The sequence below is a fragment of the Pinus tabuliformis genome, chromosome 1_1 (assembly GCF_031772625.1).
Source record: "Pinus tabuliformis cultivar Carrire ecotype Pingquan chromosome 1_1, CPIR1, whole genome shotgun sequence".
Taxonomy (NCBI): Eukaryota; Viridiplantae; Streptophyta; class Pinopsida; order Pinales; family Pinaceae; genus Pinus; species Pinus tabuliformis.
The window spans coordinates 929476650-929548738 of record NC_142297.1 but is presented as its reverse complement, the minus strand read 5'-3'; the positions used below and the strand labels follow the sequence as shown (position 1 = coordinate 929548738).

Below are 72089 nucleotides of genomic sequence, written 5' to 3'. Positions count from 1 at the left end.
CACAATCCTGAGGCAACAACTAATCAATGCAACAAACTAGAAATTCCATTCTGAACAGCTCAGGTCGCAACGCAACTAGTGAGGCAGTGGTTAGACAACATATAACGAAGGTAATCTGGATCAAAATTTTGTTATAAGCTTCCCTGACAGTGAAGTAGATCTTTGGGGGACAGCAAGGTCCCAGCTGGCAATCGCAAGGGTGCGTGGAAGTTTTACAGTCCATAACAGTGAGTTGTTAGTTATATAGCAACAACAGATATACATAGTTCTAGTATAATGGTTATTACTGGATTACGGTTGGAATATCATCCCATTGAATATTGCTATTACAGTGGAATTTATATTGGTGGATTATTGGTTACTGTTAATTAGACAATTGATCCTAAATTATTGTGGTTCACTGAAGAGACATATTGATGTTGAATATCTTTAATACCATTAGTATAATATATAGAAGGATATCTATTGTTATTTGAGTGGATAAATGTGCACACTTGTTATTGTGGTTTGTTGAAGAAACATATCGCTATTGAATATCTTTAATACCATTAGTACAATATATAGAAGGATACCTATTATTAGTTGAGTGGATAAATGTGCACACTTGTTATGATTTATATATATATATATATATATTATTTTCATGATTTGTTGAAAACCCTAGACAAGAATTGAACCCAAAGGGAAAAAATTCCCTTGGGACACTAAATGTTTTTATAAATATCAACAAAATAATTAAGTTTTAAATAGCCACAACAACAAGATCCTTTATGCACATCTATGTGTGAGGATGAGATCTCTAAATCAATTATACTTTGGATTGGGAGGATCCCTGAGAAAGTATGTGCCACCAAGTTGACATCCCTTGTTACACGTCATTTTGTAACATTAGGCAAATACCATCAGTTTGGATCTTTCGTTATACACGAATGTGTCCCGAGCACATTCCCCTGCAAAAATGGAATCTAAATCATTCTAGAGAAAGTAGAATTTCTGGATCCTATGGTACAAAACCCTGATTTTGGCTATATTCACAGTTTCCTAGTTAATTTTTGCACATATGCAGAGAAGACCATCAATGCTTATGCATAAGTACATTGTGACTTCCACTCTAAACTGCGAACATGAATTGAAATACGTAAAAATAAAAAGTAATGTTTAGAAGCATTGTTGGTAGCATCTATCCCAACCAGCAAGCTTCAAATGGGTGCCTATTCAGTTATGATCCCTTCCATCATGGAGTAACTCCCCTTCCTTTGTGGAACCTCTATCCCACTAATAGTGGATATCATCCCTTGGAGAATGGAACCAAAACTTCCCATTCTTGGCCTATAAAGCTACTATAGGTCTGAAGATTGGGAGAGGGCTGTTGGAAGTAAGTTTATGCTGTTGAGAGTAGGTTGGAAGGATTTTCTTACAAGGGAGAGGGTTGGAGATTGTAGAAGAGACTCGCAACATCAAGGCTATATGGTTGTAAGGCTTTTCTCCAACTTTATGAATATAAAAGCAATTTCTCTTTCTCAATTACATCTTCATTGATTTAATTTGTAGGATTCCTTGATCACCTACGTGGATTTTAGTTGCATATTGATTAGTTTATGATATATAATTGGTTAATTAGTCCATTTATCTCTTTGAATATATGATGTATACTTTGATCTCTTGTTTGTCTCTGCCTTTGTAGATATTTTTCAAGATAACATGGATAAGTTGTCAGGAGTGATGAGAGGATATCTCGAGCATCGAGGTGTGAATGGTCAAAAGCTTTGAGGGAATTTATCAATCAATTTGCTAAACCGGTAAGAGGCCTCTTTCATTCTATTTTCTTTCAAACTATCAGAACTCAGAGAAAAGTAGCAGTGATTGTTTCTTTGTTACTAGGGTTCTTTGAAGTCTAGGGAGATCTCTCTTGTACGCAAGAGGGATTTGTCCACAATAAATTGGCGACCATACTAGGGAACATCATGTTCTCTTCATCTCCTTATTTTTTATCCTCGGACCTTTTTGATATCTTTATCTGAGTCTTGACAAGTTAATGATATTTCAGATTTTGTGATTTGTTTGGATAATTTTTTATTTTTTCTTTAAGTTTCTTGACCTACGCAGTTTATGTTCATAAACAAAGTGCAGATCTGCACAGATTACCTTTAGCACCAATGCATATATGCAATGTACTATACTGTATCCCTGCACATACTCTAAGATTTTTTGAAAAAATAGTTTTTCCTCTCATTAAACTCTGAATTTTTGTTTTTTAAGGTTTCATTAAACATGTTTATGCCTTCAGTGAGTCTCTGTGTGTTTGATCGGGTGTTGTGAACGATTTTTCTTGAGATTTTTTCATTTTCAAGGATTGAAAGTTAGGGTTTCTCAAGAATTAGTGTTTTGATGAGATGTGCTTCTTGTGTTGCATTGAAAACATTAGTCATTTTTATTCAAGTACAAAAGTTTAAACAGGGTTACACTTTAAGCGTTGATTTCATAACATTGATTCAAGCGTTTTCATTTTAAGAATTTCATTGGGTGATTTGAATTTGATTTCCTTTGGTCATTGCTCAAAAGTTTGTCTCAGTTTCTTAACAATTTTTGCATGTTTTTGCTTTCATTTTTGCAAAAAAATTCCCCCTTAGTCGTTGAGGGGGGGGGGGGGGGTTGCGGAGGGGAGGAGCGAGGGGCCTGAATTGTGTCTAGGTGTTAATCACCTTTGAGTGTCATTATTTTTAATCTTTGCAATTTTCACTCGATTTCCTTTACTTACACTTGATTGGTTCTTTAGTTGTATTAGTGAAGAGAAATAGTCTTCTTGTTCTTTCGCTGATTTGAAATCATCTTGTGTTTGTTTTGAAGAATTATCTTGCATAAATTATATTTGCATGATTAGAATTCTCATTTCATGAACATAAATTGTGCATAGATTACATTTTCATAGTGTTCACGGAAATTGTGCATAGATTACATTTGCATAGTTTTCAAGCAAATTGTGCATAGATTACATTGTGTGGTTTGCAACTTAGAGCTTTGAATTGCATTGAAAAATTAGAAGTGGTACATTCTGGAGTTAATATTTTAAAGAACAAACTCTTTACTTACTCTAGCTAGAATTCATTGAAATGAAGAGATTACAAATTTCATATTTGATGCATTAGAGTTTTGAGTCAAATCATAATACCATCAGTTTCACGTCCATTTACCCTTTGAGTAAATAACATCTTAATAACACAACGTTAATAAAATTCATCTAGAATTTTTATTATTTTTAGGGCTCTTTCCACCTATAATAGATTACGTTGTAGAGCTTTGGAATAGGGAAGTGAATAAACTTTCCAAAGTTGTAGACAAACATTAGAATCTTGCGATAGGGAGATAAATCCAATTATTACAATTTTGCTCTTGGAAGCTCCCCTTACAAAGGAGTCAAGCACAAGATCATATCAACCCTGGTGAAGTGATCGTACTTATTTCGTTGGCTATGGTACAATGATTTACATGTATTACAAATGGTGCCGAAAGGTACTTGGGGTCACATAAAAGAAAACCTCCAATTAACCATGTTGAGGAGCTTTCAAGGGGATTGAGCTTTGCAACTTTGCCCTTATGAGTACGTTTGATCTACGACCGTTCCCCCGGGTTGAATTGTTGTAGTTGGTAACCTTAGAGACCATAATCTTAGGGCTATTACTCGAAGTGATGACAGAGGGAAAGTCCTGTTATACCTAGAACAGACGTTGACTAAATTCACTTAGACTTTTTGGAGGGTAATCTTCGCTCGAGATGGCATAAGTGAAGTTACTTGCACTAAATTGTTTCATTAAGCAAGTTATCATTGTAACTAGTTCCATCCGCTCTATCATTATTCACTTTTCACTTTGATCTCTGTGACATTGGATTTCACTAACAATTAGTGATTTCGTCGTGAAAAGTGTGTTTGCATGGTTTGATACTTTATATTTACTAGCGTGTGTTATATGTTTGTCTTTATTTTTTTACAAGAGCTTAGGTGTGGATTGTGAATATTATTTAATTTTAATAATAAAAACTTATTTGGATTGAATCTAATGGCTACCAATCTAAAAATTACCAACCAAGGAATCCCTATTAACAAGAATCCTAGTCCTTTTCCCAATCTTGGAAATGTTGATCCTCCTTATATAGCCACATTGTCACTTCCCGAATTCATGATAGCTTTACCTGTATGGTTGTTCTCAACTTCTTTAATTCCAAATACTCCAATTGTACCATCTCAACCGAGTTCACCATATCAACATCACCAACCTACTGTTGACCCTTTACCTTCTTCATCCAACATGTAATCCTCCCTTTCTTCCTCTTCACTTGGTAAAAGCCTTGATGCTAGTAACAAGGTGACTAAGAAAAAGAAGAAAGGGAAGAAGAAAAAGCAGCAAGATAAGAAAGTAGTTAACCAACCAACCATGGTTGTAAGTATTGGTAATGTTGAGGAAACTTCTAAAATGCATTGTAAGCCCAAATATTGTTGCAAGCTTTATAATGGTGACCACTTCCTTATCAATTGTCCTAGTATTCTTAAGGTTTTGGAAGCATGGTCAAATAATTCTCATCAACTAGTTGATCCATCAACCAGTGATTCTCAGATTCCAGGGAAAAAGGTTAAAGTTAGGTTTCCTTGTAGGTTATGCAAAGGGACTCATCATAGTCACCTTTGCCCTCACATGGATGAAGCCTCAAAATTGTTGGAAAACCTTATTGTTTCATAGCAACAACTTCCAACTAATTACCACAAACTTTCTCCCCACCTACCGTCAATTGACGACGTGATTGATCTAAATCCAAGTACACTCAATCCCACTCTTGCATTGGAGAGTGAAACATCTATCACTCAGGTTGATGGACCATTTGTTAATCAAGTGGTTGAATCGATTCCATCTTCGGCCGATCCCACTCTCCCTTTAGAGAGTGAACTTCATATCGCTCAAGTTCTTCATGTTATCTCATATTCTTCTACACATGGGGGCATTTCATTTGTTGCTTTTGAACCCCATCCAAGTAATGACGTTATTTCTTTTGATTGGAGTAGACTGACAGAACCTCATCTTCCTTCTTCCACCCCTTTCCAAATCATTGTGAAGACTTATGGTAAGAATGTGTATCGCACAAATGTAGATGAAGGTGTTTATGTCAGTATTCTATCCTCGACCGCTTGGCAAGCTTTGGGTTCCCCTCAGCTTGTGCATGTTACACCTAATTTGTTAGCTTTTAACAAAACCTTTAGGAATCCTTCCTAAGTTACTTATTACCTTGGAAGGTAAGACTGTTTGTATCGATCTTATGGTAGTCCAAGGTCCCTTGGATTTCAATTTGCTCTTTGGGCGAGACTATGTCTATGCCATGAAAATTGTCGTATCGACACTCTTTCACGTGATGTCCTTCCCTCACAATGGAAACATCGTGATGGTTGATCAGCGTTCATACCTTGATTTTTCTTTGACTACCAGTGATTTGACACCCCTGAATGTTCCTTATATGGAAGTGGTACCTACCCCGCCACGCGTTATTTATGTGGCAACATGTCCCATGTTTTCAGTTACCGATGCAAGCGAGCCTCACTGTATGCTCGAATTCTTTTGACTTAGCTCTGGTAACCGAGGTGGTCAAAACTTCAATCGGGGGCATTTGAATATGATTTTCTTATCCCTATTGATCCCCTTGACATATGTTCCTTCTAGGGAACTGTTCTTCCATCTAATGAAGACCTTTTGAAAGCCATGATCAAGGAGTGTCCCTTGACATGTGTTTATTCCATTTAGAAGCCATGAAACAACACCCCTGAGGATCATTATTTTAGTATGTCAACCTCATTAAAAAATGAAATAGTTTCCCTGAGGATCGTTCTTTTACTGTGTCAACCTCGTTAGAAAATGAAACAGGTCATTGTGAGCATAATTCTTTTCCTGTGTCAAGTTCGTTAAAAAATGAAATAAATCCTCCCCTATTTGAGTTGAGTCTTTAACTAGATCTCGTAAATGTTAAGTCGAGTCTTTCATCTAATCTCATAAACAAGCCTTCATTACATCCACCTATTAGTAACTTGTAGTCTACTTAGGTGAATGAAATGAATTTTGGGGGGCATGTGCCCTTGTAGTGATTATGTTAGGGGTATGAAAACTTATCTCAAGCATAGTTTTCTCTATTTCAAGCTTGTATAAAAATGAAACCACTTTCAAGCACAATTTTCTCTGTTTCAAGCTTGTGTAAAAATGAAACCACTTTCAAGCACAATTTTCTCTGTTTCAAGCTTGTGTAAAAATGAAACCACTTTCAAGCACAATTTCCTCTTTGTTTCAAGCTTGTGTAAAAATGAAACCACTCTCAAGCATAGTTTTCTTTGTTTCAAGCTTGTATAAAAATGAAACCTATCTCAAGTCCATTTCAATTATTATTTTCAAGACTCGTTAAACTCATGAAAATCCCGTGCTTCTTTTGTTTTCTTTTCATGCTCGTAAAACGTACATGAAAATGTCGAGTTCTTTCTGTCTTTTCCTGCTCGTTAATTAAATGGAAAGTCGGTAATATGAGTATATTTTTATCACTTTTTGAACTCGTTAGAACTTATGAAAAAGCAAAACCCTAGAGTTCTCTTTATGCCCTTTTCAGACTCCTTAAAAACGAAAAGATCACAAAGTATTTGATTGTTTGAACCCGTAAAAGTAAATGAACAACCGTCTATTCAGTATAAGTTTACCCCTTTTACGAACTGAACAAGACTATTTACGAAAAAAGTATATGTTGACTAATCATTGTTAATAGAGTTCTCTCATGCATTATTTTATCCTTTTTCGGGCTTAAGGGACTAAAATTACAAAAGAGAACACTATGGAGTTTACTTATGTTTTTCATTTGACTCCCTAAAACTGAAAAACACCGAGCTCTATTTTCTCCAGGCTCGTTAAAATTTTACGGTAAAAGAATTAAACGAGTTTCCTTTTGTGTCTTTTCAAACTCTTTAAACATGAAAACGACAGAATTATCCCTTTACTAGACTAGTAAAAATTAAATAGTATAGGACTCGTTAAGCATGACGAGATCGAACCACTCCTTCTTAGGGTTCGTTAAAAAAGCTTCGGAGGACTTGCCCGAAGGATGAGCTTACAGGACAAGCATATGTGATCCTCGTCAATCTTGTAAAATATAAAGTACTTGTCAGTAATGATGGGGGAAAAGTGAGAAAGAATCTTTGTTTTGTATTTGTAAAAAGCAGTATGTTCCTCTTGAACATGACACTCCGTCACTTTCGTGTCGGAGGCGGGAAATCCATTTGCTACTTAGTTGACCATACATCATTGAAAGTATTCAGTTGGTTTGGGTTTTATTTTTGAGTCAAATGTTGCCAAGTCATTTTGTCGTGTATCTAATATGTTCAAGAGAAGCTCAACCTCAACCAAATTACTTTGTCAGTCTTAGCCTTCAGTTGCATCGATCATCCCTGAATCAGTCTTGGATTACTCCAAATTGTTGTTCTTCAAAACTTGACATGAGTTTTATGTCGTAGGCCTTCCTGCGATGGATCGTTTCCTATCGACTTCAGCTCACTATCTAGGAAGTTAATCTAAAAACCTTCAGTACCTTGAGGCTTGCATGCCTTAATGACAGGTTTCTCACCTTCGACGACAGGTTCTAATCATTGACCTTCGATCGAATGATTCTACGAGTGTTTGACATCAAATCATCTATAACATAGTTACCGATCAAATGAGAAAATTACCTAGTAACCGTTTTTTTGAGGTAGCAAAAAATCACTCGATTTTGAAAAATAGTGATTTAAAATAAACATTTTTTTAGCATATTTTTGGCACTTTAAATTTTCTTATGTATCAAGTATGAACAATTTTTTTTTTTAAATGTTAATGATTTTCATGTTGATTTTGAAAAGTGTTGATGCAACATCAACACAAATTTTTTTAAAAGGTTTATTTTTGACACTTTAAATTTTATGTATTTAGTATGAACATTTTTTTTTAGTGATTTACATTTTGATTTTGAAAAGCGTTAATGCAATATCAACTATTTTTGTTTAGAAAACTTATTTTTTACACTTTAAATTTTCTAATGTGTTAAGTGTAGCTATTTTTTTTAATATTAGTGATTTTCATGATATATATATATATATATATATATAAAAATTCAAATATTCAAAAAAATAAAAACAAAAAAATAATACAAAAGAGAAAACACATTTTCAAATATTTAAAAAAAATAAAAAACAATAATAAAATAATACAAAAGAAAACAATTTTTAGACTCTGCTTAATTCATTATGGATCATAGAAGCCTGAATACACAGAAAGTAATAAAACATAAAATTAAAATTAAAAACATGACAAAAATGAAATCAAATATACAAAATAGACAAAAGAAAACTATAAAATGTAAAAAAAAAAAAAAAATCAAAATTTATTCATTAAAAAAAAGGAAAATATTTAAAAAATACAACATAATTTAACAAAAAAAAATAAAAAAAATTTGAAGTTATATATATATATTGAAAAAAAAGGCCCTAGGGTCGCAAGGGCTAATTCCGAGAATCGGCCCTTACCACTCCAAGGCCTCTTGAGCCGCTGGGATGGGCGGGGAGGGAGCTGCACACAACTAGGCCGCAAGGGTGAGCTGGGAGAAAGCAGCGGCCTCCCCGCCCACCCCTGCGGCCCATATGCGTGCAGCTCCCTCCCTGCGCACCCCAAGGCCTTTTTTTGGTTTTTTTTTTTAATTTAAATTTAAATTTTTTAAATGATATATATTATTTTTTTATATTTTAATTTTGTTATTGTTTTTTTTAATTATTTTGCTTTATTTTTTTAGTTCAAAAAAAATATTTTTTATTTGTTTCTCTTATTTTATTTTATTTTTCTTAAATTATGTTGTATTTTTGAAATATTTTCCATTTTTTTTTAATTTCACTAATAATTTTTTTTTTTTTTTTTTTTACATTTTATACTTTTTTTTCTTTCATTCTTTCTTATATTGATATTTTTTTGTCATTCAAATTTTGTGTTTTTATTTTTTATTTTTGAATATTTGAATTTTTTGATATTGTTTTTATTTCTTTTAGCTTTTTAGTTTTACAAGTTAATTATTTTATTTTATTTTTAATTTTTCAAGTCATAATTTTTTTTTTGCCCATAATGTGATTTTGAAATATTTTGAAGACTTACGTTTTTTTTGTAGTAGTTTTAATTCCATAGTTGAAAATTTGTCAATATTTTAATGTTTTTTTAAGTCATGAATATTTATCTTTAATGCTATGGTTGAAAATAATTATAAGTATTTTTTCTGAAGTTCATGCTTGAAAATTGATGAAAATTTAAAGATTTTCAGAGTCATAATATTTTATTTTTAATGTCATTATTAAAAAATGTTGAAAATTAATCCTGCGAATGAAACAAAGTCAACAAAAAAAAAAAAAAAACGAACAAACTTTATTCCAACATCAACATAGGTGTTTCTTGCATACAAAAATTTGGTTTTTACTCTCATTTTTAAAAAAATGTACCCTGACCCAAAAAAAAAAAAAAAAAATTAGTTATTCCATCATCAACACTTTCCGTTTTCAACATGTTTTTTCATTTTTTTTTGAGGGTTTTTGGGTCAGAATACCCGTTTTGAGGTAATAGTTCTCGTTTGATTGATAATTATGTTCTATTCACACTTCATAGATTGTACTAGGAGCACCTTGAGAGCCATTGTCATTATTGGTGGTTTCTCTCGCACATGTTAAACGGTTCACATCAGTGACCGATAATCAAATGGTTTTCACCATGTTTGACTTCGAGACATTCACTCGCATGGTTAGATTCGTACTACGGATCGAGAGATGGAGATCAAAACCCTGGATCTAGTTTCATCCATCCAGGTTGTGTGGAGTTATTACATATTCATGATTGTAAACATCGATCCATTGATGGTTGTGTCCACACTGTCGTCTATTGACATGGATCTTCGGACATATTTCCATACTATGTTATTGAGACATTTATGTTCCGAGTATGAGAATGCCTTCCTCAACGATGATATTATATTGCATTGTAACATTTGCTTGATTGTTTCAGGTCTCCGACTGTCGTCTCTAACCCAAACCTTCGCATGTAAAGCACTTCAGTCATCAACATATTTCTTCTGAATTTCAGGTTTAGGGGGCAATCTGGTACACGTCATTTTGTTGATTTGGCAAATGACCATCGGTTTGGATCTTTCGCTATCGACAAATGTGTTCCAAAAACATTCCCCTGCAACGTTGGAATCTAAATCATTCTAGAGGAAGTGGAATTTCTGGATTCTATGGTACAGAAGCATGATTTTGGCTATATTCATAGTTTCCTAGTTAATTTTTGCGCATACACAGAGAAAACTGTTAATGTCTGCGCATAAGTACGCTTTGTCTTTCACTGTGACCTACAAACATGACTTGAAGTACATAAAAATAAAAGTAAATTCTAGAAGCATTGTTAGTAGCATCTATCCCAACCAACAAACTTCAAAAGGGTGCCTATTCAATATTGATCCCTTCCATCATGGAGTAACTCCCCTTCCTTTGTGAAACCTCTATCTCACTAATAATGGATTTCATCCCTTGGAGAATGGAACAAAAATTTCCCATTCTTGGCCTATTAAGCTACTACAGGTCTGAGGTTTAAGAGAGGGTTGTTGGAAGTAGGTTTATGTCGTTGAGATTAGATTGGAAGGCATTTCTTGCAAGGAAGAGGGTTGGAGATTGTAGAAGGGACTTGCAACATCAAAGCTATATAGTTGTAAGGCTTTTCTCCAATTTTATGAATGTAAAAGCAATTGTTCTTTCTCAATTACATCTTCATTGATTTAATTTGTAGGATTCTTTGATCACCTATAAGGATTTTAGTTGCATATTGAACAGTTTATGATATATAATTGGTTAATTAGTCCAATTATCTCTTTAATTATATGTTGTATGCTTTGATCTCTTGTTTGTCTCTGTCTTTATAGATCTCTTTCAAGATAGTATGGATACGCTGTCAGAAGCAATGACAGGACATCTAGAGCATCGAGGAGTGAATGGTCAAAAGATTTGAGGGACTTCATCAATCAGTCTGTTAAAGCGGTATGAGACTTATTTCATTCTATTCTCTTTCAAATGATTAGAACTTAAAAAAAGGTAGCATTTATTGTTTGTTCATTACTATGGTTCTTTGAAAACAAAGTACAACAATTTATTGAGAAGGAAGTGTCGAAATATTTAAATGTAGAAATCCAAATTGAAGATAAAGGAACAAATATTGATCTTGTCAATATCACAACTCAAGAAGAGGACAAACCAGCTAAAGTAAATATGTACTCAGAATTTGTAGTTCAAGCAACGGAAGTTTTGAGTGACGATCCAAAAAATTAACCAATCCAACTTCCATAGCTAAAGGAAATCATATACTTCAAGTAAATCAAGAAAACGACACAAACAAGATAAGAAAAAATCAAATCACTAGAATACGTTATTGACATCCGAATCATAAGGGTAGACATGTCAATTAGTCTACGTATTTGTATCACTCAGAACATAAACAACAAACTTATGTTCTGAAGAATATTAAGTGTGCACAATTCAATCCAGCGATAAAAATTCATCACAAGTTTCTAATAACCGAAAGATTCCACAAAAGATTGATTTAGGATGGTCAGATCCTTTTTTAGTGCGACAATTTTGTTTCACTTAAGGGACCCTATTATGATGTATCAACGAAGATGACATTTGAAAAGCTACGAAAGATGCGAAAAAATTAAAAGACAAATAACAAATCATACACCTTGTCAGCAATAAGCTTTTAGGACAAAGCTTTTTGAAGAGAAAGGCAATGTTACGAATAAAATATATATGATTATTGATTGATTAGCTAATAATTAGTAATGAAAAGACATGTCTCCAAGGACATGACCATTCGTGAAAGGGCACCTAACTAGGTATATATGTGGGCCCTCATTCGTAACATTCTCATCCTATCATATTCTTGCTCAATACATTTTATATATTCTTATATCCTCAATGGATATTCTCATGTACCAAATATTATGAATATTCTTGTTGCATATATGAACTTTGTTTGTTACATGCATACAAAGTCCAAACAAACCACTTGAAGTATTGAACTTGTTATCAGTGAATCACAAAAGGCAACCCTCTGATACAGTTTTGTTTCATGAATGCTCATGGTGCTGCCATCCAACTACAATCCACACAATAAAGGGAAAAAAACAATGACCACTAGCAAAAGTTAAAACAACCTTATCCACGATGAAAAAGCATTTTACTCCAACCAGTAATTGCTTTGTCGGAGGAGGTGAGCCTCTGCCACAAAAGCCGTACCATATATCTTACTGTCAAGGCTCCCCTGTGCTATAGCATATCAAGGCTATCAAGCCAAGATAACATCAGCCAAAAAGGAAAAAACATATGTAATCACTAGAAAGAGTTGCAGCATTAGAAACCTGTAAAAAACAAACAAAATGTCTGACCTATCAAGGCCATTAAGCGAAGATAATATACAACAAAAAGAAAGAAAAAACATGTAACCAATAGAAAGAGTTGCAGCATTAGAAACCTGTAAAGAAATAAGCAAGGCGTCTGTGAATACATACATACACAGAACCCCCAGCTGTAATAACACTAGAAATGTCATTCTAATGCATATCACACTTGAGGCACCATGCTATTTTGATCAGGATACAAATAGTAATACTTTCACAATTTAGACTGCACCTTCCCTTCTTTTATTATAGTTTGTCATGAAAGCAAATGTTTTGCACTGAACAATTGAGTCGTACTTTTGAACAGACTCCAAACAAATTTTTTATATTACATTTTGCAAGGAAATTGTCTATCAAGAAAACCATTCCCTGCAAAAATCAAACTTCAGAATATGATTCAACAGCAAAAGAAATAGGAATTTTCCCAAAACAGTTCTCTTTCTTATCGTTTGCTCTAAAATACTTACAAAAGAACCAAGCACTAGAAACCATGACAAAGGCTCCATGAAGGAGAAATGAAACAAAACTACATGAATATACTACAGCATGTAGAAGGAATGGTGAATCTGATCTCCTTCAATCAGTGATAGAAAAGTACATAAGAGAGAGTAGCAAACAAAGGACTGGTAGTTCTGATTCTTTTAATTGCAAAGCTCCACTTACTCGTGAAACTAATTAGTTTTGGCCACCACGCAGGTTTATCTTAGCTCCCATTTTAGTTAGTAACCAATATGCCATACCAATATAAAAATATTACTCACTTTCAGATGATAGAACAACTGAATTATGCAAAATAGATAATAGCATGGCCATGGTTTCTAATAAACATTCAGACAAACAAGTTACAAAAAAATTGTGCCTCTAAATCCTTAAATGTACAATTTGATTGGCAGTTTCAAGATAAAATATAACAACATAAAACTTGGAACTGAAAAATTGGAAAATCAACATCCAGAAAAGCTTGGGAAAAAAATCAGAAAGCACAGGAGAAAACAAAAACATCTGCAAAACTACTGAAAACCACTGACAGCTTAGCCCCACCATCTATTAGCTCTTGAGCCTCAACACTCCCCTTCAAGCTCTTTACAGGGGTATATAAGTTTCATTTTGGAACAAGTGTAAAACCCCCCTAGAAGTTCTTTATAGAGGTTCATTCTTACGTTTCATTCCAGAAATATTTGTAGAATATGGGTAGCTACATTGCAACTAGGAAGCAGCACGAGTGATATGGTGGGGGACCTTATGAAGTCCCCATTATTGGACAAAAAAACTCTCCAAAGGGCTCCTTATTTCAAATAGGGTAACATACAAGCACCAAATCCCTTGGGGATCATATTTTCAAAACTGGTGGCAATTGTTGATACAACATTTTCGCTTCATATTTCAATGAGAGACTGTGCACTAGAGAAGATCACATTGCTGTTAGAACAGAATTGATCACTGGCAGACTTATAATATCCTGATGCATTCTGCAAGGTTGTATTATTGATAAATAATAAGTTTCAGTTCTTTTACCAAAATTTATAATATCTTTGTGATTATGTCAAAATAATCTTATGTATCCTTAGGTATTTCTAAGTTCTAAGAAACATGAGTGGTATTTTATAACCAGCATATCATTCAATTTGTAAAGGTAAATTTATGTTTGCTCCAAGGTACAATTACCATGAAAAAGATGTAATTTAGTTCTATGCTACCAACTTGCCCCCCAAATATAATCATTGACTGGTGAACGCACTATATTATTTTAAATCTTGCAAACATTACCTGCCCCCTTGTTCATGCGGTATCTTGCCTGCAGAGAAGCACAATGAATGCATAGCACTTGACCCTCTGTGAAGGAAATCAAAGTTTAGAATGAATAAAAGACTCGAAAATGATAGCCAATATTACAAGGTGGCAATCATATGCCTCTAATGCCAATCTCCAAAGGAGGATATAATTACCCAAGTTATTTAGATGCAATAATATCACACCTCATACTATCACATTAGAAGAACTCCTCCTAATATCATATTAAATTTTAAGAAGAAGACAGGGCAGATTCCAATGTTGCATGTTTACATTAATTTTCCCTTTTTTTATTGGTTAAATTGCCCAAGAAACAATCACAATTATGGCTCAATGCCCTTGACTCAATGAATTTGCAAAGAAAGGGCACCAAGAGCTACTCCCAAACAAAACTCAAAGAGGATATAAAGGAACTTAGACTGTAATGTCCCCAAGGGACAAAGTAATCTATCAATCCCCATAGGCTATAGTCCTCAATAAAGGGGAAAACACCAAAATACCCAAGGTCGGGCAAGTTTTCAGGCAGCTATGGAAAAAATCCCAAAGTGGGGGCTTGGTGTGAACATCACTCAATTAATTAAAGAGAAAACCCCTCTCATGGAAATCTATTAAAAAAAGAGGCTTAGAAGCACTTGAAGCATCATTGGATTAGATCATTTATCTTTGTTTTCCTTTGAGCCTGAGTCTCTGAGGGTTTTAAGACCCCTTTCTCTTGGACCAGTTTCGGTGGAGGTGATCCCACCATACCTAGTCTCTTTCTTCTAATTTTGGTGGTGAAAGGTTCCACCCTCATTAGTTTATTTCCTCTTTCTACTTTGTTCTGGCAACAAGGTTTTAATTATTGGAAGGAGCAGCAAATTAATTTTGGGAATATTTGTGGCAAGGCAATACCTAACCCTACTGAAGTTGGACAAGTTCTATGAGGTTCAGTTATTGGATAGATCGAAATCTTCTTGAGTTATTTAGCACGGGTTTCTCTCTCTGTGGCAAAATCAAGACATCCTGAAGCAGGCCACAACTCTTAGAGGCTACAATAACAAATCTGACGAAGATTAACAAGAAAATCAAATCTCTTTTGAGGCAACATCCACTTGAGGCAAGCTAATCTGAACCTCTTCCTCGCGCCCTGCGAGTTTGTTTTGGGGTCAAATCGCCCCAGAATTTCTGAACAGACTAAGACTAGGACCCTATGAACCTTCTCTATGGCAAATAGGAGAATTGTCTGAAGTAGACCACATATCCTGAGGTCGAGCTTTGTGACAGATCACAATTCCTGGGTCATCATGTGACAAATTGAAGTCTCGAAGTGGTCCTGTGACATTCCGAGGGTTTCTTAAGTGTTGTTATGGGTACATCCGAGTTGTTGACGCTGGGTGAGGTCATTTGGAGCACCAATTACAAGGCCTAGGGTTTCTGAGGTCCATCCCACAAGCCCGAAGTTCTAAAATCAACTGTAGATCATGGATAGAACAGACGGGTCCCTGAGGAAGTGCGTGGGTCTAGGCTACAACAGATCCAAGACTGTTGAGGGTCCAAGGTAGAGAAAAAGCATTAACCTTAGGCCAACTTGGGTATTTTAAGTGGACCGAATTTGTGTAATAATTAGCAGTCTGTGGATAAATTCGGATCTAGGGCAAAAATTTCCTTGTTATTTTACAGTGGTATCAGAGTTAGCTCTCCTGCCAACCTAGAGGGTGTTCGAAGATGGGGCAGCAGGAAGCATTTTTTAACGAGAGGTATGCAGAGTCTTAGACGAAGTTGGAAGAGCAGTAAGCGGAAACTATAAAAAAGTTGCAATATTGGAACAAAATGGCTCTTATAGAATTAGAGAAGTTGGACAGAAAGGTTGCAGCACCTAAGGAAAATGAAAAGGATCAATCTCTTGAACTTGATGATAAGAGCACACAACAAAAAAGCAAGTATAACCAAATGGAATGATTTTTGGGCTGGCTACAAGAAAAACAAATCGAGTGACTCTGATGGTGAGCCCAAAACAGAAAAACAAAGTACATAAGAAGTTGAAGCAAGAATAGAGGAATACCGAGAAAAGTGGTAATGGCTATATCCTCCTAAACAAAAGAAAAATAAAAAAATCCTAAAGATGAAACCATACCTAGTGGTAATGGTGCTGAAAAGAAACACAAGAATGGTCATCCCAAGGAAGGGGGCACCTATTCTAATAGCAATATCATCCAAATTTCAGATATGCTTCGTATAAAGGCAGTAGTGTCTGCAAGGACTCTTTAGACACCTCTTGCAGTGGTTTGTCACTGTATAGCTCAATCTTAATGGTAGCAAGCACAAAGACATCAGATAGTGATACTGACATTTCCACAAAGGGTAGTACAGGGTCTACTATGAGGACGATGCAGGTTGCATTGGGTGCTAGTCATGAGATGGAACTATATAATATTTTATTAGATGAAGAAATAGATGAGCAACTGTTGACCATCATGCTATTAATGACAAGTCAAAGGGATCAAATAGTATTGATGGCAAGTCAGAGGTTGTTGGTGGAGTTAATAACAAGAATCAGATTTTGAGGAAATTGAGTCGCATGGAGGACCAAGAAAAATCAAGCTCAAAACCCTTGGACACACCTACAGAAACTGCTACTACATTTGTGGCTTCTGTTCAGGGAAAGCCTATTTTGTCAGTTGAAGGTATTGGCATTTCTTTAGCTGCATTTGCAGGGCTTCTTTTGAAAAAAGGATTACAGTTGATGTCAAGACCACTCTATCTAGAGACAACAAGGACCATGCTATAGCACTGATTAATGGGGAATTTTCTCTAGACACAAGATTCTAAGATGCAAATGGTGAACCTGAAACTAATATAGAATAGTATGGACCATAGGACAGAATCCTTTCCATACCAAGCCATAGGAACTAATGTCATTGCAAAGGATAATATTAGTGGTGAAAATCCTGTAAATGAAAGCTTACCTTTGCAGACAGAATGTACACCTATTTAAGTGCATGAAGTGCCATATTCTGAGTTGGAATTGCATTCTACTAATGAATTGCATACTAATACCAGATCCACTTCAGCTTATCTACTAATGAATTGCATACTAATACCGGATCTACTAACGACTACTAGAAGTGACAAGAGCATGTTTGTAGATGTTCACAGTGACAAGAGAGCATCTCCTGATGTTGATGGTGACAAAAGTGCCCCTGTTGAAGTTCATGAAATTGCTTCTGAGTTAGAATTGCCTTCTAGTGATGAATTGCACGCTGATACTGGACCCACTTTAGTTCACAGTCTGCCTTCAAGTGCTGAAACTACTACTAGAAGTGATAAGGATGCATCTGTAGATGTTGATGGTGACAAGAGTGTTGCAGAGATTGAGAATGACAAGAGTTTGCTTTTGCAGACAGAATGTATACCTATTAAAGTTCATGAAATTCCGTCATTTGAGTTGGAATTTCATGCTAGTAATGAATTGCCAGCTGACATTGTAGCTACTGTAGCTTACAGTCTTTTTTTGGGTGTTGAACCAAATATTAGAAATGAAGAATTAGCAACTGTAGATGTTGATATTGACAGAAGTGCATGGGTCAATGTTTAGTTGGTTGAATTTGGGGGTAATGATAACATACATACTACTGGGAAGACTCTGCGTGTTGAAAAATGTAGCAAAGGAGGTCCTTTTTGACTTGTGCCTTAGTCAAGATGACCACAAGCAGTCATTCTTTAGCATGCACAAGTTCCTAGGAATTAGGACGAGTCATGGAGCAGTTAACCCATGCGCAGGAGTTGGAGGTTCAGTTTTGTTTGTCTCCAATTGCAAGTTTATTTCTGGAAGTGGATGTGTTTGTGAGCTTCAGTTTCTAATAAAGGCAGGACGAGTTAGAAGAGTCAGTTTGACTCAATTAACAAATCAATCACAAGTCCGAGTTCTAAAATTAACTTGGCAGATTTAGCATGATCGAAAAGCTTACAAGGAGGACGAAGACACCTTTGTAATTCATTCTTGTATGCACAAGTTGTGTGTGAGAGCTTGTTGTGGGAAGAGAGTACCTAGGAGCAGCCTAGAAGCAGATTTGAGGCAGATAATTTCCTTGCAGAAGTGCACTAGGATTTAGGAAGAATTCCTAAATAATAGGGGTTGTTCAGCGCTAGGAAATAGGAGCCTGAACAGCACAAGGAAATAGGGAGCAGAGGTCGAGTCTTGCAGGGAGGTTTCTAGCTTAGTCCAAGCAGTGAGATGAGTTGCATTCTCTGTTGAAACAATTGCCTTGTAAAGAGATCAAATTGCTCTATTTTTTGTCAATAAAATTCTACAGCTAGCAGAGGATTTTCCCAGTTGGGTTCCCTAGAAGATATTGTGTTATTGTATTTACTATTGTGTGACTGTGTTTTTAATCCTGTGTTCATTCTGCTGCAAATTTTTAGTAGAGAAATTTTGGATCTTTGTGAATCAAACCAAGTTTCAGTTGGTTCATCAAGCAGCTCCAGAATTTCAAGGAAATTTTACATGGTATCAGAGCGTAAATCCGCATAAAGAACAACACACAGAGAAGGGACAATGGAGCCTGTGCGCAGAGATTTAGGGCCAGTCAAATCAGGTTTGGTCCAGTGTCAAAAGCAGACAAGTTCTATGGAAGAAAAAGCTCAAATGAGGGTTGAGTTTTATCTCTGTTTTGCCAGGAGTCTCGTAAGTTTGTGGCTGTAGGTGGAGGGTCAAAGCCCTAGTCTGCCGGAAAAGAGGCTGAGAGGCCTATACGGTTGCAAAGGAGAGGCCTGAATAGCCTCAGGAGTTCATGCAGGAATAAAGGGATAGTAAGGTTTTGTTCTGGGTATTTATCGGAGAAGGTCAAGCCTAGAAGGAGGCTAGTACAGGCCTCAGATCAACTACCAGGAGAGGCTGCAATAATTCTGGGTCTGAGCAAAGAAGTCTAGAGCAGCTGAGACCTAAAAGGAGGCCTTTTGTGACCTCAGATTCTGAACAGAACCAGCGTATCACTTCAAAAAAGTGTAAAGGTCTAAAACAGGGTGGTTTGTGGAGTTAAATCATTGCTTAGAAGGTTGCCTGCGTGATGCCCTAGTTCAGTCATCTAAAGGGTGTTAGATGGCTGATAAAAGGAGTTGTCAAGGTCTGTTCATAGGAGTGTTTGAACAGCAGTTGTGTGTGCCCTAGTACTGTCAACAAGGAGCATGCTTGTGCCAGTTAAGAGGGCAGATTTTGAAGAGCATAGCTGATCAGATTTGTGAAGGACAAAGATCAGTTTGTGACAAGCAGCGCTTTGCACAGCAGCATGGCATTCCAAGGACTAAGGTCAAACCACAGTTTAGAGGGAGCCTCGAATTTTTGTGCATGGAAGGAGAGAATCACTATAGTGCTCAAAGATAATGGGGTGGGAGAGTTTATCAAGCGAGCGACAGTGCCACCTCTGTTGGAAATTGGGAGGTTTTTGAATTTTTATCTTAGATATCCATTACATGATAATTACTTGTGAATCTGTCAACATTATTATTAATTAGTTATCTTTCGTCATCAAGCAATTACCATAAAAACATGAAGATCATAGAACACAAGATATAGGCTCCAAGCTAGGGCAGAACCCCTCCAAGGGGAAAACCCAGAAAAATTTATTCTTATAGAATCAAATCAAATGAGATATCCAAGACCCATAAACCATAGAAATTCCCACCTCTAGATGCCAAGTCAAACCTTCCTTCCTTCCAACAGATTCAAAAGCAAGAGAATGGCAACAAGAGGCAAACCAAGACAAATCTTCCACAAACTGTAGCTCCAAGAAGAGATCCTTTCTCCCAGACTTCATCCTCCACTTCTTTGTCTCCTTTCTCTGTGATAATTCAGACTAAAAATCATCCAAGTGTATGTGTCCAAATGAGCTCCATCCATCCTCTATTTATACAGTTTAGAGGGGTTTGAATAGGGATGTCCATTGGGCAAGGCCGACTTGACTTGTAGGTCAGCTTGGCATTTAGAGGGGTTTCTGTCCCAAAATTTACATTTAAAAATTCTTTCATTTTCTTTTATAATAAGTCCAAAATAGGACTTTGACACTTTGACTCAAAAACCTAAAAGCACAAAGAACATGCTTATCTAGAAAATAATAATAGTTTTCTTTTTATTTTCTTTTGCTTTTTACATAATGGTACAAATTATCAAGACTGAAACTAGTTACATTCTCCAACAACCTCAAGATCCCCAACAGCTGACCCAGAATATTAAGACTGACATCAAGGCGAAGAGGATCATTCCTGAGGGGATCAGAGATCATATCGTTCCTCATCTCCATGAGAAGAAGGCAGTGTTCAAGATGTTTAAGGCCATCTTCTATCTGTTTCACAGTACCAGTGATGCCAGGAAGTTTGCTCTTAAGGAGAAGCTAAGAAGTATTTAGGTGAGCAAAAAAGATGAGTCCATCGTCACATATCTTTCAAAGTTCACTCGTGTTCAAGATGAGCTACGTGGTGTGGGTGTGACTGTACCAGACAATGACTTGGTGAGTTTTCCATTACTAGGACTTTATAAGTCTTGGAATGGTTTCCAGGATGCAGTGTGTTAGAAAATGTAATTAGTTTCAGTCTTCATAATTGTCATTGCACTCATGTCATTATGTATATCTTATGTAACAAGCAAAAGAAGAAAGGAAAATTATTATTTTCAAGCATGGGTTTCATGCTTCTTTTGATTTGTCAACTAGGTTAAGCATGTTCTTCATGCCTCTAAGGTTTGTCAGGTCATAAGAATGTTTGTCATGAGTCAAGAAAGTCAATATCATTTGTATAAGACTCTGTTGGGCAAGTTGTAACATGTAAAAGATATTATTTTTATGTCTAGAAAGTCAAAAGGACCTCCAAGCACAAGTTAGCCCTGCCACTGACAAATCGGCCTAGAAGAGGTTATTCAACATCCACAGATGTGTATATATAGAAGCAGTTTCGACCTCATTTGACACACATTCGATCTGCACAAGAAACAAGTTTGATCTGAGGCAAGAAAGAGGAAAGAAGCAAGAGCGAAGATCAAGGTAGCAAGAAGAAGTCAAAGGAAAAGAAGAATATTTGATTTTGAGCTTGGATTCTCTCACACATGCAAAAATTAGGTTTTCTGCAACTACTAAGAGGCCGAAAATTGTTGGTCTGAAATAGAGGGTCAAAACTCTATTTTGACAAAGGATCTTGAAGTTTGACTTTCATTCACCTTGTTGGCTAGAGCTAGTTTAAAGGAGGAATCTTTAGAGGGCTGACTTGGTGCTTGGAGGAGATTTGACTTTGGTCTTTGGATCTTGGTTTTCTCATTTGATCAGATTCTATAAGAAGAGAAGAGATTCTTTCTTGGTTTTCCCCTTGAGGGGTTTTGCCCTGGCCTGGAGACTATATCTTCTGTTCTATGATCAAGCAATTACCATAAAAACATGAAGATCATAGAACACAAGATATGGGCTCCAAGCCAAGGCAAAACCCCTCCAAGGGGAAAACCTAGAAAAATCTCTTCTTATAGAATCAAATCAAATGAGATATCCAAGACCCATAAACCATAGAAATTCCCACCTCTAGATGCCAAGTCAAACCTTTCTTCCTTCCAACAGATTCATCAGTAAGAGAACGGCAACAAGAGGCAAACCAAGACAATCTTCCACAAACCCTAGCTCCAAGAAGAGATCCTTTCTCCCAGACTTCATCCTCCACTTCTTTGTCTCCTTTCTCTGTGATAATTCAGACTAAAAATCATCCTAGTGTATGTGTCCAAATGAGCTCCATCCATCCTCTATTTATACAGTTTAGAGGGGTTTGAATAGGGATGTCCATTGGGCAAGGCCGACTTAACTTGTAGGTCAGCTTGGCATTTAGAGGGGTTTTTGTCCCAAAATTTACATTTAAAAATTCTTTCATTTTCTTTTATAATAAGTCCAAAATAGGACTTTGACACTTTGACTCAAAAACCTAAAAGCACAAAGAACATGCTTATCTAGAAAATAATAATAATTTTCTTTTTATTTTCTTTTGCTTTTTACATAATGGTACAAATTATCAAGACTGAAACTAGTTACATTCTCCAACAACCTCAAGATCCCCAACAGCTGACCCAGAATACTAAGAATGACATCAAGACGAAGAAGATCATTCCTGAGGGGGTCAGAGATCATATCGTTCCTCATCTCCATGAGAAGAAGGCAATGTTCAAGATGTTCAAGGCCATCTTATATCTGTTTCACAGTACCAGTGATGCCAGGAAGTTTGCTCTTAAGGAGAAGCTAAGAAGTATTTGGATGAGCAAAGATGAGTCCATCGTCACATATCTTTCAAAGTTCACTCAGGTTCGAGGTGAGCTACGTGGTGTGGTGTGATTGTACCAGACAATGACTTGGTGAGTTTTGCATTACTAGGACTTTATAGGACTTGGTATGGTTTCCAGGATGCAGTGTGTCAGAAAATGTAATTAGTTTCATTCTTCATAATTGTCATTGTACTCATGTCATTATGTATATCTTATGTAACAAGCAAAAGAAGAAAGGAAAAATATTATTTTCAAGCATGGGTTTCATGCTTCCTTCGATTGGTCAACTAGGTTAAGCATGTTCTTCATGCCTCTAAGGTTTGTCAGGTCATAAGAATGTTCATCATGAGTCAAGAAAGTCAATATCATTTGTATAAGACCCTATTGGGTAAGTTGTAACATGTGAAAGATATTATTTTTATGTCTAGAAAGTCAAAAGGACCTCCAAGCACAAGTTAGCACTGCCACTGACAAATTGGCCTAGAAGAGGTTATTTGACCTCCACAGATGTGTATATATAGAAGCACTTTCGACCTCATTTGACAACATTTGATCTACACAAGAAACAAGTTTGATCTTAAGCAAGAAAGAAGAAAGAAGCAAGAGCAAAGGTCAAGGAAGAGGCGAAGTCAAAGGAAAATAAGAATATTTGATTTTGAGCTTGGATTCTCTCACACGTGCGAAAGTTAGGGTTTCTGCAACTACTAGGAGGCCAAAAATTGCAAGTCCGAATTGCAGGTCTGAAATAGAGGGTCGAAACTCTGCTTTGACAAAGGATCTTGAAGTTTGACTTCCGTTCACCTTGTTGGCTAGAGCTAGTTTAAAGGAGGAATCTTTATAGGCCTGACTTAGTGCTTGGAGGAGATTTGACTTTGGTCTTTGGATCTTGGTTTTCTCATTTGATCAGATTCTATAAGAAGAGAAGAGATTCTTTCTTGGTTTTCCCCTTGAGGGGTTTTGCCCTGGCTTGGAGACTATATTTTGCGTCCATTGTACTTTATGATTCATGCTCTTGATAATTGTTTGATGAAAAAAAATTAATAAAGAATAAAAGAAGATAACATAAGTTCGCAAGCTTTTATCAAGGATAAGGAGAATTGTTTAAATAGTTGCCCTACTAAATTCTCCAACATGCTATCAGAGCTAAGGTGAAGAAAGAGAAGGCAACTAGAGGATCATCTTGTTGACATAACAAGGGATTGCTTGTCAACGAGAATCTTTTGCAAAAGGACACAAGGAAAGAAGAAGAAGACCTATTGACCTAGAAGGAAAATTACTACATCAAGCTTTCATTGAAGACCTCATCATCTTAAGAAGGATCAAGCTCTCATTGAAGGAAGGAAGAATAAGCACTTGTAGAAGGCTCTCTGATACACTCCATCATCTTGAAAGAAAGGAAGCATCGAAGAATCTTGGGATCATCATCCACTCAATGGGAGGAGCCATGTAGCTACCTGAAGATCTACATGAAGGAGTAGTAGCCGATGTATTGATGAAGACACACTAGAAAGCTTCCCAATCAAAAGGAAGTAAAAGAATCTCCACTATGCTTTAGAGGGACTAAGAAGTCTCCTTAAATGTTTGAGGAGCAAGGATTTATTCCCCAATCAAGAGGGAATGAGGATCTCCTCTCCCGGTTGAGAGGGAGTCATGTTAAAAACATCATATTCTCCATGTGGCATGCACTAAACCAAGACCAACAAACGTAAGTCTTAGTGAAGGAACTAGGAAGGAAAATAGAGGATTAGATAAGCATCTAAGTTTAATACTCCTTGTAGTCTTGTTGACTGACACTCTTTGAAGACTGGACAGGTATCCAAGTCAAGAGTGGTGGAAGAGGACCGATATTCTTTGAGGATTGGGAATCCAAGATAAGAATAGTCCTAAAAGGACATACCTAGTGAACATCCGAATGGGGTATGTACCTTGACAGGTAGTGTGGTGTCTCACATAAAACCTCCCAGCATTATGCTTTAATATAAATAGAGCTTGTCAAGTTAAGGCCTTACTGTGTTGACAATGTTGGTCATGACCATGATGCTTAAAAGATGGCTTATCAATCTGCCTCTTCTTATGAGAACTCTTCAATTTGAGAATATCCTCATACTGGCTGTATAATTATGAATACCTCCCCAGTTAAAAGGGAGTGTTGGAAAATGTAGCTAGTTTTTGTCTTCACAATTGTCATTGTACTCATGTCATTATGTATATCTTATGTAAGAAGCAAAAGAAGAAAAGAAAATTATTATTTTCAAGCATGGTTTTCATGCTTCTTTTGATTGGTCATCTAGGTTAAGCATGTTCTTCATGCTTCTAGGGTTTGTCATGTCATAATAATATTTGTCATGAGTCAAGAAAGTCAATATCATTTGTATAAGACCCTATTGGGCAAGTTGTAACATGTAAAGGATATTATTTTTATGTCTAGAAAGTCGAAAGGACCTCCAAGCACAAGTCGGCCCTACTAGTAACAAGTCGGCCTATAAGAGGTTATTCGACCTCCACAGAGATGTATATATAGAAGCAGTTTCGACCTCATTTGACACACATTCGATCTGCACAAGAAACAAATTCGATCTAAAGCAAGCAAGAAGAAAGAAGCAAGAGCGAAGGTCAAGGAAGCAAGAAGAAGTTAAAGGAAAACAAGAAAATCTAATTTTGAGCTTGGATCCTCTCACATGTGCGAAAGTTAGAGTTTTTGCAACTACTAAAAGGCCAAAAATTGCTTGTTCGAAATGTAGGTTTGAAATAGAGGACCGAAACTCTGTTTTGACCGAGGATCTTGAAGTTTGACATTTGTTGATCTTGTTGATTAGAGCTTGTTTGAAGGAGGAATCTTTAGAGGGTTGACTTAGTGCTTGGAGGAAGTTTGACTTTGGTCTTTGGGTATTGGTTTTCTCATTTGATCAAATTCTATAAGAAGAGAATATATTATTTCTAGGTTTTCTCACATAGCTGAAGAAAAGGGAGAACCTGAGAAGAAGGTGAAAGGAGAAGATCCCAAGGATCTTTATTATTGAAGGAAGCTCCATCTCCATCAAGTCCATTTGCAATTTGTCTTACCTTTATTAGAAAGTAGAAGTTAGAGTAAGTATGCATAGTTGCATTCTTTAGAAGTCTTGATTTGTGTGAAGCATGGCATCATAGAAGGAAGCATATGATGATAGAAGAGTTAGAGTCTACATTGCTTTGGAAAAGTCATCTAGCTTGTAAGAATGAGAACACTGGGACCGTATTGCACATTGTTGTTCATCCAAGCATTTTCTAACATAATGTTAGAGGTACTCATCTTGCAAAGAAGGATCATCAAGAACCATCATTTAGGAAGGTTCTTGGAAAAAGCATGATGATTAGTATATATTCCATCTAATATGGAAACAATAGTCTTGGGGGATGAGGGTATGTAGATGGTCGAGTTGCAGTTTTAGAGGAAGAATTAAAGTCAGCCTCCTATTAAAGGAAAGCTTATCTTCAGTAAGATTGAAAGCAAGCTCATTCAAGAAAGTATGGCTAGATGGTTGTATGGAAGCAAAGGTATGCATGTTTTTAAGTAATTTTTCTCTAAGGTAGGGTTCAGTTCTATAAGAATCTTGCAAAAGGAGTTAATTATAAAAATGTGCTCGCCAAGTCTTCCATATGGTTACTCGGTGCTAGGAAGAAGAAGTTTGGCATACTTTGAATGGTTAAGAATCAAGACTCTTCCACAAGATGACATGACTTAGACATGATGATATTGATCAACATTGAATATGGTTTCTTGAAGAAAGAAAGAGAGTTGATAAAGACAACTCCAAGGAAGAAGAAATTGCATCTTATTGGTCAGTTTGTTCCATGGGCACTTTGATTATAAGTGATTAACATGGAGAAGGGTCTTTGGTATAAAAAAAAAATGAAGTTAGACAGGATGTTGATCTGAAGTAAACAGAATCCAAAGAGGCCATCATATAGAGGTAATTTTGATATTGATATCTTGGTTTCGGTTATCTAGTCAATATATGTTTTTGTTGCCTATAAGGATTTTGCAAAAACACAATTGAGGCAAGTATATCTACAATTGTTGGTTTTGAACTCAATTCAATGAATGCATGGATTAAGTAGATGGTTTTGGTAATCCTTGAAGGATTTTGTGGTCAATATGTTTACATCATCTTGGGATTAAAAGGTAGCAGTACAAAGAGATAACTCGATGTTCATATGAACGACGAAGATCACTTTCATGTCTAAAGGGAGCTATGATTAAGCTCTATTTTGATTAGATAAATAGAATACCTTGGTTGATGATGAATATAGGAAAGAGATATTAAAGGTTGATGGTTTGAATCCAATCACAGTTTGGCTCCATTACAGTCAAGAAGATGAAAACTCAATTTCAAGTGGATACAAAGAAGAGGAGCCATGTAGCTACTTGAAGATCTACATGAAGGACTAGTAGCCGATGTATTGATGAAGACACACTAGAAAGCTTCCCAATTGAAAGGAAGTAAAAGAATCTCCTCTATGCTTTAGAGGGACTAAGAAGTCTCCTTAAATGTTTGAGGAGCAAGGATTTATTCCCCAATCAAGAGGGAATGAGGATCTCCTCTCCAGGTTGAGAGGGAGTCATGTTAAAAACATCATATTCTGTATGTGTCATGCGCTAGACCAGGACTAACAATCGTTAGTCTTAGTGAAGGCACTAGGAAGGAGAATGGAGGATTGGATAAGCATCCAAGATTAATACGCCTTGAGGATATAGAATCCAAGATAGGAAGTAGTCTTGTTGACTGACACTCTTTGAGGATTGGACAGGTATCCAAGACAAGAGTGGTTGAAGAGGACTAATATTCTTTGAGGATTGGGAATCCAAGATAAGAATAGTCCTAAAAGGACATACCTAGTGAACATCCAGATGGGGTATGTACCTTGAGAGTTGTGTGGTGTCTCACATAAAACCTCCCAGCATTATGCTCTAATATAAATAGAGCTTGTCAAATTAAGGCCTTACTGTGTTGACAATGTTGGTTATGATCATGATGCTTAAAAGATGGCTTATCAATCTGACTCTTCTTATGAGAACTCTTCAGTTTGAGAATATCCTTGTACCAATTGTACAATTATGAATACCTCTCTAGTTAAGAGGGAGTGTTGGAAAATGTAACTAGTTTTGGTCTTCATAATTGTCATTGTACTCAAGCCATTATGTATAGCTTATGTAAGAAGCAAAAGAAGAAAGGAAAATTATTATTTTCAAGTATGGGTTTCATGCTTCTTTTGATGGTCATCAAGGTTAAGCATGTTCTTCATACCTCTAGTGTTTGTCAAGTCATAAGAATATTTGTCATGATTCAAGAAAGTCAATATCATTTGTATAAGACCCTATTGGGCAAGTTGTAACATGTAAAAGATATTATTTTTATGTCTAGAAAGTCAAAAGGACCTCCAAGCACAAGTTGGCCCAGCCAGTGACAAGTCAACCTAGAAGAGGTTATTCGACCTCCACAGATGTGTATATATAGAGGCAGTTTCGACCTCAATTGACACACATTCGATCTGCACAAGAAACAAGTTTGATTTGAAGCAAGCAAGAAGAAAGAAGCAAGAGCGAAGGTCAAGGAAGCAAGAAGAAGTCAAAGGAAAAGAAGAAAATCTGATTTTGTGCTTGGATTCTCTCACACGTGCAAAAGTTAGGGTTTCTGTAGCTACTAGGAGGCTGAAAATTGCAGGTCCAGACTGCAGGTCTGAAATTGAGGGTCAAAACTATGCTTTGACCAAGGATCTTGAAGTTTGACTTTCATTGACCTTGTTGACTAGAGCTTGTTTGAAGGAGGAATCTTTAGAGGGTTGACTTGGTGCTTGGAGGAGGTTGAAAATTGGTATTTGGGTCTTGGTTTCCTCATTTGATCAGATTCTATAAGAAGAGGAGATTATTTTTGGGTTTCCTCCATGGAGGGGCTTTGCCCTGGCTTAGAGCCTATATTTTGTGTCCACTATACTTTATCATTTATGCTCTTGATAATTGTTTGATGAAAAGAATCTAATAAAGAATAAAAGAAGATAACATAAGTTCACAAGATTTTATCAAGGATAAGGATAATTGTTTAAATAGTTGCGCTGCTAAATTCTCTAACACAGTGAGTGGCAAAGAAAACTTTCCTAGTTGGGAAAGGTTATGGATTGATTGCATTCAAGAAGAGATCTAGAGAGCGACAAGAGATGGTAGATCAACTCTAATAGAGGACGAGGAGAACTTTTCCCTGGTAGGCAAAGGTAGCAAGGCCAAGGGCAAGAAGGGCCAAGGATAGGCTCAGTCCAGTTAGAAGGGCGGGAAGAAGAAGAAGGATCTAAGCAAGATCAAGCGCTTCCACTGCCATGAGTTCGAGCATTATGCCACTAAGTGTCCTATGCGGAAGGAGTCCAATAAGGATCATGTAGCTGTATCAGTGGAAGTAGATGCATTTTCTACCCAGTTCGAGAAATATTTCTCATCGATAGCTTGCATGGAAAGCTTAGCAGATAGCAATGTATGGTATATTGATTCAGGAGCATCCTTCCACATGACTGGGAACAAGAAGAATTACAGCCACCGGATGGAGAGGGACATACAATTTCGAATCAAGTTAGGAGATGACGGTATGTATGCAACTAGAGGAGTTAGTACTGTCAGTTTTCAAAGGGAGTTAGGTAATCCACTTCATCTCAAAGACGTCCTCTATGTTCTAGGATTAAAGCGGAATCTTGTTTCGGTAGCTACCCTTGAGGACAAGGGTTATGATGTCATCTTCAATAGAGGTAAGGCTTACCTCCAACACTTAGCTTTTGGATGTAAGAAGCAGATAGGTGTAAGGAAGAAGAATCTCTACAAGTTCCAAGTAGAGATAGGTGCAACCTTGAGCAGCAAGGCAGGGAGAGCTCAGAGTAGAGAAGTGATGGTTGAGGAGAGCAGAACTCAAAGGGATTCCTTAGAGCAAGAGCAGATTAGAGTACCTAAGAAGAAGCTACTCAAGATGGAGCCTCAGCCAGTATCTCAATTTGAGTCTAAGCTAGTTGGCAGTTGGGTCGACCAGTAGGATGATGAGGGGCATCCACTCAGTGAGTGACTCCCAATATAGGGAGAGTTCAAGCCAAATGGGCAAAGGATTTGTTTATAGGAAATCAAGATAGAGTCATCGCCTTCAGCCAGAGGAAGCAGCCATTGATGTTCACAGGGTACATGGCACTTATGACTGAAGTGATGGACTAGCAGAGTATGGTTGGAAAGAACAAGTCTTCAGATCATATTCTGCAAAAGAAAGCAAGGATGTCTTTCAGTTCAGGGGGAGCAGTTGTAGTAGCAGAGAATGTGATAGTGTTGGAGACAAATCCAAGTGGACAAGGTTCTTCCAGAAGCAACTTCCTCGCTAAGGGGGGGGGTGTGTTGAAAAGTGTAGCAAAGAAGGTCCTTCTTGACTTGTGCCTTAGTCAATATGACCACAACAATCCTTCTTTAGCATGTACAAGTTCCTAGGAATTAGGACAAGTCATGGAGCGATTAACTCATGCGCAGGAGTTGGAGGTTTAGTTTTGTTTGTCTCCAAGTGCGAGTTTATTTTTGGAAGTGGACGAGTTAGTGAGCATCAATTTCTAATTGAGGTGGGACGAGTTAGTTTGACTCAATTAACAAATCAATCACAAGTCCGAGTTCTAAAATTAACTAGCCAGATTTAGCATGATCGAAAAGCTTATAAGGAGGACGAAGGCACCTTTGTAATTCCTTCTTGTATGCACAAGTTGTGTGTGATAGCTTGTTGTGGGAAGAGAGTATCTAGAAGTAGCCTAGACACAGATTTGAGGCAAATAGTTTCCTGGTAGAAGTGTGCTATGATTTAGGAAGAATTCCTAAAAAATAGGGGATGTTCAGTGCTAGGAAATAGGAGACTGGACACCACAAGGAAATAGGTAGCAGAGGTCGAGTCTTGCAAGGAAGTTTCTAGCTTAGTCCAAGTAGTGAGATGAGTTGTATTCTCTGTTGAAACAATTGCCTTGTAAAGAGATCAAATTGCTCTATTTTCTGTCAATAAAATTCTACAGCTAGCAGAGGGTTTTCCCAGTTGGGTTCTCTAGAAGATATTGTGTTATTGTATTGTGTGACTGTGTTTTTAATTTTGTGTTCATTCTGCTGCAAATTTTTAGTAGAGAAATTTTGAATCTTGATGAAACGAACCAAGTTTCAGTTGGTTCATCAAACAACTCCAAAATTTCAAGGAAGTTATACACTGGGTCAAGATAGCCCAGCTACAAAAATTACTGACACATCAATCAAAGAAGTTGAAAGAATATCTAACAACAATGGACCCATTGTTAGTGTTGAGAACTCCTATGTTGATGGTGCAAAAACAAGCAACCATTTAGGGTCTACCAATACTAACTCTAATTCCAAACCTATTTTTGAGACAAATTTGACTTCCATGGTTGCAAATGTGGTGAATGCTAATCCACATAAAAATACTAAATTCATGTCCTAGGGGAAGATATCTCCGATGTCTAAAGATGCAAAATATACAGCCAATGGGATAACAAACACCCATGTGGTCTCCAATTCTTTTGTAGATGTCGCGGATGATGTGCTTCAGACATTGGACAACCTTGTTGGACCAATCATTGGGGATGATCCTTTTGTTGGAGCTACAATGGATACTGGCATAAGGCATCTTGCTTTCGATCAGAGCATGCTTCAAGACAACAAAAAATTGATTTTGAGTTTGTCAAGGATGTTAACTCACCAGAGGATGCTTGACATACCATTGGGGTAATTCATGGTGTGCATCATATCATTGGGCCATGTGGGGGAGACACTACTCCTCTTATAGATATGGAGTCTTCTGATAAGTCAAAAATTATCCCAAAACACACAACTATTTGGATACAATATCTAGGATAATCTTGTTGGATGCTAATAAAAATGGGAATTCCACAAATAAGTTTCCTTCAGTCGAGCCTGACAGTGTTCCAGCTGTTGTGATAGATGAAGAAATAGGTTTTGATTTTAAGCAAGAGCAAGATGCAATACAAACTCCCAATGAAAATGGTGGTCGAGATGTATTTATTGGTCAGAAAGTTAGAAAAAGGTTTGGAAATAAGCAATACATGGGTGAAGTAGTTAGATTTGATCAAGAAACTTCTTGGTACAAGGTAACATATGAAGATGGTGTTGAAGACCTTGAACGAGAGGAGTTGGAACCTCTATTAGTACAACTGAAGAGGGGTAGTTCAAAAATAAAAAGGAAAAAAGGGCTTTCAAGATCTCATACAAGAGAGTAAGAAGTTTCAAAAGGGTACAGAGACCTGATGAATCTATAGTTTCAAGAATAAAAGTAAGAGGGGGTTCTATTTCATACAGACGAAAAATATGTAGAGAAAGATGATTTAAAACAAGGTGATAAAGGTGATCTTCATAGTGAAGATCATTCAATGGTAGACTCTGTAGATAAGCGTTCAAGCCCCATGAGAACAGCCAAAAAGAGACATTCAAAACAGGCGAATGCAATACCTAAGACAAGAAAAGTAGATGAATATTTTCCAACTCGTGATCTGACAACAAGGACAAGGGCTAAAAAGAGAAGAAAAGTAGAGGAAAATTAACCAGAGCATGATTAGACAATAGGCGTTGATGTTAAAAAGCGGCAACACTCGGATTTGTCAATGTTTGGGGACAAGCAATGTCGAGAAGGGGGAGTTGTGTTGTCCCCGGGGGATTAATTAGCCCAAGGTACGAAGTAGCCTATCGACCATGTAGGCTATAGTCCTCGATAAAGGGGAAAACCCCAAAATACCCAAGGGACGAAGTAGTCTATCGACCACGTAGGCTATAGTCCTTGATAAAGGGGAAAACCCCAAAATACCCAAGGTTGGGCAAGTTTTGGGGCTACCGGGGCAAAAAGAGCAAAGTGGGGGCTTGGTGTGAACATCACTCAACTAATTAAAGAGAGAACCCCCATCATGGAAATCTATAAATACAAGAGGCTTAGAAGCACTTGAGGCATCATTGGATTAGATCATTTGCCTCTATTTCCTTTGGGCCTGAGGCTCTAAGGGTTTTAAGACCCATTTATCTTGGACTAGTTTTGGTAGAGGCAATCCCACCCTACCTAGTCTCTTTCTTCTAATTTCGATGGTGAAAGATTCCAACCTAATTAGTTTATTTCCTCTTTCTACTTTGTTCTAGCAACAGGGTTTTAATTATTGGAAGGAGCAGCGAATTAATTTTGGGAAGATCTCTAGCAAGGCAATACCTAACCCTATTGAAGTTGGATGAGTTCTTTGAGGTTCAATTATTGGACAACTCAAAATCTTCTCGAGTTATTTAGCATGGCTTTATCTCTCTATGGCAAAATCAAGACGTCCTGAAGTAGGCCGCAACTCCAACGGTTATATTATATAATAACGAATTTGAGGAAGATTAACAAAACAAACAAATCTCTTCTAAGGCAGCATCCACCTAAGGCAAGCTAATCCGAACCTCTTCTTGAAGTCCTGCAAGTTTGTTTTGGGGTCAAATCACCGTAGAATTTTTGGATAGACTAAGACTAAGAGCTTACAAACCTGCTTTATGGAAAATAGGAGAATAGCCTAAAGCAGACCACATATCATGAGGTTGAGCAACCAATTCTATGTCATATAACAACTCCTAAGTCATCTCGTGACAGACTGAAGTCCAAAAGTGGTCCTGTGACAGTCTGAGGGTTTATGAAGTATCGTCGTAGGTAAATCCCAGTAGTTGAGGCTGAGTGAGGTCATTTAGAGCACCAATCGCAACCCCTAGGGTTAATGAGGTCTGTCCCACAGACCTAGAGTCTTGAAAGCAAGTGTGGTTCCTATATAGAATAAATGGGTTGTTGAGGAAGTGTGTGGGTCTAGGAAACAACAAATCCGACACTGTTGAGGGTCTGAGGTAGAGAACAAGCACTAACCTAAGGCCAACTCAAGTATTTGAAGTAGACTGAATTTGTGTAAATAATTAGCAGTCTATCAGTGTGGATAAATTCAGAACTAGCAAAAAAATTTCCTTGTTATTTTACATAGACAAATGATGGAGGACCCGTAAATGAATTAGGTGGCAACAATCTAAGACCTTCTAAGAAGAGATTCAAGGAAAAATGGTAAAAACTCCCTGATTTCTCTCAATATTTCTGATTTTTCCAAGGTTGCCAAAATTTTGAGTTTTTCATGTCCAAGTTTATGTTGGCCAATTTTATCCATTTTAACCAAATTTTGCATTTTTTTGAGGTGATGATCCTCACTAAATTTTCCCCATGCTGAATTTTGCAACAATGATTCAAAGCACACAAAATTAAATTCTACTAGAGAGGCTCAAGACTATTAAATGCTTTGGTGACAATGTTGAATGACTTGAAGCCCACGGGCAACGATTGAAATATGTCAAAACAAGAAGCAAGCGGATTATATGCCAATGCGACTCAGCTTGAAGACAAAGATAACTCATTGGTGAGGTTTACAAGTTGCAGAAGTTTAGGTGAATATAACACTCTAGGGGAAGATCAGCAATATGAATTAGCTGAGGGGAACCAGGATGATGACCAAGACGGTAGTGAGAAGGGCAGGAACATGCTATGTTCCTTAAAGCCAGTAAACATGTTAAGTATGAAACTGCTGAGTCAGACAATGGTATCCACTCAAAAGTTCTGTTTGCAAAATCTGGTCTCAAGGTTTGCAATCTCCAAAACTACTCTGTCAAAGATCGGTAATCACTTGAAAGTTAAAACACTTAGCTCAAGGCTTTTTGATGTAATCCTCTCCGCAAATTCTTCGATTTTTGTTTTTGCATTTGTTATTATATAGTGCACACAATGGTACTCAAGATCTTCATAAGGGGAATATATACCAGTCAAAAAAAAAAGCTAGTACAAGATGTAAGAGGCTCATGCATGGTAAGAAAAGTTGTAAATTTGATAAGTTTTTCCATCTTAATTGCCACAAGGCCCATGTGATAGGTTTAATAAAATTTTAAACTCTTAGATTAAAGACTAACTAAATAATCTGTTATTGTCTCATTCTCAACAATATTTCCAATATGCCCAATATAATGTGATCTAGCTGTAAGCAGCAAGATGATCGTATTTGCATTAACGCAGATACCCAGTTTTAAAACTAGCGAGTGGGCGCGGATGAGATCCTAAGTGACTTTGACAGCATTGTATGATTCCATATCAACGCAGGTTAATCCAAAGAGATCATTTATGCCTTATTTATTTCCAACAAATACAATATTTCCAATATATATTTGCAAAAATATAATTAAATTAAATATCATATAGTTTTCAATCATTTTTTAAGAAGAGTTTCGGTGTAAATCACATGTAAAAAATCTTTGTCAACCCGTTTCAAACCAACTAGTGTGGTTCATTGTCAGGACAAGTCGAGGAGTCAGATCATGGCTGCAAGTTAAATGGGTGCAAGTTAAATAGGGAGAGTAGATCTTCCAAAACGGCTAGGATCTGACTCTCTTCTTAATTATAGTCAAAGTAAGAAGATCTTCTTCCAACGGCGAGGATCTGACTGTCTTCTTAATTATAGTCGAATTAAGAAGATCTTCTTCCAAATGGCGAGGATCTGCCCTCCCTATTTAACTTGCAGCTATGATCTAACTTGCAGCCATGATCTGACTCCTCAACTTGTCCGGACGAGGAACCACACTAGTCGATTCGAAATGCTTCGACAAAAGTTTTCTACATCGATCACAGAAGCCTCAATTCAACACAATCAATAAACAAAAACAGAAAAATATTAAAATCTATTGACTTTTAAAATAAGAAGCGAAAAGATCAATGTCAAAACAAGAATAGCATTTCAGATGATGCAGCACAAAAGAAAAGTTGTTACAGATGGGAAAAGATAGCTGAACTTACTCGTAATAGATGCGGTCTTGGCAAAGAATGGGAATATGTAATAGATGCGGTCTTGGCAAAGAATGGGAATATGGCCAGAGAAGATGGGTGGGCATTGTTTAAGAGAAGAATTTTCAAGGGAGAAGAATATGAAGGATATTCCCCAGCCCATTGCGATAAAGCTAATGTAGCTTTTTCATTCGATGGCGATTTTTTTGGCAAATCCTCCATATTCTGTAACGGAGAAAACTCTTCTACCAAACAACGCCTACCCTTCACCTCTGGCAGGCAAACCCATATGTTATTCACTAAAGCTCACGCTGAAACGCGTTCTCCTTCCTTTAGAGATGGAGGCAGCATACAATCTTCCGCAGAGTGGTAGCGCTCCATAGGGGAGGGCTATGAACGAATAGCGCTTCATGCTACATGGGCCATAATTCCTAACACCTTCCTTACTCGGAGGACATTGTAGGATTTGAGGAAATAGCCTCCACCGGTTCCTTTCTTTTCCATTCGCCGGAGAAGTCTGCGATGAAAGAAGAATAGACCACGGATATACCCGTTTATCCTGGTTAGAGGATTGATCCCGGGTATTTCTCTGGTTTCGAAAGAACACAAAACCCTAATCGATCTGTCCGAACCCGGACAACCTGCCAACGACAACAATGAACGTTCGAGGGTATCGGTGTTGAAATATAGAATAATAGGAATGAGAGTGCAGAATAGCGGAGACACTTGAAAACCCTAGACCAAAAGGTGCATATCTCTATCGGTTCAATTTTAGGTGTGATGCTTGACTATTTTTTATTTGGTAGGCTGACACAATATTTATTATTTATATACGATTACATTGTTCACTCAGGGAGGTTCGAGGGTTTTGAACCTGAATTTTAGGGGATCAAAGTCTTTTCTTACATGGTCATCCGAAGTTAGGATGTCTTATTTAGGCTAGTGTGATGTTTAATTTAACATTAATTATAGAAGTTTTTATGTATGTTTTATAATATTCGGAGATTTTTATTTGGTAAGCTGATACAATATTTATTATTTATATACGATTACATTGTTCACTGAGGGAGGCTGGAGGGTTTTGAACCTAAATTTTAGCGGATCAAAGTCTTTTCTCACATGGTCATCCGAAGTTAGGATGTCTTATTTAGGCTAGTGTGATGTTTAATTTAACATTAATTATAGAAGTTTTTTATGTATGTTTTATAATATTCAGAGATTTTTCCAATTTGCAAAAATCATATTAATCAAAGTTTATATGTAAAAACTATGCAGGTTGATCCACTGTGTTGACCACCATGGTATGAAACGATGTCACGTTAACCCATGTTCCTCATGCATATGGAGCTAGCCACTTGTGGACTTTCAAGTAGATGCTAGAAGGTCCAAAATCATAACTTTAAATAGGGGTTGAGGGAGTCAAATCTTACCCCTGGTTGGCTATCAAGCTATGTTAAATAAGATGAGTAGGGATTTCATTCTATGTTATTGTATTTTGTTCTATAGTTGAGCATGTCAACTAGGAACGGAAAGTTAGAGAGCAAAACATAGAGGCTTAAAGCTCAGATCAACCTTACAAGCCAAAAAAAGAGCACCGCAGCCTCCTCGCTGGGTTTTCTCCCATAAGAGTTTTCCAAGGTAAAAACTTGTGTCTATTGTGGATGGTGTGTGTGTGTGTGTTTCTTTCTATTCTCTATTTCTCGCATTTTAGCAATTTCATTTATTTAAGCAGAAAATCAGGTATTAAAAAATCTGTAATCTGAAGGAAAAATTAACCTACAGAGTATAGAATTTAGTAATTTAATTAGATATGTTGTGATAAACTGTTCCAGTGGAATATCCACGGTATTTTACATATTAAGGAGCATGTGGACTAGGTGGGGGATCTTTTTGAAGGCTACTAGATATGGTCTACGTCAAAATTTTCCAGAGGGAACCATGGCTTCTCTGCAATTTTCACCAAGAAAATGGATGAAGAGCCATTCAGCTTTGATATTAGAGGTATTGGTCTTTAGTAACTACAAATGTTAAATAGGACGAGGGATTGATCTCATAACTCTGCCAGAGATTTGATTGATGCCAGTGCAAGGGTCTTTGATGTCTCACATGAAACTAGGTTGCAAATGGATTCACTCATCTACTCCCTTTAAAATGGCATGTAGGAAACCAATCATGACATTCACTAGTCTCTCAACTCCACCCAATCCCATGATGAGGGTGAAATCACAATGGGAAAGGACTTTAGACTTGAGTTGCACCAAGAAGTGGATGCAAATATATCCCAAGACATGGATTTTATTAGGAAACATCTTTCTAAAAATTTGGTGAGCAACATCACACCCATAGCGAACTTGGACATCGACACAAAGATAATAGGCTCAAGAGGTCTAGAGAAGCACATGAGGAACCACAAATGTGTTAAATGCAAATTTGAAGAGACAAATTTGCTTTTGGGAAGAAGGATTAAGCTCCACAAAAGTATGGATATATGGAGGATGTGGGTTTGGAGGATAATTCACGAACAAGCACATGTCAGTGAGAACTCTAAAGAGTTGGACTACTAACAATTTTACCAAAGTTATGGTTATGTGCCTAGAGCTTGGTTATGGAAAAAGGATGGATGGTTTGGATCTTGAATTCAGGGGAAGATGCAAAAAAAAACTCCTTTCATGCTAGAGGGTCAACTTTGATGCAAATTCTAAGAAGTTAGAGATAATTCTAGTTTGGGTTAGAATTCTTGAGCTACCATTGATCCTCTAGTCTAATGAGGTCTTCCAAGAGATGGGTAATGCTCTGGGTTTTTACAGTGAAGTCGAAAATTCCTATTAAAACACTAGATATATGGGCATGCCTTGAATTCTGGTAGGTATGAGCTTATCCAAAGGACTAACAAATTTTGTGATTATCAAGAAAGGGAATGTTGTTTTATGTCAAGAGAGAGACTATGAAGAGATCCCCTTCAAATGTGGGCATCATCATTTCTTATGGACACCTAGTGACAAACTGCTCTATATCTTTAAAGTGCAAAATATGGGTTTGGAAAGACTTAGGAGATGTGAATGCACCAATTCAATCCTCTCAAGGAGCACTTCAAATGAAGAAGCAACTCGAGGCTACTCAAATAGTCAGCTCAAAGTCTTTTGGAACCCTCAAACACCATCAATCTCAATGGTTAAGGCTTGGTTCCAAGTAAGCAACTCTCTTCCCCCTCTCCTATTACTCTTTCTAATGAAAAGGAAGTACAATTTGACTCCCTAGGAACTATGCTCTATGTTAAGGGGAGGAACAAGTAAAGGAATTTCTCTCTAGCCCATCAGGCCTTTCAGTACCCCAACTCAACACTCGTACCACTTCAAAAGATTAATTAGTTTGTTAAGGTTACATTCATCCCTCAAACATAGACCCTCTAGTGGATCCAACTCATATTTCTTCAAGAGATTAAATAGTATGTTATGATTACATTCCTCCCTCAAACAAAGACCCTCTAGTGGATCCACATACCTTATCACCTAGTTAAGCTATCCCCTACACACTATGGGGCTCAAATATAACCTTCACTCTAAGACTAAAGGATCTCACTCTCTCCTACATGAATGGCATTGAAGGGATTCCTCCGAATATAGGGGCTTGAAGTCTTCCCAAAGAGGAAATAAATCCTTTCTTTTCATATATCTCAAAAGCAAGTCAACTTTGAACTTCTAACTAGAAAATAATCATCTCTTATTCGAGATCTTAGAGCAAATGCCTCAAGAAAGGGCTTGTCATAATCATTCTCTCCTTGATCGTAGAGGGTTGGAAAATCCATCCAAAAAAATGGTTATCAAAAGATTGGTGGACATTCGTAATCCATCAATCTTGTTTCTACAAGAAACAATGTTGGATGGAAACATAGCCATAAAAACTCTAACTTCTCTTTGGCATCTTAGGAATCTTTTGCCATCGCTACATAGGGAAGGTCAAAGGTCTTATCATAAGGTGGAAAAAGAACTCCTTACCTCTAGCAAACTCTTGTCCCATTCTAACTAGGCTTGGTACGTAACAACCCAGTCATCTTCTAAGACATTTTAATACCATAATCGTTACCTTGTATCGATTGTTGAGAGTACAAGGCTTTTTTTAGAACACAAATTTTCTTCTTTTGTCTTGTTGTATTACCACTCCATAATGATTGTTGACTTAATTAGGTATCGACCAATATAACTTGAATGTTTTTCTCTACTAGCTTCGAATTTTGTCTAAATCTCTTCACTACTAATCTAACTTTGTCCCTAGTGTATTTTCATTATGTTTAACCAAGCTCATATTTTTCGTAATTGGTAACTTTGATACCATTAATTATGCCATTAAAACCTACCTAGAAGCTCATATAACCAGGTACTTTGGTATGGTATCTCAATTCCACATCTTGGTCATCCTACCACATATAATTCCTTCACTACAGTATCCCATATATCAAAAGCATGCCTTGGCATGAATGAATAATACAAACCACTATGATATGCAACATAGAACATGACAAGAATAATAATGTAAGCATGTATAACACATCTAGACTATGAACACCATATGTACATTATATAGAACACAACATTAATCACATAAAACCATAGTCATAGCACTTATCTTGTATAAATGGCACTAACTAGCTACGTACAAAGGATGTCCCTCGCAATTGTAGATTTTGTTGCTCTAGTTCTCTCAGCAGCAAGCCACCCCCAAGCTGGGGCTATGAATCCACAAAAGGTTGACTAAGTTTTATCAATAGCCCAATATTCAATTGGTACACAACTCCCTTTCTTTCCCAACCATCCTGAATCACCATCTCGCTTTCCCCTTCGATTTGCACAAACTAAAGAGTGCATCCCCCTCTCTATAATGCAATCCCTCCAGCTATCTCACCTATTTCCAAGGATTCTAGCAAAAACTTCCCAAGAAATCTCAATGTTGGGATCTCAAGGCTCACTAGGGCAATAAACCATATAATTCTCAGGTAATCTTAGTCTTCAATCACAGGTTTCTTCTTTTCTCAATTCCTTATTGCTTGTACTATCTTGCACTCTTTGACAACATGATAGTCGATTCCTCCTTGAATGATGAACATAATGAGTAATTAGATGTCCTCCTCTACCTCGAACCCAAGGAATTAAAATGCATGGTCTAAACTTGCCACTTAGCAACTAAGGCACTGTACCTAGCTCCTTGATACACATCCCCAAGTAGAATTTGTCCTTTAGTGTAGTTTAAGGTAAGTAGATTTTGATTGTGAGTGGAATAATATTTATTGAACTTTCACCTCTCTGAGCCCCCTTTCATTTTTTTGGAATAAAATAATATATATCAAGACTCTAGTTGAGCACAATCACTCTAGTTGGTTGCAAAAACAAGTCATCAGTGGGTTACACAAATAGGTCAATGATTAGCTACACAAAAAGTCGATAGTCATTTGCACAAATATATCAAAAAGGTAGCCAAGCTAGTTGACCAAACAACCATGTCAAATGATTAGAAAGGCATGTTGGCCAACTAGGTAGTCAAGCCAGTTGGCCACTAGCTCAAGTCAACCAAAGGAATAATTTAATTCCCTCTTGTTGATTTAGATTATCATAATTGTTTTTGTCCCCTCATATCACAACCAATGATGTTTTTTTATTAATAAAATTTATATACATATTGCATAGATTGGCCCTCGGCCATGTAATCTATCTCACTAACCTATATACCATATGTGTACAATTTACATTATGAAAACTAGGGTGCTACATGGTACCTCCCTCTTCTATTGTGACTTGGGCAAGAAATTCCTTTGTATTAATATCTATGGGCCCTATTTACGCAGACAACAATTTTGGAAGCTCACTCTCCAAAATTATCTTTTTCAAACTAGACTTGCTTTGGTAGGGGGGGTTTAAATTTCACTTTTGGGGCCTATGAAATCTAGGTACTAGTGTCCCACTTGGCCCCCCTAGCAAATTTATTCATTTCAAAATTGGACGTAGTGAAGATGCTAGATATAAAATGGGCCAAACTCTTCCCCACATGCAGGAATATGTGAACTATTGAGGTGAGGGTGGCAAAGCATCTTGACCACAGGGTCTCCACCTAGTGAACTTAAGACATAACACATGTTTTCATGGAATATGAAAAAATACCTCTAATTTCACTAGATATTGAAAATACCTCCCAAAATCCTTATGTTTAACCCCCCCTCCCAAAACATATTTACAGTTTTCAAAAAAAAAAAAAAATTACTAAATATCCCTATTTTTCCCAAATACCCCATTTAAACCCCCCCCCCCCCCCCTATAAACCCCTTATACATCACATCCTCGTCCCAAAATATGTACAATATATTGACTTTAATTTTGTAATTTTAAAACCCCCTTTATAAATCAATGTGATAAGATATTGATCAACAAGGTAAAGCCCCCATTGTCTTGATAAATTCCTAGTCTCTAAATCTTTTTTGAAAGGAAATTTACAGTTAAGACAACAGGTTTTGTCAAGAGGGGACTTAGACCACAATCCCATTATTTTGGAAGTATCTTCACTCTTGGACAAACCCCTCAGTCCCTTCAAGCTCAACCTAACTTGGCTGGAAGAAAACTCTTTATGAGATTTGATTCAAGAGTGTTGGAGATCCTTTAATCATTCCTCATAGGAGTTCCCTCCTCTAGAATTTGAATCAAACCTTAAAATAGTAAAGTTAGTTGGTAACTCTCAGTACAAGGAGAAAAAAAGAGGTGTGACATATTGTCAAAGGAACTGGAGACGAAGTTGACTCAATGTTATCAAGGGGAAGGGGAAGGACTATTAACTGAACCTCAAAAGGATGAAATAAAATCCATAATGGAGAACATAAGAAAAATTCTTTTACATAAAGAAAAGGAATGAAGGATGAAAAATCAAGTCATTTGCTACGAGTGGGAAATGAAAACAAATTTCTTCTGCTAGTATGCAAACAATAGGAAGTTAATAAATATTATTTGGGTTATTAACAAGATGGATGGGACCAGAGCTACCTCTTGCTTTGACCCAGCTGAGGAAGGTATACACCATTTTCACACCCTCTTTAAGGAAGATTCCATAGCAATGATATATGCAATTGTAAAAGTTGTTAGTTATTTACCTCGTTTTATAAATCAAGAGCAAAATATGCAACTTATGGTCGAAATTACCAAGGAAGAAATTCTAAGTGTTCTACATAGTTTCCAAAAGGATAAGAGCCCTAAGGCTAGAGGGTTCCTTGTGGAGTTCTATCTGGGTTGTTTTGAGATTCTCAAGAATAATATTTTGAAGGTGATGGAATATTCCAAGACAAACAATCCTTTAAATTTTGATCGATTCAAGCCCATCTCGCTTTGTAATAGCATTTACAAAATCATTTTGAAGTTGATAGCTAGGAGGCTAAAGGACAACCTTAGCTCAAACCATATATCTTTAGAACAATTTGGTTTCTTGAAAGGGAGACAGATTCATGAAGCCATCAACTTAGCTTGAGGAGGACTGCATTCCATCAAAATTGGCAATCAGAAAGCACTCACCTTCAAGGTGGATTTATCCAAGGCTTTTAGAAAGGTATGTTAGCTCTATCTTAAACTTCTTCTCATCCATCTGGATTTTGGTCACTCTTTCATCACCTAGACTCTCAATTGTATCGGCTCTACTTCTTTCGCCTAACTCATAGATGGATTTGCAACTCCTTGCTTTGAAGCAAAAAGAGGACTTAGACAAGGTTGTCATATTTTCACCCTTGCTCTTCCTTTTGGTCGTTGAAGGTCTTAGTAGACTATTTAAGGAAGCCCTAACTATGGGAAGGATAAAAGGTATTGTTGTAGGTCCCTCTTGTACTATGTCACATCTCTTATTTGTGGAAGACATCTTAATTTTCTATGAAGGGACTAGTAGATCCATGGAGTACTTAAATGAACTCTTGAATTTATTTTACAAAGCCATAGGTATAACAATAGGCAAGGAAAAATCATCTTTAACTACTTAGGGACTCAATGAGTAACCTTAGGAAAAGGTTACTATCTCACATATTCTCTCTCTTTAGGTTGAGGAATTGGGTCTAGGAATAAAATACTTGTGATTCATCTTAAAAGCCAACAACTATAAAAAATTGACTAGTTATGCCTAGTTGCAAAACTAGAAAAGAAAGTCAATGCCTATTGCAATAAACAACTTTCTAGAGTAGGGCATCTAGTACTTGTCAATGATATTCTAGAATCCATATTGTTTTATTGAACCTCTCTAGCTTGGATTCTTAAAGGCATTTTAGGCAAAATAAGATATCTCTCATTCTAATTTCTTTGGTCATGGAGTGCTAAAATTAAAAAAAGAATCTAATCTTAGCGTCTTAGAGGAAACTTGCCACCTTGAAAGCCTTTAAGGTTTGGGGTTTAAAAAACATATTTATCTTCTCCAAGTCCAAAGCATTGACAACAAAAAATGTGAGGTTAATCCAAGGAACAAATTTTTGGGCTCAAAGTAAAAAAGGAAAGATACTTCCCTCATGGCAATGTGGTGCATTGGTTAAGGGAACCTAACAAGGTGGTGCAAAATGGGTCCATCATTTGGAAAGTTATCATGGATGCTTTACTTCTCACTCAAAGGTGGTCGATTTGGAAACTTGGAAATGGGGCTCAAGCCCTTATTGGGAAGGATCCTTGGATAGGTAGCAAAGATAACCATTTAATCCTTGATAATTTGGCCAATGCACTCAACACGTTTAGTGGATGCCTTGCTAATAAGTAGGACTTGAGGGAGACTATGCTCCCATATGGAACAATTATATCAAATCTCCCTAGAACACCTTTGTTTCTTTCTCATACAAGGGAGATAAGTTGCTATGGTCCTTGAATCTTGCAGGAGGATATGAACCAAGGCTAGCATACATTTTACTAGCCCAACAAACTAGAGGTTGAGAAACTAGAGGTGTTCCTCCACTGTGGTGGGGAAAAAGCTTTGGAATCTAAAGTGTCCAGCCAATTTCAAACTTTTTATGTGGTTTTTGTTGCATAATAAGGTGCTTACTTGGGACAAGCACAAAGAAGGAACTTTCAATTCCCATGAGATGTCACCTTTGTAGACAAGTTTCTAAAACTAATCATCACCTTACCATTAGCTGTAAATTCTCCTTGGAAGTTTGGACAAAAATCCAACAAATAGAAGGTCTTTCTTATGTATGGGGAGGAGATACAATTGCATAAACACTAAAGACATAGTTATGCAATCAGGGATCGTAGAAATTCAAGCCCTCACCCTTATTGTAGCTTAGGTATTTGGATTGCTAGAAATCATTCTATTTTTTAGAATAAGGATCCCTCACCTTTGTAATGCACTCTCCAAAGCTTAACCATTTTATTAGCTTTTCTACAAAACACTTAAAACTCTTCTCCATGAATTCACTAGGATACTCAAAAGCCAAAATGACATGCCATGTTCTTTCTTTGATGGGTCTTCCTAGGGAGACCCATCTTGTGGAAGGGTAGGTGGCATCATACGTTTCAACAATGACGGGAACATTTCATTCTCAACCAACATTAGAATTCCAATAAACAAATTTTGTGAGTCCGCGACTCTTAAGCTTACTCTTCATTTAGCCTTGCAAAAAAGGCCTTACTCATCTACATATTTATGGATATTCCTTGCTCATTATAAATTGAATGAAAGGGGATAAATTGTTGCAGAATTACACTCTTCTCCAATTATTCAATGATATTAAAAATGTTGAGAAATCAATGCTTATAAGAATTAGGGTTTGGTTCTTGTTGCTTGATAATTACTTCTGAATTATGTTGGCTTCTTTTACTTCTTTATTAGTTTATCTTTCATCAAGCAATTACCAAATTATGTGTATATGAACACCACAAGAAAAAGAACACAAGGTGTAGGCGCTCAACCAGGGCAAAACCCCTACCAGGGGAAAACCCAGTCAAACTCCTTCAATAGATTCAAATCAAGATGAAACACTTCCATACTTCTTAGACCTAGACAAATACCTCCTCCAACCACCAAGTCAACCCTTCCCTTCAATAGAGGATCCCTGTCAGAGTCTCCAAGTGACAACTCCTCAACAACAACTTTAGTCCAGAATTTTAGCCCCCCAGCAGCAGAACTTTGACCCCCAACAACATAATTTCGGACCTGCAGTAGACACAAAATTTCGGACCCAGCAACTGCCCAGAAACTTAGCAGGTGTGAGAGATAGATAGCCCAAAAACTCAAATTAGGTCTTCCTAGCAAATTTTGTCCTTCTCTAGCTACTTCACTCTCTTTTCCGCCTCTCTTCCTTGAAGATCGAACTTGTTGAGTGAATGCTCCAAATAGGTCAAATTGCCTCTCTTTATATAGCCTTTCTGTTACATTGAATTGCCCTAATGTAGGTCGACTTCATGGGGACAGGGTCGACTTGGTGTGGAGGTGACAAATAACATTTTTTGACTCAAAAATAATTCTTTTTACATGATAAAAAAACCCAAGAAGGGTCTAATAAAAATAACAATGACTCTAATGACTCAAGACAAAACCTAGAAGCCTTCAATGGAGGCTTTGACCTAGAAAACATTGACCCAAGCATGAAACCCGTGCTTTAATAAGTCATTTTCTTTAATAATAAATTTTCTTTTGACAAGTACAATTATGAAGACCGACACTAGTTACATTCTTCAATACTCCCTCTTAACTAGGGAGGTATTCATAATTACATACATATAAGAGTACATGGAAGATCTCAAAATGAAATGAACTATAAAGAGTTCTAGCACACTCAGTGCTACAAATTAGATACTTGACTAGGGTACTCTAATCAGGGGGGACTAAGATGGACTCAAGCTTGTAAGCTCTACCATCAACCCAAGGATATAGGTGTGTATCCAAGGTCAAACCTCCATGACCAACGCCAACCTCCCTATTTTGGGATCTAAACGTCAATACATAGGTCGGCCAGATTGTCCTCCTAAGCATCTTGCCATAAGATTCTTCATCTTTCCCTATCAACTAAATCTGTATCATCAACCAACCCAAGCATGCTTCTAAAATATTCAAACTTCTTATTTGAAAGAGATTTCGTCAGCACACCAGCTACATGTTCATATGTCAGAATGTATTGTAGCTTCATGACCCCATCTTGTACCAAACTCCTAATGTAGTGGTACTTGTTGTTGATGTGCTTCGTCCTTGCATGGAATACAGAGTATTCAAACATCTTGATGCTACTTTGATTATCACAATTTATCATTGTAGGATCCAAAGGCTTTCCAAACAAATATGACAAAAGTTTTCTTAACCAAAAAACTTCCTTTCTTACTTCACATGCAACAACATATTCTGCTTCAACACTACTTAACGCAACAAGATCTTGTTTTCTACTCATCCATGAAATCATTGCAGATCCCAAACTGAAACATCCACCGGTAGTGCTTCTTCCATCAGTCTCATTGCCACCCCAATCAGAATCGATAAACCTGTTAACTTGACTTCCTTTCCATCATACTTTGAAAATGATGTATTGTGCCATGTAGGTATCTCAAAATATGCTTGGCAACTATCCAATGATCATGACGAGGCTCCAACTAAAATTGACTAAGAACATTTACAACGAAACATATATCACATCTTATATTTACCAGTGCATCAGAGAAACCACCAATGTACGATAACTAGTAGGATCAACGAGACTAGAGTCAAAGCTTCTCAACTTCTTGATATTGGTGATCATAGGAGTATTCATAGGCTTGGAATCCATCATGTCGAATTTCTGTAACATCTTGATTATGTATTTACCTTAACCCAAATATATTTCACCGGGTTTCTGCCAAAATTCCAAGCCCAAGTAATAGTGCATGAATCCCAAATCTTTCATCTCAAATGTCGCTGCCAATGTTTTCTTACATTCTAGTATCCTGCGTTCCACACCTGTAATAAACAAATCATCCACATATAGTAGTATAATGATTGGTCCATTCTTCACCACCTTAATGTCGAGGTTTGCAACAACAAAACTTTTGACGAACCCAATTCTTAAGAGATATGCATCCATTCTTACATACCATTCCCTAGGAGCTTGCTTCAAGCCATATAGGGCTTTCTTGAGTCTGCAAACATGTGTATCTCTTCTATTTATTTCAAAGCCTTCAGGTTGTTCAATGTATACTTCTTCATCAATGGTTCCATTTAGAAATGTTGTTTTAGCATCCATTTGATGGATGGATATTCCATCCCATAGTAGCAGCTAGCAAAACCAAAGATCTTATAGTAGTATACCTAGCAGTAGGAGCAAACGTTTCTTCATAGTCTATACCTTCCTTTTGTAAGAAACCCCTTGCAAGAATCTAGCTTTATATTTGTCTATGCTTAAATCAACAACATGTTTGATTTTGTAAATCTATTTTGAGATGACAACCAATTTGTCACTTGGTCTAGGAACAATTTCCCAGACCCCTTCATGATGGATTGATATTGTTCTTGCATCGCCTTCTTCCATTCCTCGTGATGAGCAACTTATTCAAATGTAGTTGGTTCAACTTCTATCAATTTTGTCATGTATGTTGCATATCCTGAATATCTCTTTGGTCTTTTGCTTTCTCTAAAAGTTCCTTTAGTAGCTCCATGTCCTTCAACATCTTCAAGTGTAGCTTTTAACCAATTTGGCCTCTTCTTTGTTGCAAGAATTATTCCAGGTAGAATAGGCTCACTTGGTCCTTCTTCTTCTTCTTGGTTTGTAGTTCTCTTATCATGATGCTTTTCTTCTTCGAATAATGGTACATCTTCATCATCGGATTCGATTGGTATATCCTTGGATCTTTTGTAGGCATGATTTTCATCAAATATAACACCCTTGCTAACTTCAATTTGTCTTCCTTCCTTGATGTAGATTCTATAAGCCTTTGAAGAAATATTGTAATCAACGAAGATCCATTTTATGCTGGTAGAATCCAATTTCTTTTGCTTGTCTTTTGGAAATTGGAACATGGATGTATGCGGGACACCCAAAGATTCGAAGATGGTCTACACATGGCTTCTTCCCTATGAATGCTTCTCCCGGTGTCATATTATCAAGGATTCTATGAGGACTTCTATTTTGTATATATATTGTTGTCATTGTTGCTTCTCCCCGTAGAAAATTTGGTAGATCTTTATCAAATATCATAGTTCGTATACATTCTTCAATTGTTCTATTTTTCCTTTCTGCAACTCCATTTTGCTTGTGGTTGTAGGGAACAATAAGCTCCCTCTTAATACATGCTTATTTACAATATGCAATTAATTTTTTTGAAGTGTATTCCCCACCATTGTCGAATCTCAAAGTCTTTATCTTTATTTCGGTTAAGGTCTCCAATTCGGATCTAAATTCCTTGAACTTTTCAAATACTTCGTCCTTTGTCTTGAGAAGATAGAGCCATGTCTTTCTAGAGTGATCATCAATGAAGGTCACATCATAAAGATGGCCTCCAAGAGATTTGTTAGACATTGGTCCACACACATCAGAATGAATGAGGTCTAAGATCTCCTTAGACCTTGTACCACTGCTTGTAAAAGGTTTCCTTGTATTATTTCCCAAAGCACATCCCTTGCATACTCCTTCATGATCTTCCTTGATGTTGGGGATTCCCTTTAGCATTTGACTAAGTGAGGGCATTATCTTGTAATGAATATGTCCATATCTTCTTTCATAATTCGATAGGGTTGATTTCCATGTGAACTAGGGCTTGAGGAGATGGTGTTATAACTCTATATAGCCTTCCTTCACGAACTCCAATAGATTTTTCCTTTTCAATACTTAAATCCTTTCCCCAAACCAAAACTTTACCATCTACAAAGGCAACCCTGTCTCCTTTATCTTCTAAAGAAGAAATGAAAAGTAAATTCTTTTTCAAACCTGGGACATGGAGTATATTGTTGAGGTGTAGCTTTTCTCCCCTTTCCAGCTTTAGTGATGTAAATCCAAGGCCCTTGACTGCATAATTGTTGTTGTCTCCTAGCTCCACTGCATGAGATGATGGTTCATTTGATAGAGTATGAAGTTGTCCACTTCTCCCGTCATAGGTCTTGATACTCCACTATCAATGATCCATGTGTTGTCATCATCAAGAGTACCTATAAGTGCAGCCAAAAATCCTTCACCCTTGACTTTCCTAGATAGATTGTAGATGATCCTTTCAATCTAACTTCTTGCAATTCTCACGATATTGAATTCCATCTTCAAGTAACTTAACATAGAGGGAGTAACCTTTTCTTCCAAGACAACAAAGTGATCTTCAACCTTCTTTGACCTTAGCTTTAATACCGTGTTGAGAAATCAATGCTTATAGGAATTAGGGTTTGATTCCTCTTTCTTGATAGTTACTTGTGAATTATGTTGGTTTCTTTCACTTCTTTATTAGTTTATCTTTCATCAACCGATTACCAAATTATCTATATATGAAAACCACAAGAACAAGATACACAAGATGTAGGTGCCCAGCCAACGCAAAACCCCTACAAGGGGAAAACCCAGTCAAACTCTTACTTCATTAGATTCAAATTGAGACACTTCCAAACTTCTTAGACCTAGACAAAGACCTCCTCCTACCACCAAGTCAGCCCTTCCCTTCAATAGATGATCCCTATCAGAGTCTCCAAGTGACAGCTCCCCAGCAGCAGTTTTAGTCCAAAATTTCAGCGCCCCAGCAATAGAACTTCGACCCCCAACAACAAAATTTCGGACCTGCAGTAGACACAGAATTGTGGCCCCAACAATTGCCAAGAAACTTCGCAAGTGTGAGAGATAGATAGCCCAGAAACTCAAATTAGGTCTTCCTAGCAAATTTCGTCCTTCTCCATCTACTTTGCTCTCTTTTCGATCTCTCTTCCTTGAAGATCGAACTTGTTGAGTGGTTGCTCCAAATAGGTCGAATTATCTCTCTTTATATAGTGTTTCTGCTGGGTTGAATTGCCCTAATGTAGGCTGACTTCATGGGGACATGGCCAACTTGGTGTGGAGGTGACAAATAACCATTTTGGACTCAAAAATAATTAATTTTACATGATATAAAAGCCCAAGAAGGTCTAATAAAAATGTCAATGACTCTAATGACTTGAGGCAAAACCTAGAAGCCTTCAGTGGAGGCTTTGATCGAGAAAACATTGACCCAAGCATGAAACCCATGCTTTAATAAGTCATTTTCTTTAATAATAAATTTTCTTTTGACAAGTACAATTATGAAGACCGACACTAGTTACATTTTTTAACAAAAAATAAGATAAACTATTTCTCTCATACCAACTTTTCATCATGTGTAAAGGTAAGAATCAAGGGATAGATAACCTCTCAAAAGCTAGTTTGAAACTAGACTGAGACACATGGAAAATCATAAAAAAAGAAACCTACATTGTCCACTTCGAGTATCTTCATGAATCATGGCTCTAACAATGAATAGTTGTACTTACTTTAAGATGCTCACAAATAGTGACTTCTAAAACCTTGAACAAGAATTGAAGTTTTTTTTAATGTATATTTTTTAACTATGTAACAACAAGTAGATCCTTTTAGCCAACTATAATTAGTTTTTGGTTCTTCATATGGACAAACTAGTTGGACTATGAGCCTCTTTGAATGTCAAGGGCATTTATGAATGTAATTTTGTTCCTTTTGCAAAAATAAAATAGCATAGTTTAATTGTTCGATATTTTGCCACTTGCCACTTTTCCGATTATATTTTCTAGTCAAATCTTGTAGGGATTTGTTAGAATGGCAAGTTTGAGCTGTGCAGTTTACACAATCCAAGTGATATAGGGGGTTTCAAGTACAAATCCATTTGTGCATTCAAAAATGCAATTAAAATAACGAAAAATTACAATCTCTTAAAAATTTGTATCACTGAATTCTAAAAAAAATAAAAAAATAAATAAATCTTAAAACAATTAAACTAAAGCAAATAAAATTACTCATTTTTTAATTGAAAAAAATTCAATAAACAAATAAAAATTTGAAATTTGAAAATGTTGATACTCTTTTAAAAAATAAATTATATTATTAATTTAAAACAATTAAACTAAAGCAAATAAAATTACTCATTTTTTATTTGAAAAAAAAATCAATAAACAAATAAGAAATTGAAATTTGAAAATGTAGATACTCTTTTAAAAAATAAGTTATATTGTTTTTTTTATTTTTTTTTTCAGCACGAAAAAAAAGCTATATAGTTATATTATATTCATCCAAAAAAAAGAAATTTACAGCACTGTAAATATGTGGGCATCTGATCTGAAAAGAGAAGATTGGCTCAAGACCTCCTGGAGAAAGGATATATGTATCCTAGACAGATCTGTTACATAGAAGCCATGAGGAAAAAGTTGCATATTGGACATATCTTCATGTAGAATTCCAAAAAACAGTCCCATGAGCCAATGTTATGTATGAAGAATCAACATATAATGAGACAAAAGATGGGGAGCATCATTCATACCAGATATGACCTCACAAAATAGAGAAATATGTACCCTGCATGGAAAAATCTTGGATCTGGCAGGAGGTGTTGTCAACTGTAATCTGCAGCCTCCATAATCCTTGTGGCAATGATAGCCCTTGCTTTGACAAAGCATCTGCTCTCCGATTTTTTCCCCTGGCGATGTGGGAGATTGAGTAGTCCTTCCTGTTGAGCCACAAAGCCTCAAGCCTGTTCAACCAGCCAGAGAGGTGAATATTTTTTATGCAATTTTTGGATAGCACATGGTCTATGGTGACTTTGGAGTCTCCAAAAATATGAAGATTTTTGAGACCAAGGAAATCAAAGAAAGAGATGAGACCGGCCAAAGCCATAATTTCAACTTTGTTGTTGGTTCCAAGTTCTCCGTTCCAATATATATCAAAAGCTTGACCTTCAACTGGAATTATATAAACACCACAGGCGCATATGTCATGCTGGGCAGCGCCATCAAAAAAAGCATAGGGATATTCATAGGCATCCATGGGCAGCTGTTTCACTCCTTGTTTGACTTTGAGGAGTCGGGGCTGATCAAGCGCTTCGTATAAACGAAGGATTGATTCGAAGACTATATTAAACAGTTCCCTTATGGAGTCGAAAATCATCCGGTTGCGCCATTTCCAGATGGTCCAGATAGTGATCAAAAGGATCCGCCTTCTCTTGCTACACATGTTGCTCCATAAATTGAAGGCCTCGTAGATGTTAGGAGCGGTGACATTAGCGAATCCAAAGTGAGCAGATAAGTGTTGCCAAATCAACAGGGATTGTGGACATTGTAGAAAAATATGAATATTATTTTCAGTGTTCCATCTGCAAAGGAGACATATAGCAGGCCCACACCAATTGCGCTTCTGGAGATTCTCCCAAGTGAGATTCCTATTATGAAAAACCAGCAAGGCAAATATATTGATTTTTAAAGGGCATCCAGATTTCCAGAACGTAGGCAGAAAGATATGATCAGATGTATCGAATTCTGTTTGTAAAATCTGGAGATATATATGCCTTGCACGAACAACCAAAGTGTCGCCGAGACCTTTCCAAATGATGCAATCCCTGTCCAACGAACGATATAGACCACGCGATTGAAGGGAAAGGGTGATGGCGTTCCATTGGGCTGCGAGAACACCTGTCAATTGCATATCAGAAGCAGATTTCCAGATTGGGATGGCACCGTCCCATTTTTTAATAACACTGGCCCAGAAGAAATATCCCCTGCTATGTAGATATCTCAGGAGATGATGGGAGATGTGGATCGATTCACCCGCACCTGCGAACTCATCAAAACTAATAATAATGCTGGATCCCATTTGGAATTTCCAAATCAAATTTTTTTTTGAAAAAAGGCTCCAATTTTTTAAAACCTCTCCAAATGTATGAGCCGTTGGCGGACCCAATGGAGCATTGTCTGAACCAATATGTTATGTTAAGGTCGTCCATATACTTAGCTCTGATAGATTTGCTCCAGTTGGACTCTCCCATAATCACATTCCACATTGATTTGCATAGAAGCGCTCTTCTAAAGGAGTGTAAATCCAATATGCCCCAACCCCCCATTTTTTTGGCCAAGACAGCGTCGAAAGCTTGCTGAGATGAAATTTAATCTTCTCTTTCTGTCCACCCCAAATGAAATTAGCTATCATTCTGTTTAAACTGTTAATAATCGCTGGTGGGATATAGAAAAGGAGGGCCCAATAAACCATGATTTGTACCAGCACGGATTGGGTAAGGATGGCGCGACCTCCAATGGATAAGCATCTATATTCCCAAGTAGAAATTTTGTAGTAGAACCGATCTAGAATCCACGACCAGTCAGCCACTCTGTAACTCACAGGTTTCAAATAGAAACCAAGATATTTGAAACCCTTCTTAATAGGAAATGCTTTGATATGGAAAAGATCTGTAATAAAAGTGATAGTATCACCATTTTCATCAGCGACATGGAAAGAAGATTTTAAATCGTTGATATGCATGCCGGTGGCTTTTTGGAATCTCTCTAAGATTTCAAAGATACACAACCATGTAGATCTGCACAGAATGGCTGACAGAAGGATATCATCGACAAAAAGTGAGTGTGACATGAAATTATGCTTGCTTATGGGAAGAGGCTTGAATCTCTCTTGTTGAACCACGATCTTTATGTGTAAGCTCAGAGATTCCATGACAAGGATGAAGATAAGTGGAGATAGGGAGCAGCCCTGGCGTAATCCCCTGGCCGCTTTGAAAAAAGGAGTAGGGGCACCGTTTATGAGGACAACGAAATTTACATCCACCACACAGGCCATGATCCATCGAGTACATCTGACATCTAGGCCGATCCTAGCCAGAAGGCATCTTATAAAGCCCCAGCTCACACAATCGTATGCCTTTTTTAGGTCGATTTTCAAAAGAGCCGCATCTATATTCCTGCTGTGCATTGAATGTAAGCATTCTTGGGTGAGAGCCACCGCTTCAGAGATGTTTTTGTCTTTGAGAAAGCCGTGTTGCTCTGTGGACAGATGAAGAGATAGAGTGTTCCTGATACGAATAGCAATAATCTTAGATATGATCTTGTATAGTACATTGCATAATGAGATGGGCCGATAATCTGAAAATGTGGATGAGAGCTTTTTCTTTGGAATAAGGGCGATATATGTAGAGGAGATCTTCTGACTGATGAAGCCTTGAGTTCTCGAATCCTCGACCATCTTGAGGATATCTTCCTTGAATAATTCAAAGAAGTGGATGAAGAAGTCGATGGTCCACCCATCCGGACCGGGGCACTTATCTTTCTGGAATGTTTTCATAGTTGCCAGTAATTCTTCTTCAGAAACTTCAGCAATAAGAGCATTGTTCAGGCCTTCATCAAACATAGTGGGGTATGGGTCTATTCCCCATAGAATATCCTCAAAATCGTAGGCGGAATCCTCACTGTATGCCATTTTGAAAAAATTTACAACCTCTCTAGAGATGGCTTCCTGTGTGGAGTGAGAATTACCGTGCTCATCCTTGATCTCCCAAATAGCATTAGTCTCCCTTCTCTTATTAGCATACCTGTGAAAGAACTTGGTATTTTGATCACCCTCCCTGAGCCATAATGCGCGACTTTTGAGCCTCCACGATACTTCTTCTTCTTCTAAAATCTTTTGTTTTCTTTTTTCTAAGACCCAAATTCGGATTCTGATGGAGGACGACATGTGAGAATTTTTAAGGACAGATAAGTGTTCTAATTCCTTGCATATATTCTTTAGCTCCTTTTTACTGGAAGCTGCTTTCTCCTTTTGCCATTTTTTAACCTCCCTTCGAAGGGATTGCAGTCGATCAATGAAATGCTGAGTAGGGTCGATAACCAACTTGGGATATTTCTTCCAAGTATCATTTATAAATTTATTGAATTCTTCATCAGCGAGCCAAGTACGATTGAACTTGAAGGGATATCCATATCTTCGTCCAGCATTTTTCCATTGAAAAGTAATGGGCTGATGATCGGAAATGAAGGACGGAATGATGTTCATAGTTGGAGGCCCATATTTTCCTATCAGTCGCTCATGGAAAATAAATCTGTCTATTCTCTTCGCCAGGTAGGAGCTGCTCGATCTTCCATTGTCCCAGGTTGGTCCCTGATCAACAAGCAGGACATCAATGAAATCATTTTAAATAATAAATTCCCGGATGTATCTTCCTATAGGATCAGATTTTCTGCCATTGCCCCATATTTCGTCATTACAAAGTGTGCAGTTAAAATCTCCACCAATTATCAAAGAGTCTATATCAAGTAGTTCAGAAGAAAGCAGAGTATTCTAGGAAGGGAAGCGATTTTTATTAGGAGCATAAATATTTAAAATGTGGAAGGGATTTGTGGATCCCCGAAAATGAACCAGAATAAGAATGCCTGCAAAGCATTGAAAAGCAGCGGTAGTAATCCACTTGGGTCCCACAAAACAGAGAGTCCACCAGACATGCCCACAGCATTTGTAGCAACCATATGCCAAGACAGTAGCATCCTCCTGAAGTATGAGATGGATTGAGAGCTTTCGTGCATGGTTTCCTGAATAAGAAGCATCTTAGAATTCGAAGAGACAAAGAGATGTTTAAGGGCCATAAATTTGTGATCAGTTCCAAGGCCCCCAATGTTCATGGACAGAATGTCAATCATTTGGGAGCTTCATGAGGCCGGCAAGTTCTAAGAGGCTTATTTTCAGAAAAAACTTCATCTGCAATTTCAGTCACAAGAATGTCAATGAGGGAAAGATCCCTGGTTGGCAAGATCCTTCTTCCTTTCCTACCTCGGAAATCCCTGCTGCCACGCTTCTCTTTGCGGCGGACAATTATGTTCCCTGCAGATGTGGGGCTAATGTGGGGCGAGGGGGAACGAGAAGGTCGATGAACAGTTAAAGGCTGAAGATTTAATGACGTTCTTTTGAGGAGGAGATCGATGTCCTGGTCAAAAGAATTAAGAGGAGAGGTTCGGGGGGATGGAGGGGGGGAAATAGGGATTTGTGGCGCCTTTCCTTTGCGATCAGGAACCTGTTTATGGAAAGGGGGGATAGGGGAGGAAGCTAAAAAAGGAGAAAGAAATTTAATATCAGAAGAGCGTCTAGGCAAAGGGAGAGACGTGGGTCCAGGGATAGGATGAGAGTGGAAGGGGGGGGATTGGGGCGACGATGAAATGTATATGCGGGCTGCCGCAGGATCGATACCAGGGGGTTTAGATGATGCGGGGGGGAGGGGAATTTCAGGGTCCGGATCCAGTTCGAGCGGCAGCGAAATATAGGAGAAGCTCGAAACTCTGGCCGATGGATCACAAAGGGGCTGAGAAGGAGACTTTGAAACAGTGGAAGATCTCGGTCAATCAACAGACATATTAGAATTACGTTTAGAAGGTTCCACAGAGACAGATCGAGAATGAGGGAGGCTGGCAGATCGGTCAAGGGAGCGACCCATCAGTGATTGAGGAGCGGCGTTGGATAAGACAGGAGCCCGGTAAATCTCTGAGGGGAAAGGTCAATCAAAGGCCGAAGTATCTCTGTCATGCTTTGAGGAGGGAATATATACAGCCTTCTTCTTCAGTTTGGCACTCGGGCGACATGGACAATTTGAGAAAAGGTGGCCAGTTTTATGACAGATGGAACACCTAAAAGGCACGCCCCAGTAGTCTAACCGTTGTTAAATTTTGGACAGCTCCCAACTAAGATCAATAGTCTCAGGAAAACCTCCCCTGAATTCTTTTTCAATGAGAATCCAGGCGACCCGCTTGTCTTTAGCACCAATACATCGCGAGTCGACATATATGAATCGCCTGATAGCATTTCCTATCTTTTCCATAGATTCCTTGGTCCACAATTTGAGAGGCAAGCCAGGCAATTTAAGCCAGATGTAATTATTCTGGGCCATGCAACGAAGCGGATTAAAACCGATAAACCATCTGTGCAGAGCTAAAAAACTCCTCTCCTTCACCCAGGGTTTCGAAAAGATGATTTCCAGGTCACAGATCCGGAGAAAATGAAAACTATACCAATTGTTCATGAGGCAAACAACGGTAGGGGAGTAACCCAGAAGAGGAGCCCACCTGGCAGCAATCCATGATCGAATTTGTGAATCCTCCATAGTCGGGAAGAACCATCTCCCAACGAGCGCCCTCTTCTGTAAGCTTACAATTCTGTCCATTAAAAGAGGGCCATCTAGGTTAATGGCCGAGGGGGTGGAGAGGTTTTAACAGGTCGAAGATGTTTTGGAGGCAGCCGAGATGCCAAGTTATCATCCTGCGTGAGCAGTTGAGATAGAGAGGGAAGAATGATGTCAGCTTCCAGCGAATTCATCCAATCAGACTGAGGAGCATGTCTGGCACGTGATACTTCAGCATCCATAGTAGCACGAACCATGGTTGACTCAGCAGATTGGTCAGTGAGAAAATCCATGATAGGATAGGCACTGACACCAAAAAGGTCAGTTGGGGATCCAAATAGGATTTACTGACAGAGGAATGATCTTATGACATAATAGGAAGGGACGGATTAGGTGAGAAAACCACGATTTAGGTGAGAAGATAGTAAATATGGGATAGTGAACATAAATGCCCTTACACCATGAACATCCCTTCTGTCAGATGAAAGGATAAGACAGATCATTCATCGAAGTAAGGGAGACTACGGATAGACCGCGGAGATCTACAATGGATACAATAGCTGCGGAAATTAATGGAAGAAGTAAATGTAGACAAATGATCAGTAGCCCAAGGCCAATCAGACCGCCCGAAAAATTCAAATAACTTGAAATTCAGGCATCGGATAAACCAAAGATCAACTGAAGCTTAGAAAGATATACCAGGGCAGACAACACAACAACAACAAATTTCGAAAATGCACCACCATGGTCCAAATTTGAAATGGAAATCAGAGCATGGTTTGGATATGACAACAAAATCCTCGATTTTAAAATTGGATAACCAAGACCAGTCAGATGTTGCAAACCAAGACATGGGAGATATAAATAGAAAACAAGATGAATCTACAACAGAGTAAGAGTATGGCATAGAACTATGCTATACTGCAAAGGAGAGCAAATTGCCATAAAAAATCCACAAAACAGAGTACATATATGTATGCAAACCAGAGGAAAACATTAAACATAAATATTTGAAACAAAATAAATACAATTGACCTGAGGCACGAGCGTTCTCCGAGTGTTGAGCAGCGAGCACCATGAACCACTCAGGAAGTAATAACATATGTATATGTATAGTAAAAGGGATAAAAAGGTAATACAATCAAAAATAGAAGTCGATCCCAGAATGATTGTGAGTCCAGCCAAAAATCATACCAGTTCTGGTAGTCAGAATATAAAAGGAAAAGCAGAGACAGGCTATGGCATATTAAGTATGGTGAGACAATGAGAGGGCACATATGAAGGCAGAAAAAAACACGCGGCTTCCCAGCATGAAGGATTACAATGAGGCAAATGACACGCTCATGCCATCGAAAGACAGGTGTCTCGAAAGTGAAAACGATGAAAATGGACGAGATAGGCGAACACGTATCTCGTCCAGAGCAAACTCAAGGCTACAATGGTCGCTGTGCATAGAGTATAGGATGGAAAAGCAGTCTGATCATACCTGATTGGTCGCCCCACTTAGCTCACCACTCGGCGCTCCGCCTGGTTTATGGCTCAGTGTTATTAATAGACAAAATGGTTTTTCAGTGAAATCCAACAATATAATTTTGAGCAAGATTGTGATTTCTTATTGTTTAAAATACACTTTTGAATGCATAAATGGATTCAACACCCTAAAAAGCTTTAGGCACTAGAACTTTGCAGAATAAACAACCTACAAAATCTTCAAACACTAAAACTTTGCAGATTAAACAAGTTAAACTTATTACTCTTAAAAATCTCTGCCAGATTTTGGACAAATTTGACTTGAAAAAGGTGAAAAGTCATTTTATCTATTAATTAAACTGCCGAAAACAAATTATTACATAAAAAATGATGGCAAATTTAATTAGACCTTGTCTAACAAGGCCGCGATTTTCCCCGTATTTTTCGTTAGAATCTGATAAGAAATTATTCCAGAAATTTGACTGTACTACTTTTTGAATCATTTCTTTGACATTAGAAATAGATTCAACACCATCATAAATCCTTAAGGCACCCAAAATCTTGATAGCTGTAGCCCAGATTTCCAAAAAACTTTTCGAAATTTTCTTAGAATCATATTAAATTTCCATTATTTTTAGACTAAAAACGTGGCCTGTGTAAACCAAGCAATAGGCGATTTAATTATATAGTGAGGTTAGTTAAATCATCACCAAATTAGATGCAAACGCAACGGATTATTGTGAATCACTGTTAATTTTGCTGACTCGGCTACGAATGGGACGCATGGTTGGAACAGTCATAATTAGCCAGCAAATTAACGTTTCCTACTCTAAAAACGTAATGAATTTTCGCAAATGCATTGTTGTGTTATGAACCGAGTAAACACATTGTATAAACATCAGTTCTAAAGGGAAATTAAAATATTCTGTTTTCGGATTTTTATTGGATAATAATTTTTATTTTTTTTATTTTTTTTAAAAAGGGCAAGTTAGTTTTCTTATTGTGTATGTATATTTTTCATTCAATCTAATTTTTTATCTATATTTTCATTCAAAATTTTATGTTAACCTATTATTTTCGATTCAAAATTTTAAGTTCATCTATCTTTATAGCTTTATCTGCATTGCCAATTAAAAGCTACTGCTTAGATCTTAAGTTAACCTAAGTTTCTAGCTTTATCTTCATTGTCAATTAAAAAGCTACTGCTTATAATTTGACATCAACCTGATATCAATTAACTGCTACTGGTTGGAGTTTAATATCCATGTGGGACTGGCAGTAAAGTTCCTGGAAACTATGCTCTCCTTTCAATGGAATCTGCCAAAAATTTAACGTCCATCCACTTAAATAACTCTGCATTTTGTACAGCATTGCCACACATCACCTATATCATTGCCATCTCCACCAACATGCTGCAACTTGAACCCCTTTGCCACTGCCTCACCCACAACATTGTCATCTGTACCCACATGCAGCGCCATATTTACTGGTCAAAAGTAAAGGGAACGGTAAACAAAGGGATAATTAGCAGGTTTAATTTCCTCTCTACCCGAGTTATGTTCTCTGGAAACATGTTTGCCTGTATAGCAAAAATTTGAACACACTGAAAACTCGTGACGGAGTAATTTCTATAAGCCCAAATGGGCAGGAAAATTTGAATATTTAATATTGAAGTAAATCATGATATCTGTTGTGATTTTATCCTGGATCTTGCCCAGTACAATCTTCCAAAATTACTAATTCACCAGTTATCATTAAAAAAAAATTGTGGAAACTTCTTATCTCTCCATGCAATCATTTGGACAACAGTGAGGCTTGAAGCATATATCCATAGATTCTGTATAATTATATGATGTTGGGCACGCCTTACTCTTTTGTTCACTAGAAATGCCCATTTGATTTCCTTAGAGTGAACCTGCTCCCTCCACTGCTTCATTGCTTCATGATCAGAACCAAAGCGAATAGTTCCACCGGCAGTAGTTTGAGATGCAGCTTCTAAGTTACATAAACAAGAGCAGGGCCACCTTGCAGTTTGCCGATCGCTTCCACCAATGGATCCACAACCTTCTGTGCTAAGTTATTTTATTTGCTATTTGTTTCATTATCCACAAGGTTCTGTGCTAAGTTATTTTATTGGGTATTTGTTTTATTTTCCCTTGTGCTAAGGTTCTGTGCTAAGTTATTTTATTTGGTATTTGTTTTATTTTCCCTTGTTAAGGTAAATCCTTTTAAGTATTTGAGGAATAAAGATAGATTTTTCTTTTCCTTAATCATCTAAAAAAATTGAAAACTTAAATTACAAACCCAAGGCAAATTGGTTTATTTGACGTAGTTTTATTTGGATTTAGAATCACTCTAAGGAAACCCTAGAATAGTTTGTATCCTAGACTCCATATGCCCTTTAGATTAAGGAGACACTATTATATCTGACTTGTGGCACTCATCCAAAATATAAAAATCATTTTTTTTGCTTTATGGTAAACTAGATTAAATTGTAGGAAAATCTTCTATTTTTAACATTTAATGACTTGGACAATGTGTAATACATGAGAATGTTACCATTGTCACCTCAGTAACTACCCCTTCTTGTTAGTGAAGGATAGATCCTGTGCTGTCTAACCTTCATCCATGTAGAGGACATACCTTCGTGTATGTGTCCTGCAGGGCTACACACATAGACTAGAGCACATGTACCATGGACTATTTGGTGCAAAGCTGTCAACACACAAGCAGTGTGTTTATTAAGGAAGGGATGAGGATATAGCATCAGTGGTTGAACGCTACCTTGGGGATGAGGAGATGGAACAAAATCGTGGCTGTAAACGAGGAGCGATGGAACCAAAAAAGTACTCCCAATGGAACCTTCACTGATGGAAACTCAACAAGGACTTCTATAAGACAACAACGCCACTTTTCTGTGGCCAGTGGATCACTTTGGCCCATGAAGAGTTTCTTTGCGTTGTGTGTTTTCCGTTATCCAGTCCCACACTCCAACACCATTTGTCTGTTCAGTGGATCTCTTTGGCTTCGAAGAGCTTCTCTGTGCCCTGCATTTATGAGTACCCAGTCCCACACTCCTGACTGTCAACCATTTGGTGTGTGTTCAGTGGATCTCTTTGGCTTATGAAAAAATTTCTGTGTCCATCTGAGTGTGTCTTTGTTATCCAGTCCCACATTATTGACTCTGATTTATATTGTCGGAACTATCACGATGTGAAAATGGATAGGGGCTTATTGATTGTTACGTGCTGCAGTGAATATATCTCATTCATAACCACAAACAGAGTTCCTGGGATGGGCTTGGGAGTTTCATTGTGGGTCTACATATCTGTTAAAATTTAAATCCTTCTATTTCACACATTATTTATATGCCACAGGGAAGATTGTACTGCTTCATCATCACAATAAGAAAGCCTTTGAAGAGTATGATCTCAAAGTCCTCATCTCGGGTTGATGTGATAAAATCCTCCCCATCTCTTGTACTAACTTCGCTTCCCTTGATATTTGTGTATTGGGTACATCCCTTTGGCATGTGAAGAGTTTCTTTGGTGTGATGTATGTTTGTGATTATCCAATCTCGCTGCTTCCAACTTTGACCAATATTTCACACATTATTTGGGAAGATGTACTGCTTCATCATCACAAGATATAAAGAAACATAGCGAGAATACAATGAGAATATTCATTTGAGCTAAACTGTGAACGACTGTTATAAAAATAAATAAATTTCAGATATATGTGATTACCTCTGGAGACCAATGCTCTGACTCACAAGCTTCTATCTTCTCCATTTCTGTATACCAGGGTAGATTAAATTGATCACCTCATCTTGCATAATGGCATGGTAGAAGTGGCACCACAAAAAACATCATGCAGGATTTGTAGACCATTCCTCGATACCTCTTTGTATTGAATAAAGCCTCCGAGATTGCTCATGGTGCAGAGTGGCAAGACTTGAAGTAGAGCTGGACACGAAGAACTTAATCTGTCCTTCCCAAATCAATTAATCTAGACTTTATGAAGAACTTAACCAGTAAACTAGTAAACTAAGATAACATGAATTACAACATATTGCACCCATCTGCAGTAATCTTTCCCTCTTGATATTATGTACAATATCCAGTCCCTGCAATTGCTAAAACTGCTTCTCTCTATGTTGTTGCTTGTTTCTAAAAGGAGACTTTTGTTTACATATAATTGACTATCCGCCATGGAAAACCTATGGAGAGTTGGATTTCGTGGACATTCCAAGACAATACTGGTAAAGAATCAAGTGTGGGCATTTGGATTAGGCCCTATCTGATATAATACCAAGATGTAAAATATTACTATAATTTATGTATTTTTGTTGGATGGAAGTTAATTTCCACCTAGCTTAAACAATTAACTTAAGATCAGATCATCTGAACTAATTTACATCAGAATCTCTCAGTTTAGGCTTGTGGGTTTGCATGAATGTCTTTCATTTTCAAGTGGCTTTCTGTGACAGTATTGTTGCTTCATTGGTGAACTAGTGGCAGAAAAGGTATCATTTGGGATGACACAGCCTTTCGAAACTTGTCTTCCTCCATATTGATAGGCCTTAACTGTCCAACTAGTGACCAAAAATATCAAAACTGTGGATAAAGTAACTAGAGATGTCCAAACTATGTTAATAGATGACCTGACAGGGTGGCATTGCTCATTGACAATGTTGGAAAAGATGTCCTTCACAAAGGAGCAGTTTGTCAAGCTCTCCAACGCTGGAAAAAAGTCCAGCAGATTCTGAACTGATTGTTGTATATGCTTCTGCTTGATAGAATCTTCTGTGTCATGTACTTCACTATTGCATTTTTCAGTGTCATTTCTTGAACATTTGAAGCTCCCCAATAAATGCGAGAAGAGGATGTAAGTTTCCATAACACATCAAAACATAGTCAGAATTAGTAAAATTTTCCAGTTACTTACTTGAGGACTAATTCCCATTTATGGTATCATTAGAATAGATATCTGGCATATATTCATACTTCGGTGGTCCAGAAAATGGATCACATCCATAAGGGGTATTTTGTGTCCTTGCAGAAGAAACGAGGGTTGTACAAGTCTAACATTATAGTAGATAAAAAGTGATGTGAATTATCTGATAATAATATCGTAATAGCTAAAAAGGCATGAAGCAATTTTATCAAAAATGAATTTCTATAATGGATTACAATCTCGACAAAAATGAAGCATTGGGCATAAAACAAAAAACAGGAAAACTTGATAAAAATGAAACATATTCAACAATGTTTGATCCGCAAAAATATCCTAAATAGAATAAGATATGCCATATAGCATACCTCTTCACTGATAATATTTAGAGTCTAAAAAATGGCATACTTATCCATATGTATCCTAATTTCCTGACACTTAAACTGCCTAGAACATTACAAAAGCTAAACTAGCATCCATATTATATAATTAAAGAAATCTAGGTCATCTAAAAGATTCTCAGCTAACATCTATTTATTCTTCACGAGGAGGTTGTCAAAGATCCATGAAGAAAGGAGACCAGCCACGTTCAGAAGAATATGAGAACACGGAATTTAATGTCCGACCATTTTAGATAAGCATAGAAAACATCTATGTTATACCGCTGCAATAATGCCTATCAATAAAACAGGTAGATAGCAGTCAAGCTGCAAGTACTTGCTTAAAGGTGACTAAATTTATAGAAGTGTAATAAAAAAATTAACGGGATTTGAAAAAGAAAAAATGAGAAACGTGGTGCGGATATTAGAGATAAATCTATTCAAGTCACATAATCGCCCTCCATATGTATAACAGAGTAATGCCAGACTAATGATCACATCTTTGAGAATCAAGAATCAATTTCTTAGTTTAATGGCTACTTTTGGAATATGGGACTAAGTGCCCACTCAAAATAATATTAGGGGTTTAGAAGTTTACTAATATCTACTGATTTTAATATAATGACAAATTTTTACATAATATCAAAATTTTAACCTAGCTTCCATCCCAAATTACATTGAAATAGATGATGGACTAAACCTTCAATGCAAACCTTTACAAGCATATTGCTATCATACCTGCAATGATCCACAATCCAGCAGATTCTGAACAGATTGTTGTATATGCTTCTGCTTGATAGAATGTACTCTGTGTTATGTATTTCCCTTCACTGTTGCATTTTTCAGTGTCATTTCTTGAACATTTGAAGCTCCTCAGTAAATGCGAGAAGAGGATGTAAGCTATAATAGACACATAAAATCTCAGGGCGCTCTATCCAAGGAGCGTGATGCCATCAATCTTGCCAAAAGCTAGCATGAAACCCTAGGTTGCTCCAAAACGCACAAGAAGGTAAGCACTCTACAAGATTTGTAGTTTATTACATCCAATATTACTGTAGAAACCAATGTTATCAGAACCAGCCGGTCTGAGTGGTTGGAGGGAAAAACTGGTTCACACCAGTGAACCAGACCATTTTTCAGCTGGTTCAGTACTGAACCAGCTGGTCCTTGTATGGAACCAGCCGGTCCTTGTACGGAACCAGCTGGTTCGGTACCAAACCGGCATTTTTTCATTGAACCGGGCAGTTTTGTACAATGCTATTGAGAACCCTTTGAATGCAATTTCAATTAAAAGACAGTGATTTATGACTGAGGAAGCCTAGTATTTGACCATATTGCCCTACTAATGCTATGCAATTAATGATAATGTTAAATTCTTAAACTAAAAGGAGGATGAAAATGAAAAATAAATGAGTTTATTAAAATTTTAACATTACCATTAATTGACTCAAGATGTTTGAGTGGTTCCGAAATCATTGGATTTCATATGGAGAAAGTAGAATCTTAGATCCCACTCAAAATCCAGCAGACTTGACAGTTTTTTCACGATTGGGGGGTTGCAATGTTTCCATTGGATTTTGTCATGTATGAGGGTATGGAACTAGCATTTAATCAGTAGCACCAACCCCTGTATGTACCTTGGTGTTAGTGGCATTAATTGTTGAATTCCTCTATCACAATCCTACTGAAAATGTACCCGTCACTCAAACAAAATCTTGACTTGACATTCTAAGCATTTTCTATCTAATTTTAATGCTTAGAGGGTGATATTGATGACAAAGATCCCAATATAGGAAAATATTTTGATGATGTGTAGGTATTTGTTGTAGCATTATTTTTTCTACATGCTAGAGGCCATCTAGGACCCCTGTTTGTTCATGTATTTTCGGTTCAGAGATGGATTGCACTTGGTGTTATTTTGGTTATGTGAACCCTTACATGCTATATAAATGAAAACTTTTGCTTATTTATGTATAAATGGTCTGGATTCATCTGGATGCACAATATGTTTTTCTTTAAAATTTGAATATTTATGTGTTTTTGGTTGACCAATTTTTTGGTCTGGCTTTTTTACCACTTCCGGTCCAAGGGGTCTACCAATTCGATGACTAGTCCAGTTCTGATAACATTGGTAGAAACACGAAAGACATCTCAAGAACTGGGCTGCTCCATCACAAGACTACATCTTATCACATCATCACAAAACCCTGGATCACTCCAACGCATGGCAATGAGGTAAGCAAGTCAAACAAAGTGCCAACGCCATGGAAGGAGATGAAAGTGTTGAATAGAGCAACTGGGAGAATGCAGCTCATTGCAAACCATAATGAAAAGGTTTAAAGTTCCTTGACCTCTTGCAAACCGAGCTCCTCTTCAAGTGAAGGATTTTTTGTTTTCCAAAACATATTCAAGGCTTTAGAGAGATGTAAAAACCCCATGACAGCAAATCAAATTCAAATCAACTCTTTCCTTTGACAAGCTTTACCTCAACGGATTCCAATCTTGCAGAAGAAGGAGTTCTATTACAAGACATATCCTACTATGGTTGTCCAGGAAAATAAAGAAAAGGAAAACAAACAATCAAAGATCTTTACAATTCTCCAAATGAGAATAGACTGACCAGTCAAAGCTCAAAAATAAGTTTTGTTTGGAGAACTTGGGCAAAGTGGCCTTTAATAAAATTAAAGATCTAGCCATGGGAAATCTGTGTTTCAAAATTAGCCTCCCCCAAGATAGTCAGTGGTCAAGAAATTGGTGCTGGAAGTGGGCCACATGATTTCACTTTTCAACCACTAAATCCAGTAAAAAACTTATAATTTGGCTACGTTATCTTGGGCACATATAAAAGAACTAAGATGTCTCACAATAAGTGGCAACTTGATTCTAAGAAAATCTACTTGCATAATACCAACCAAACTTGGAAAACGCCAACTTGATTCTAAGAAAATCTACTTGGAAAACGCCAACTTGATTCTAAGAAAATCTACTTGCTTGCATAGAATCAAAAAAACTTGGAAAACCACAATCGAGCCTAAGAACGCTTTCTTCATTTTGTCCTTGACCTACGAAGGCCAAGCTCTTGGGGTTGCATTTAACAGTTAACCAAACTAGGCATAAGCACCTTAGCTTGCCCTATCTGTAGCAAGGAGTCTTTTACTCACCTATTCTCTATTGTCCAAAAACCTAAGCACTACAGCAAATGGTTAGCATGATTCTCTATATCCAGAAAATTTATCATTGCTAGCTGGACCAAGGGCCTTTTAGGAGGATGAATACAAGTCACACTCTAATTTATGTTTTACATAGCAGCTTCTAAGTATTGAAATCTTGGTTTTTATGACGAGACAATGTTGTTGTTCATGAACACTCTTAAGTTTTATAAATCCTATCTTTGACTAAATGCTTAGCCACTGTCTCAAACTGTGCCATCTAGATTTGGAATCACGCTCAGGTGACTATAGAATCTAGATTATGAAACTGGTGCACATATGCAATTTAATCAGCAATTGACAAAATGCCCCGTGCCCATAGTTCTGATATAAATACATAAATATAATCCAACTGACCCTGTCTTCATAGTGGCAAGTGTTGACTTCAAGTCGTCCACATTATCATCAGAAATGATAATAATCATATCATGAAAAAACAGAGTAGCTAGCATAAAAATTGAAAATAAAGATCATCAGGGATATTGTCCCCCCTGTTTTCCTCTGCTATCAGAGAGCCAATGGGACCAGCAACAGCCTGTTTAGATAGAATCCGTTTTAACACTAACCTCCTATAATGGTTTCCTTTAAGAATTGGCATGCTATGCTATGTACTTTCTATAGTTCCCATTGGCCAGTCACGGACACTAGTGGACATTAATTCACTTAAAAAGTATAATGTGAATGCAATCTAAACGGATAGACTTGTTATGTTGTTAAACTTTAATTTGCGTACCTAATATTATGATTTATAGACAGTCCCTTGAGATGATTTTCCAGTTGAAAAGCCTGGTTGATTTCTAGTAGATTTAATTGCTCAAGGGGATTTGTATTTTATGAACCCTTTACAACCCTATTTACCTATTTTTCACCCTTCTTTCTAACATTATAACCAATATTTCATTATTAAGACACTAAAGCACATTTCAAAAGAAGGTTTCTGTATCCAAAAGTTTGTCTAACTGCTACTATAGTGATACCCCCAATAACCACAATGTGTCAAAAATTTGTCTGAGTGCTACTGTAGTCCGACTTCCATTGAAGCACTTAGTTTATGACTTTTCCACGTTGTCCACCAAGCAAGTTTTGTTTCATTTTTGTTTCTGTATTCAGAATTGTCTAGTTTGCAAAGTAGCATTCGGATCTTGACAAGAAATCACGTATCAGTTAAATAAAGGAGCAATGCATCCGTCAGGTTGTGGAGTTCGCAGAGAAGCATTCAGATCTGGATTAAAAAATCATATATCAGTTACATAAAGGACGCAATACATCCGTCAGCTTGTGGTGTGGTAAGATTGATTGCTTACCAGCACGATGACCTAGTCTCGACAGTCATACCCCACTTGAAAGGACTGTATTGAAGTCGAAAAACAGACTGCACTCACCTTGATGTAGTAGCTGTTGCACATGATCTAGAGCTTCAAAGGCCCTCAAGGTTCAGTCCAAACAAAGCAAATGCTTCGCTGGTCCGAAAAAGGAGAAAAAGAGGCAGTATAAGATGTAAAGTGAAGGAAAAAGTTGTAAATTTATAAAATCCCGCCAATCTTAATAGCCACGAACCCTATAGAGACGGTCGAGGCTCTGGTTAACGCTACAAGATATAAGAAACCATAGAGATAATCTATATTGCTTGCACTCTGAAATATATTCCTAATATGTTTTGTAAAATCACAAAAATACGAAATATAACTGACAGTCTGCAATCAATAAATAGTTAAAGATTTAAAAGATAAAAAGACTGGTGAATCAATAGTTATGTACTGAGAAAAACAGACAGACAGAAAAGGGTAGATTTCTCACAAAATGATGACCCAGAAAACAGAAAAAGAAATAGGAATATCTTGAGAATGTTTATTGTGTACGCAGAGGAAATGATTTTTAGAGAACAGAGATGATCCAATCAGTTGTGAAAGGGGGGAGAATGCTAATCTTTAGCCAAACCCACAAGTTGGTTGCCTGGACTAGAAAAACCACCTTACTTGTCCGCCTTGTGACGTTTCAAGTGGCACCTTCGTTTTTCATTCTCTACTTGATTCAGTAGACGGTTGAAGAAGAGTACGGAGATGGTGTTGGTGCAGGTGGGAGGATCGATCAGATGTTCTGCATATTTTTCCTTCGGCATGAATAACTCTTCAAGAGCGAGGGCTGAAGGCCATGTTCGAAGGAAAGCTGCAAACACCTCATCGATCGCTCCCAACCACGCCAACCAATCTTTTCTTGCCAACCTTTCACGCTGCCTACAATGCAACCTGAGAAACAATGGTTCTCAGTGGGAATCGATGGGAGAGTAACACGCATCGATCGATATGATTTAAAGGCCCATTGATAGGGAGTCGGGACATGGGATTCCTTCTCTTATCGGTACGGGTACGTGAGAACCACCGATACGAAGAAATTAGTATAAGAGAAAACGCAAGTGGCCGCAATTTGCACCACAATTAACGTCATCGTAATAATTAATGAGTTTAAGTGTTTGTCGTTCTCCTTAATGCATGCGATGCCGGATGGTTCGACATCATAACCTTAATAATTAATGAATTAAGGCATGACATGATGGATAGTTGGGCATCAAAAATATGAAAGGTTAATAATTGAGTGTATTATATGTGGTTGGGAGGATTAGACTTAAAATTAGCCAAAGTGATTATAACAAATCTCATTAGGTCAACCACCAGCATTGAATTGAATTGAATTTATAAGGAGATGATAAGTAACCATTTCTCCCCATTTTAATGGAGAACCAGTATTTAATTTTGTTTTCAAAAATTAAGAAGAATGTTAAACTAGCACTTATCTCAAAAAGGTGCAAAGAGATGTTGATATGATTGTTAATTTGAAAAAGTTGTACTTTAATTTCCATAATCAAAAAATAATAATTATATATATTAAATTGAGTGCTTTGTATGTTGGATTACTAAATCCAATATGTTTTGAGATAATTGTATTTATATTTATGTGTTGTGGTGAACACAAGTAAAACAAGCATTTGGACCTAAGTGTATTAGTGAAATCAGACAACCCGCATGAAAGGAAGTGGTCATAGAGTAATCGAGAAGAGATGGAAGATTGAAATTTGGATGATGTAATTATCTATCCACTTCACATTGAGTGTTGTGTATCACATTAAGGAAAAGTTGGCAGGCCTTCGCTGACTTGTCTAATGATTATCTGGCGTTCCCTAGCATTTCTAATGATAGATGTTCAAATCAGAGGTTAGAAAAGATTAACCAAATGATTGTATGAAAATATAGTAAGGGTGAATTGTATAAGATCGATGATGATTTATTCAATCATTCTCTGCCATATTGAAGATGACCTCTCACTTCAAGCATTTATGTTGTTGCATGCAACAATAATCAAGCAATGGATGTAGATTAATGTTATTGCATGCAACAATAATCATGCAATGGATGCATAAGGAAACAACAAATTTCTAAGCCTCTCTCAATCGGTTGAGATTACTAGATCCAAACAATTAGAAAGGTACAAATGAAGTAAAAGGTTCAAAAGTGCCCAAACTTTACATATAGTTAACTAATAGCACACTAACCCTGTTCTAAGCTATGATTTCAAAGATTCTTGTGCTAACTCTTAGTGCTTAGGCATTCTTCTTAAGCACAACACAAGGGACAATGTGAAACTATTTTATCCTTTACATAATTATTTATTAATGTTTGGTTCATCTAGCTTGAATAGCATTCCAAAACCATTGTTTTCAAAATAATTTCTAAATACTATAATAACATATCTAAAATTTGTTAATGAAACATGATTAAAAAATTTATAAAAATCATAAGTTATTAGTATTAATATATCTAGTGAGTACTTTATTAATAAATATCAATTATATAATATATTAATAATTAAATATTTATTGTTGGGGTTTTTTGTATTTTTGTTTTTTGTTTTTCTCTCATATATATATATATAATTGTTCTCCGGACATTATTTACTCAGCGATCTATGTTTTGATGATGGATCCACTTATTGACTTCTTACAAAATGACTTTGGTATATTCAAAGTTTATTTTCACAATTATATATATATATATATATATATATATATATATATATATATATATATATAAACTTTATGCTAGCCTCTATTACAGAGCTTATTAATTATAATTTATTTTACAAATCAAAATATTTATACAAAAATTATTTTAATTTAATTTTATAACATTGTGAAAATTAAAAATAAATAAATTTCAATCTTTCATCTTAAGATTATTAAAAATATTTTATAACGATTTAATTATTTTGAATTAAATTAAAATTCTAAAAAACCTATTTAAAATAAAGACACCTATCAATATAATTACACAAAAACCTAAAACCTTACCATTTATAATAGATATTCATAGTTTCTATTAACATAATTACAAAATAACCATGTTATTTGTAATTAACAACAATAAGATTTGTATTACATAGATGGTTATATATATATATATATATATATATATATAATTTATAGTGAAATTTAAAGAAATATATAAAATTTAGAGTGGGATAAAAAATATATAATGTAGAATACGGGTGAGATTATTTGCAAATGGATTCCAAACACC

General features: G+C 36.9%; 1 long non-coding RNA gene across 5 annotated transcripts; it reads right to left on the bottom strand.

Moving 5' to 3' along the window:
- Positions 1 to 12052: 12052 nt before the first annotated feature.
- On the bottom strand, positions 12053 to 69779 carry LOC149217482 (uncharacterized). Of its 5 annotated transcripts, XR_016251273.1 has the most exons (3): positions 35452 to 36219; positions 14287 to 14352; positions 12053 to 12480 (listed from the first exon to the last, which is right to left on the bottom strand). It is a non-coding gene; the product is annotated as an uncharacterized LOC149217482 (long non-coding RNA). The 5 variants fall into 5 exon arrangements; XR_016251274.1 differs by lacking the exons at positions 14287 to 14352; positions 35452 to 36219 and adding an exon at positions 69490 to 69779 and having other exon boundaries at positions 12053 to 12593; XR_016251276.1 differs by lacking the exons at positions 14287 to 14352; positions 35452 to 36219 and adding an exon at positions 69490 to 69779.
- Positions 69780 to 72089: the final 2310 nt, after the last annotated feature.